Raw genomic sequence first — 71,091 nt, 5'->3', positions numbered from 1 at the left:
TCGAACATTTGAAAGAACATTTGTAAGGTGAGGATGATGGTGGTAGAGTTAAAAGTAAAGTGTCTGAAGTGCCCCGGCGGGAAGTATTTATAAGCAATTAGGGTGCCATAACTAACGATAATGGGGTTAATATGAATAAACTGTTTTGATGAGCAGACCTACTTTATCACTAGAAAATAGTTTGTTGATGGTATGTAATATTGGAATTCTTTCAGATCAGTTTGCGTATCCTAGAGTCAGGGGTGTAGCCACGGGGGGGGGGCAACGGGGCCAGGCCCCCCAAATGACATAGTAGTAATCGCATGACTTGGCCGAACTTTTTGGCCCCTGGGTCCCTGCCTCAGGACCCATGGTCCCTGGCCGGGGTCAATGACCTAGGGGTACCTAGGACCACCCCCTCTAAATTTTGGCAGGGGTACCTTGGCCCACCCCCTAAATTTTGGCAGGGGTACATAGGACCACCCCCCTTAATTTTTGGAAATTGCCAAATCTAAAAATTTGGTATGGTAGCCTAGGACCACAGTATGTATCTCTATCCGTGTTGGGGGTCTATGTCGTTCCCTTTCATGGGTAAAAAATTGCCAAAAATTCAAATTTCGGGGGTTTTTGACCTAATTTATCCCCTTGGATGAGGTGTTATTACCCTATATGGTTATATGGGTGTATACAGGGGTCCATTCCCTTTCATAAGACATGGGTATATTAATGCACCCCCTGAAAAATTTGGGAGGGGTACCTTGGCCCACCCCTTAAATTTTGGAAATTGCCAAATCTAAAAATTTGGTATGGTAGCCTAGGACCACAGTATGTACCTCTATCAGTATTGGGGGTCAATGTCGTTCCCTTTCATGGGTAAAAAATTGCCAAAAATTCACATTTCGGAGGTTTTTGACCTAATTTATCCCCTTGGATGAGGTGTTATTACCCTATATAGTTATATGGGCGTATACAGGGGTCCATTACCTTTCATAAGACATGGGTATATTAATGCACCCATTGAAAAATTTGGGAGGGGTACCTTGGCCCACCCCTTAAATTTTGGAAATTGTCCAATTTAAACATTTGGTATTATAGTATAGGACCCTAATATGTATTATGATAAATTTGGATGGTCCACCTCGTTCCCTTTTAGGGGTACCAAATTGCCAAAATATAAACGTAAGCAATACGTAGTACCACGTGTTTGGTTTTGACCTAATTTATCCCCTTTGATGAGGTGTTATTATCCTATATAGTTATATGGTCATGTATAGGGGTCCATTACCTATCATAAGACATAGGTACATTGGTGCACCCCGGGAGGGGTACCTTGGCCCACCCCTTTAATTTTTGGAAATTGCCCAATTTAAACATTTGGTATTATAGTATAGGACACTAATATAGATCACTATAAATTTGGGTGGTGCACCTCGTTGCCCTTTAGGGGTACAAAATTGCCAAAATTTTAGTACAACCACGTGTTTGGTATTTGGTCGATTTTATCCTATATAGTTATATGGGCGTATACAGGGTCCATTACCTTTCATAACATATGGGTATATTTGTGCACTCCTTTAAAAATTTGGGAGGGGTACCTGGGCCCATCCCTTAAATTTTTGGAAATTGCTCATTTTATATATTTGGTATTATAGTACAGGACACTAATATGTATTATGATAAATTTGGGTGGTCCACCTCGTTCCCTTTTAGGGGTACAAAATTGTCAAAATATAAACGTAAGCAATACGTTGTACCACGTGTTTGGTTTTGACCTAAGTTATCCTCTTGGATGAGGTCCTATTACCTTATATGGTTATATGGTTATGTATAGGGGTCTATTCCCTATCATAAGACATAGGTACATTTGTGCACCCCCGGGAGGGGTACTTTGGCCCACCCCTTAAATTTTAGAAATTGCTCATTTTATATATTTGGTATTATAGTACTGGACCCTAACATGTATCATGATAAATTTGGGTGGTTCACCTCGTTCCCTTTTAGGGGTACGAAATTGCCAAATTTTAGTATAACCACGTGTTTGTTTTGGCTCAATTTATCCCCTTGGATGAGGTCCTATTACCTTATATGATTATATGGTTATGTATATTGGTCCATTCCCTATTATAAGACATGGGTATATTGATGCACCCAGGGAAGGGTACCTTGGCCCACCTCTTTATTTTGGAAAATTGCCCAATTTAAACATTTGGTATTATAGTACATGACCTCAATATGTATCATGATAAATTTGGGTGGTCCACCTTGTTCCCTTTCATGAGTAAAAAAATGCCAAAATATAAACAGAAGCAATATGTTGTATCACGTGTTTGTTTTTTGGTTCAATTTATCCCGTTTGATGCGGTCTTATACCGTATATGGTCATATGGTCATCTATATAGGTTCATTTCCTATCATAAGACATGAGTACATTGGTGCACCCTTTAAAAATTTGGGAGGGGTATCTTGACTCATCCACTCAGTTTTAGAAATTGTTTAATATAAGCATTTGGTATGTTCGTACAGGTCTTCAATATGTACCACTATAAATTTGGATGGTCCACAAAATCAAATTTCGGAGGTTATTGACCCCTATTTAGCACGTTATATGGTTTATTACCTTTATATGTTTATGTTCTCTTTTAAATTTGGGAATTATAAAATAACATAATTTGGTAAACGTTTTCTAGGACCCATTGGTGTTCCTCTTATGGCCAAATATTCAAAATGTAAAGGTTATTGACCGGCTTTATTATTAAATGAGTACAGGATTTATTACTTTTCCATAAGACACAGGTGTATTTGTGTATCAATCTTAAATTTTGGGAGGGGTACATTTCTTATTGTCATATCAATAATTGGTAATTGTTCTTTGGGTATCTCATTATGATCACGTGATCAGTTATTGACCTATGATGGGATTAGGAGTCCAGGACATTGGTACATTTAAACTTTGTAGGATAATTTGAGAATGCGTCATTGGTATTGATTATTACAGCCAAATATAAACGTAAGCAATACGATGTACCACGTGATTGACCTTGATGAGGTAGTGTACAGGGATACATGGCTAACCTTATTGAATCTTATGACTCATAGTCTTAAGGGAATACATGCTACAACACTGGCAAAGTTATTGTTGATGCAATTTGATTGGTTGATCACTATCTTTCGTGCAATCTGATTGGCTGATCACTATCTTTCGTGCAATCTGATTGGTTGCTGATTTTCAAATCTTTGCTGCATTCAGTTTTGTTTTAACATTTAAAAAGTTTTGAATTTTTTTTTGTTTGAAACTTTGGTTTGAATTTTTTTTTAGTTTAAAAATTTTTGTTTCGAAATTTTTGTTTGAAAATTTTGTTTGAAACTTTTCGTTTGAAATTTTTGTTTGAAAAAAATTTTGTTTGAAAATTTTGTTTGAAATTTTTGTTTGTAAATTTTTGTTTCAAAATTTTTTGTTTAAAATTTTTTCGTTTGAAATTTTTCGTTTCCAAAATTTAGTTGGAAAATTTTTTCAAATTTTTTTTTGTTTGAAAATTTTTGTTTGAAATTTTTTTTGAAATTTTTGTTTGACATTTTTAAAAGTTTGTGCACTCATTAGTAAAGAACCGGAACTGTTTAGAACAAAAACCTCTGGCAATATTATGGTGCAATAGTACACGTCAGAACATGATAATGAAACGTCATCAGTTTTGCATCATATATAAGTATCGTTCGCGTTAGTATTCATGATAACATCATCATGGCTACTTGTCTGCAGTTTCTAAACACACGTGATGTGATGAAATCATTTACCAAGATTACTGATTTACAACAGAATGTACCTTATAGAATCTTAGCTAGCCAAATGATCCCTACAGAGTTTGGATTAAGAATCGTAGTGAAGCTTGAAAATGATAAGAATATAATTTTACCAGCAAGATATTTACCCATGGAAGCATCAAAACAAGAAGAACTGCTGCGTTTCTTAAATACTGGATCTGTATCTTTATGCTATAAAAGACTCTTGGGTCGAAGTCATCAATTTGAATTTAGTACACAGCCGGATTCGTCAGCAATTGTGATGAAATCATGAATTCAAACATCAACACATCAGACATAGTTGTATGAATGTGGTTGCTCGGCATGACGTCAGTAACTGTGATGAAATCATGAATTCAAATGTCAGCACATTCCTTTCCAATGACGTCAGTCGTAGTTCTATAAATCAACCAATACCGTGAAATCATTTGAGCAAGTGCTTTTCAGGAGGAAAGATGTGTACTTCTAACGATAAAGAGTTCATCTTCGCAAGCTATTATCCAATAAATATATTTCAAACAAAGCATGTGATGATTGGTATCAGTGCTAGAACATTTGAACCAGTGATTCGATTGGGCAAAGCAGAACAATTTGGTGTACAACTGACCTGTGAAGAATGGCAAATATTATGTTCACGTATCGACCAAATGAACGATTATTTTCATGATGAGCTAAATGTGACCATAGTCAAATCATTAGGCTCAAATCATGAAGTGGTGCTACGTACAGTCCTCGGAGAGAAGATGGTGCTGTTACGTAAAAAGAGTACATTCCATGTCCCTCGCAATATGGTGTATCTAACGGAAACAGAATGGAACAAATTCATCAACGTATTTCAGTGTGTTAAACATGCAGTGGAAGTGTGCAACAAAACTAGTATATTTCTGAAAAAGTACTATTTTGAAAAATGTGTTACGCATATTGTACAACATGTATCTAGATATTGTGATGGTTGTCAACATCGTTCGTGGGTGCATACCTGTATTGATAAACAGTTTATTTGTGATCAAATGGACATTGAGTTTCCACCAATTGATATTGCAATAGACCTTAAAAGACTTCAACTGGAATTAAAATTATATGCTAAAGACAAACTAGTGCAAGAAGTTCAAAATACATTGTATCGACAATATCCAGAACCACTATCTGGTATGGATGTATGTGGAGTGTAATAAAATGATCCATTTCTATGAATTGTGTTTTTTCATTTCAAGTACAGCCCCATGTTCTGACGTGTACTATTGCATCATGAAAAAAAATGTTGACAAAGGTTTTTGTTCTAAACAGTTCCGGTTCTTTACTAATGAGTGCACAATCTATAAAAAAAAATGTCAACCCAAACTTTGAAACAAAAATTTCAAAACAAAAATTTCGAACAAAAAATTTTAAACAAAAAAAAATTTGGAAACGAAAAATTTTCAAACAAAAACTTTTAAACAAAAAATTTTCCAACTAAATTTTGCAACAAAAAAATTTCAAACAAAAAAATTTCAAACAAAAAATTTTGAAACAAAAATTTCAAACAAAAAATTTCAAACAAAATTTTCAAACAAAATTTTTTTCAAACAAAAATTTCAAACGAAAAGTTTCAAACAAAATTTTCAAACAAAAATTTCGAAACAAAAATTTTTAAACTAAAAAAAATTCAAACCAAAGTTTCAAACAAAAAAAATTCAAAACTTTTTAAATGTTAAAACAAAACTGAATGCAGCAAAGATTTGAAAATCAGCAACCAATCAGATTGCACGAAAGATAGTGATCAGCCAATCAGATTGCACGAAAGATAGTGATCAACCAATCAAATTGCATCAACAATAACTTTGCCAGTGTTGTAGCATGTATTCCCTTAAGACTATGAGTCATAAGATTCAATAAGGTTAGCCATGTATCCCTGTACACTACCTCATCAAGGTCAATCACGTGGTACATCGTATTGCTTACGTTTATATTTGGCTGTAATAATCAATACCAATGACGCATTCTCAAATTATCCTACAAAGTTTAAATGTACCAATGTCCTGGACTCCTAATCCCATCATAGGTCAATAACTGATCACGTGATCATAATGAGATACCCAAAGAACAATTACCAATTATTGATATGACAATAAGAAATGTACCCCTCCCAAAATTTAAGATTGATACACAAAGGGTCAATGACCTAGGGGTACCTAGGACCACCCCCTCTAAATTTTGGCAGGGGTACCTTGGCCCACCCCCTAAATTTTGGCAGGGGTACATAGGACCACCCCCTTAAATTTTGGAAATTGCCAAATCTAAAAATTTGGTATGGTAGCCTAGGACCATAGTATGTACCTCTATCAGTATTGGGTGTCTATGTCGTTCCCTTTCATGGGTAAAAAATTGCCAAAAAGTCAAATTTCGGGGGTTTTTGACCTAATTTATCCCCTTGGATGAGGTATTATTACCCTATATGGTTGTATGGGCGTATACAGGGGTCCATTACCTTTCATAAGACATGGGTATATTAATGCACCCCTTGAAAAATTTGGGAGGGGTACCTTGGCCCACCCCTTAAATTTTGGAAATTGCCCAATTTCAACATTGGGTATTATAGTACAGGACCCTAATATGTATTATGATAAATTTGGGTGGTTCACCTCATTCCCTTTTAGGGGTACATAGGACCACCCCCCCTTAAATTTTGGAAATTGCCAAATCTAAAAATTTGGTGTGGTAGCCTAGGACCATAGTATGTACCTCTATCAGTATTGGGTGTCTATGTTGTTCCCTTTCATGGATAAAAAATTGCCAAAAATTTAAATTTCGGGGGTTTTTGACCTAATTTATCTCCTTGGATGAGGTATTATTACCTTATATGATTATATGGTACAATTTGGAAAATGGATTAAAATATAACTAACGGCTATCAAGATATTGTCAAATAAAGGGAGGACCAATACAGGTATGGGATTTTCGTGTTAGATGATAAAATTTCCGAAACCGGTCATGGAAAGTTAATAAGCACCAGTAGCAATTCCATCTTCAAGTAATTAGATATTTCCATGGGGTGTTAGAACATCTTACAGTCTACTAAGATTAAATTTTAAAAGCTTTTGAAAATATAACTTGAGATTTGTAAAGAGGATTAGAAATATGTATTTACCTAAAACTTCCAGCCAGTACATCTAACATATAGAGAAACACCGTGAAATAAAAGCTTGAAACTTCAGAAAAATTATTGGTCCCAACAAAATTAAATAAGATGGTACTTCTATGGGTTAAGTGAGTACCTTAGTACAATTTCGATGGAAAGATTAGTTCTAGGTTTTCTTCAGTCAGTTCCAAAGGTTCATCGAGCTGTGTAAAAGAGTGAAAATTCCCTGTGAATATCTAATATAGTAACCAAAATATAACGAGTCATATGTTCTATGACGTAAAAATAGATATCTTTAAGGATTTGTACTTCTGGGTCTTTGCTATAAGAAAGAAATTCAAAAACTTACTGTATATACCTTAATATACAATTAAATCAGTGAGGACACAGTAACTTCGTGGTGGGGTGTTTACCTAGTATGTTTTGCAGAAACTACACTGGAGTATTCTCTTAATCCACAGAGATACGATCACACTTAACTGCCCATTTAATTTTAAAATGAAATTAAGGCAAATGAATGTTGATAATAGAATTGATGGAGTGCAAAGGTGGGAGGAAACGGGAGTACCCCGAGAATACCCACGAATACGATGTCGACTACAAACTGACTTGGCCGCGGATCGAACCAGGGACACCAAAGGTACGCACTCTACCACTAAGCCACCGTGTCTGCATCCATTTAATTGTCTATTAAGGTATATACGGTAGTTTTCTGAAATTTCTTCTTCTTACAGCAAAGACTCAACAGTACAACTCCATGTGGGTCTCCATTTTTACGACGTCATAAAATACATAATTACTTATATCTCGGTTGCTATATTAGATATTGACAAAGAATTTTCATCCTTTTTGTACGCTAGGAATTATCACGCTTGGATTTACCCGAAGAAAACTTCGAGCTGAATTAATCTTTCGATCGGAATTGCCCTGACGAGTGTGAGGTACTCACTTCACCCATATAAGTACCATCTTATTTAACTTTTATTAAGATCAAAAGTTGTTTTATGAAATTTCAAGATCTAATACTCTTTTATTTCACGGTGTCTCTCTAGCTGTAAGATGTACTGGCTGGAAGTTTTAGGTAAATACATATTTCTAACACTCTTTACAAATGTCAAATTATATTTTTCAAAGCTTTTAAAACTTAATCTTTTTAGACCCATGATGTTCTAAAACCCCATGGAAATACTCACAAGTAAACCTTACGTTTGGGTGAATCGAGTTGCTGACTGAGACACATATGAGAAAGTAGTACTAAATGTGGTCAGTATTTCAGTGAAGTTGTAGGTGCGAAGCTCCAGGGGTTTAGGAGATACAGCTACCAGAACATCACATGGAAGTACAGAATAGTCTTCATACAGTTGGAGGTAAAAGCTCTGTAAGACCTCTTGTAACGACAAAAGGTGAATAACAAATATATGGGTACATATTAGGACTAGGGGGAAGTCATATAGTAAGGGTATACCTGACGGCGGCCATCCTGAAATCCGCCATTTTGATTTAAGGTTAAGTTTTTAAAATAGGAATAGGATCATGTGATACATGATTTAAGGCTCAAATTTAATCAGAAGAACAATTTGATTTACGCGCAATTGGTAAGAAGTTACAGGGAAATTAAATATTGTTGCAGTATATGTATTAGTCCTTTACCCCACCTTATAAATTTTGTGTTTATGATAATAATTAAATAAAAAGCAGGTGGATAAATATTAGGACTATGGTAAGAGTTGCCTTAATGGCGGCCATGTTCAAATCCGCCATTTTGAATCAGACAAAAGTTTTAAACAAAACGCATAACATTGACACCTTATTAATAGCAAATTTTACCATAAATCCAACGGTATAACCATTTTTGCTTTATCATTAACCAGCATTTGTTATCGCATCAACAAGTTTCTAATTTAAGGAAAAAACACCAAAGTGGAATTGAGTCATAATTGAACTTGGGTTGTCTTTCTTCCAGAAAAGTCCTCAATTAGTACAATCAATATGTAGTAGTTCAGAAAAGAGTGCATGACTTGCACAAATGCTCTGCTCACAGTGAGCACACCTGGCAAATTCAATCGAGTTACACTTGACATTTGTCGTTAACAATTTCGTCAAAGCAGCAGTCGTAAGGAGCGATCCATTTAATTTTGTGCTGGTTAATGATAAAGCAAAATGGTTATACCGTTGGAGTTATGGTAAAATTTGCTATTAATAAGGTGTCAATGTTATGCGTTTTGTTTAAAACTTTTGTCTGATTCAAAATGGCGGATTTGAACATGGCCGCCATCAAGGCAACTCTTACCATAGATCTAATATTTATCCACCTGCTTTTTATTTAATTATTATCATTAACATAAAATTTACAAGGTGGGGTAAAGGACTAATACGTGTGCTGCAACAATATTTAATTTCCCTGTAACTTTTTACCAATTGCGCGTGAATCAAAATTAACGTCACCATTGTTCTTCTGATTAAATTTGAGCCTTAAATCATGTATCACATGACCCTATTCCTACTTTAATAACTTAACCTTAATTCAAAATGGTGGATTTCAAGATGGCCGCCGTCAGGTATACCCTTACTATATGACTTCCCCCTAGTCCTAATATGTACCCATATATTTGTTATTCACCTTTTGTCGTTACAAGAGGTCTTACAGAGCTTTTACCTCCAACTGTATGAAGACTATTCTGTACTTCCATGTGATGTTCTGGTAGCTGTATCTCCTAAACCCCAGGAGCTTCGCACCTACAACTTCACTGAAATACTGACCACATTTAGTATTACTTTCTCATATGTGTCTCAGTCAGCAACTCGATTCACCCAAACGTAAGGTTTACTTGTCAGTTACTTTAGGATGAAATTGCTACTGGTGCTTATTAACTTTACATGACCGGTTTCGGAAATTTTACCACCTAACACCAAAACCCCATAACTGTGTGGGTCCTCCCTTTATTTGACAATATCTTGATAGCCAATGACGCATTCTTAAATTATACTACAAAGTTTTAATGTACCAATGTCCTGGACTCCTAATCCCATCATAGGTTAATAACTGATCACGTGATCATACTCATATTTGACAATGATTTACCCAAAGAACAATTACCAATTATTGATACGACAATAAGAAATGTACCCCCTCCCAAAATTTAAGATTGGTACACAAATACACCTGTGTCTTATGAAAAAAAAGTAATAAATCCTGTACTTATTCAATAATAAAACCGGTCAATAACATTTAAATTTTGAATATTTGGCCATAAGAGGAACACCAATGGGTCCTAGAAAACGTTTACCGAATTTTGTTATTTGATAATTCCCAAATTTAAAAGGGAACATAAACATATAAAGGTAATAAACCATATAACGTGCTAAATAGGTGTCAATAACCTCCGAAATTCGATTTTTGGTAGTTCTTTACCCATGAAAGGGAACGATGTGGACCATCCAAATTTATAGTGGTACATATTGAAGTCCTGTACTATGATACCAAATGCTTATATTAAAACAATTTCTAAAACCGACTGGATGAGCCAAAATACCCCTCCCAACTTTTTCAAGGGGTGCGTCAATGTACCCATGTCTTATGATAGGAAATGAACCCATATACATGACCATATAACCATATAAGGTAATAGAACCCCATCAAAGGGAAGAAATTGGGCCAAAAACCAAACGCATGGTACAACATATTGCTTATGTTTATATTTTAGTAATTTTTACCCATGAAAGGGAACAAGATGGATCACCCAAATTTATCATGATACATGTTGAGGTCATGTACTATGATACCGAATCCCCTCCCGGGGTGCATCAATGTACCTATGTCTTATGATAGGGAATGGACCCCTATACATGATCATATAACCATATAAGGTAATAGGACCTCATCCAAGGGGATAAATTGAGCCAAAACCAAACACGTGGTTGTACTAAAATTTGGCAATTTCGTACCCATCAAAGGAAACGTGGTGAACCACCCAAATTTATAGTAATATATATTAGGGTTCTATACTATAATACCAAACATGTAAAAGGGGCAATTTCCAAAATTAAAGGGGTGGGCCAAAGTACCCCTCCCGGGGTGCACAAATGTACCTATGTCTTATGATAGGGAATAGACCCCTATACATAATCATATAACCATATAAGGTAATAGAACCTCATCCAAGGGGATAACTTAGGTCAAACCAAACACGTGGTACAACGTATTGCTTACGTTTATATTTCGGCAATTTGTACCCCTAAAAGGGAACGAGGTGGACCACCCAAATTTATCATAATACATGTTAGGGTCCAGTACTATAATACCAAATATATAAAATGAGCAATTTCTAAAATTTAAGGGGTGGGCCAAAGTACCCCTCCCAAATTTTTAAAGGAGTGCACAAATGTACCTATGTCTTATGATAGGGAATAGACCCCTATACATAACCATATAACCATATAAGGTAATAGAACCTCATCCAAGAGGTTAAATTGGGCCAAAAGACCAAACACGTGGAACAACGTATTGCTTACGTTTATATTTTGACAATTTTGTACCCCTAGAAGGAAACGAGGTACTATAATACCAAATGTTTAAATTGGTCAATTTCCAAAATTTAAGGGGTGGGCCATGGTACCCCTCCCAAATTTTTCAAGGGGTGCATTAATATACCCATGTCTTATGAAAGGTAATGGACCCCTGTATACGTCCATATAACTATATAGGGTAATAACACCTCATCCAAGGGGATAAATTAGGTCAAAAACCCCCGAAATTTGAATTTTTGGCAATTTTTTACCCCTAAAAGGGAATGAGGTGGACCACCCAAATTTATCATAATACATATTAGGGTCCTGTACTATAATACCCAATGTTGAAATTGGGCAATTTCCAAAATTTAAGGGGTGGGCCAAGGTACCCCTCCCAAAAATTTCAAGGGGTGCATTAATATACCCATGTCTTATGAAAGGGAATGGACCCCTGTATACGCCCATATAACCATATAGGGTAATAACACCTCATCCAAGGGGATAAATTAGGTCAAAAACCCCCGAAATTTGACTTTTTGGCAATTTTTTACCCATGAAAGGGAACGACATAGACACCCAATACTAATAGAGGTACATACTATGGTCCTAGGCTACCATACCAAATTTTTAGATTTGGCAATTTCCAAAATTTAAGGGGGGTGGTCCTATGTACCCCTGCCAAAATTTAGGGGGTGGGCCATGGTACCCCTGCCAAAATTTATAGGGGGTGGTCCTAGGTACCCCTAGGTCATTGACCCTGGGCCAAGGTCATTGACCTTTGACCTATGACGTCACAAAGGTCGGGGTCAAAGTCCAAAGTGAGACCAAGTGGGGCAATTACTACTGACATCCTGGCTCCCCCAAATGGCCATCTTTAAAGTTTACATATAATTAATAATTTACCGTAAAATAGTGTGGTATCTCTTATTTACACCATTCGGAATATTACACGGTATATTTTCTTATGACAGCAGATTACACAGTTTACTGCGATTTATATTTGACAGTTTGAAGTCAAACGTTTTAGCAAGGTACTACAATTAAACAATGGCAATAAACTAATAAGTAAGTGCATTGTATTTTTGTATATAACTAGTGTTTTAAAAAACATTTTTATCAGATGGAAAATTTGGTGAAAAATAACGTTTTCATTTACTTTTTCAGTTTGTATTTCATTCGCTCTTTTTAATGCTACTTGGAGTAAAACAGGAAGTGAGATATAGCTGTTAATAAATAATTATGTTTTTTAATCACGAATAATAAATGTTTTTGTCAGGAAATCTTAAGAAATTAATTGCAATTTCAAAGAAAATCAGTCTTATGTATAAAGGTAACAAAAAATATTCTGTCGATTTTTGTGGAGCTCTGTATTCAATTGGCCCTCACACCGTGAGTTGAATGCGAATGGAGGTAAGGCGAAGGTCAGTTGTTCGTGTGAGTACATCTAACATACTACCTGGTTCTGGCAGTTCAGTTACACCGTGAACTTGCATAAGGACATAGTGAACATGGGACCTCCACAGAGCGTCATAAGGGCGTGTATGCTGTACAAGTTCAAACTGGGGTCAAACGCAGCTGCAGTGGGCAGGCCTTTGGTGAGGGTGTCGTGACTACGCAGATAATGCAGTGATAGCTTAACTAGTTTAAGGACGGTGACGAAACACTCGAAGACGAACCACGTGCCAGAAGACCAACACATGTACTTAATGAAGATCTTCAGTCAGCAATTGAGGCGAACAGTGGCCAGACATGGGAGGAACTGTTACTACAATCCAGTGTGAGTGGAGAAGCCATTCGGCAGCACCTACAACTTGGGAAGCACAACAAGTTGGGTCGATGAGTCCCACATGATTTGACTCCGGCCAGAAGACAATGCGAGCTGACGCCTGTGTTTCTTTGCTGTCTCGTCTGAGGAAGGATACATTTATCGACAGGGTATTGACATATGATGAGAAGTGAGTCCTGTGCGAAACTTCACGGTGAAGTCATCATTGGTTAGCATCCATGAACTTGTTCTAAAACAGTAAAAACCAGACAACGGGAACTGCTACCAGATGGTCAGAGAATTAATGCAACTATGTACTGTCAGCAGTTGAGCAATGTTCAAGAAAAACTCAAAACTCTGGAACCGGCACTTCTGAATCGTAAAGGGGTCCTGGTACAGGACAATGCTAAGTCCCAGATGGCAAGGATGACACGGGACACCATTCTATGCCTTGGACGGGAAACACTATTGGATCTGCCATACTCTCCGGACATTGCACCGTACGATTATTACCTGTTCCATTCCTTGGACAGTCACCTTAGAGGACGCCAGTTCAAATCCCTAGTAGAGATGCAAAATGCACCTTATACCTTCTTCGCTTCACGGCCCACGAAGTTCTACAGCGATGGAATCCGCGGCCTCCCAGAACGTTGGCAGAAGGTCGTCAATGCTGATGCGGACTATTTTTGATCTTCCAGGTACTCTTAGCCCCAGGTGATGTCGATGTTCGAAGGTGGTGGGTGAAAAAGCAATATAACTTTCTTGGTTGCCTTTATAGATAGGTTATGTATACAAGGGCTTAAATTGAAAAATTATGCACAAAGGTATAATGATTGGTACGGGACAATAGTTCTTGGTTAAACAATAAAAACTGTCTGGAATATAATTTATGGAGAAAAAGCAATAAATAAATAAATAAATAAATAAATAAATAAATAAATAATAATAATAATAATAATAATAATAATAATAATAATAATAATAATAATAATAATAATAATAATAATAAGCTAAAACAGTGTTTTTAGTTTTCCGCAAGAGAACCAAAATTTTCCAGTTTTTCAGGCCTCAAAAACACTAGCTGCAACACTTTTTTTTTTGTTTTGTACATTGTAGCTGGCCCCCTTAAAAAACGACGGGCCCCTCCTACTTAAACCTGCTGGCTACGCCCCTGCCTAGAGTCCCGTTGATTATAGAATTTGGAGCAACTAGCTTTAAAAAGTATGTATCGATTTTAGAGTTACTGGCAAGTGTAGATTCATCCCGTGTTAGCATTTTATTAGTTGTAGTGTAATGCTTCTCTATATTCTGTATTTTTCATTTTAATTATCAACATTATTATTATTATTATATAATTAGTTTAACAGAGTAATAATAAGCAGCCATTTTTGTAACGCATAGGGATGGGCACGAGTCGAGCTAAAACTCGATTCGACTCGAATTCAAATCGAGTTTCCAGTCGAGTCAATGGTAATTTTCTTCAGTCGAGTTCCGAGCCGATTCACTGCTTTTGACGTCGATTTTCGAGTCGGATCGAGTTTCATAAATGGCTCGTTCGTTCAGCTCGTTTTAACTCGTTTCGAAATCATGGCCTGATTATACTGAGAAGCGAAAGCCATGAGAAATGTAAGCAGTAATATGAATACTTTGAGTGTTGCTCACGAGAGGGGACACTGCTCGCATCTCTTCTCATCTCTATAACGAGACCAGAAGAGTTATCGAGTCGAGCTCAAAGCTGTCTCTTTCGAGTCGAGTCGAGTTCCAAACAAAACTTGCTCGAACTCACGTAATGCAAATGACATTTTAGTCAGTGTTACATTATATGAAAATGTTCATATAGCTGTACAAAAGTTTTCCTACCCAGATTTTACTTTGGGATTAATTTAAACATGTCTTAATTAATCTAATTAGCTTTCTCGGTATTCCAAGTTCTCTAAGAACGATGTATAATGTTTCTCTCCTAACCGAGTCGTACGCCTTTCTAAAATCAATAAATAGTTGATGTACCGGGATATTGTATTCCCACTTTTTTCGAGTATTTGGCGAATGGTAAATATTTGGTTGATAATTGATCGATTTCGTCTAAATCCGCACTGATAATCTCCAATAATTTCATCTGCGTAGAAGGTCAATCTTGCTAATAGAATATTTGAAAGGATTTTATAGGATGACAGAAGAGAAATGCCTCGATAATTATTACAGTCAGTTTTGTCGTCTTTCTTGTGAATTGGAACAATGATTGATTCTTTCCACTCTTGTGGCAATTCTTCCTTGTTCCAGATAAGGAGAATGAGCTTGTGTATCTTGTTCCACAATTTTTCGCCACCAGCTAAAATGAACTCAGCTGGAATTTCATCTACACCCGGAAATTTGTGTTTCTTTAATTTCTTTATAGCGGTTTCTACCTCTATTCGGTTGGGTTCTGGAATATACGGTTCTTCGGTGTGTATCTCTTTTTCTCAAAGCACATTAGTTTTTGGCTGCGTGTTCAGCAAATCGTCAAAGAAATCTTTCCATCTATTTAAGATGCTATTCGTATCAGTGAGAACTGTATCGTCAGCTTTCTTTAATATATAAGCACAAGGTTGATAGCCTTTCTTAAATTTGCTGATCCTCTTATACATGTCCCGAATGTTTTTATGTTCATAAGAAATTAAATTTAAAATACTGCTTCAGTTATTGCGGTCCCTCTATCTATCTTATTCAATAGATGCTTCAAGGAAGGGTATTATCCCACCAGTTGGAAACTATCTCATGTGACCCCTATATCTAAATCAGGACTTGAAGATTATGTATCCTCCTATAGGCCAATATCTCTTCTTTCTGTAATATCAATTATCTGCGAAAAATTACCAAAGACAGGCTACTTAAATTCACCTCACTTTATTTCCACAATTCTCAGCACGGCTTTCTACCGAGAAACTCAAGTCTCACAAACTTAAGTACTCTTCTTTCATGTGCAGTCAAATATATGAATAACAATACTCAATTAAATGTTATCTACTTTGATCTCTCGAATTCCTTTGATTCTGTCAGTCACATTCATCTTCTTCATAAACTCTCCAATAGATTTAATATATATACATGACAAATTTCTCTCTTTAATCACCAGCTACTTGAAGGACCGTAAACAGAGTTGTTCTTTCTGGAGCGACTTCTAACCCCCAACCCGTGATCTCAGAGGTGCCTCAGGGAAGTGTACTTGGGCCTCTGCTATTTGTCCTGAATATGGATGATCTCTACACGCACTTATTAGCTCAACCTAGTGGTCTCTGCTTTTTGCTGACTATTGTAAGTTGTATAGAGAAATATCGTGTCTCCATGACACAATTGCTCTACAGGAAGACATAAATTACCTTATAGGCTGGTGTGAAATGTGGCACTTGAAACTCAATAAGAAATGTGACAGTATTATTATTACTTTGAAAAAGTCTCCTGTTCCCTCCACATACCATGTCAATGATTCCCATATCACACATTCTGCTAGTCATAATGATCTTGGTGTCATCTTTGATTCAAAACTCACATTCTCTGACCACATCTCAATACTTAAGAATTCAATGCGCATGTTGGGACTTCTTTATCGATTCACTGAACTACGCACTGTTTCATCATTAGTAACTTTTTATAAAACTTTTATAACGCATAAAATCGAGCTCTCCCATATGGGCCATGGTAGCACCTACACACCCAGACTCGGACTGACCAGGGCAGGAGGGCAGGAATCCCTGCCGGGGCCCCCTCTCTTATATATAATAATGAATATTGAATAACATGGAAAGTAAGATAAAACATGTCTGCTGTGTTGGAGCATAGTTACTCGTAGTTCGTTCCGTTCAAAGAGTTCGGGGCCCCTGCATGGAATGTAGTCCTTGAGTCCCGGGACCCTTTATTTGTGGTCTAGAAGAATAGTAAGAATATATTTTAACAACGTGAAGAATGGGAATCCAGCATCATATTGTCTAAATGTGTATTGAGGCCCCATGAATGCCGAATGAGACTGACTTTTATAAAGTCCTCCTAGGGCCCTTTGTTAGTCGTTTGACAAGATACCGCAACACCATAAAGAAACAAAACAGGTCCCCACTCTAAGGCCCCATTACGACGCGTAAATGAAGTTGACAGCTTTATGAAGAAAAGCCACCCCTCCACTGCAAAGGTTTTACAAGACACTTAAATTTGTACTACTACTACTACTACTACTACTACTACTACTACTACTACTACTACTACTACTACTAATAATAATAATAATAATAATAATAATAATAATAATAATAATAATAATAATAATAATAATAATAATAATAATAATAATGTGTGTTCCTTTAAGTGAGGCTCCTGTTGGGTCCTATACCCCCCAGTCCGGGACTATACACATCTCTCCAGTCCAGACTCTTTATCGCTATAGTCCGCTTCCGTATTCCTGCACTTCGAATATTATTTAAAAAGGAACTCTTGCGACATCTGAATATCCAGACTCCAGAAGTACGTAGAATTATCTCTGACCTGAAATATCTTCATAAAATAGTGAATGGAGACTTAAGATCGGAAATATTACTTCAGGAACTATCCTTATGTGTTCCTTCCTGCATCACCCGAAATACCCACCTATTCCACCTTGGCCGTCCTAGGTTGGCAATTATACAGAGGTCTCCTTTTTACAGAATACCAAACTGTTATAATCAATTAAGAACTGATGTGGACATTTTTTGAGCTATCCGGTGTTTGATAGAGCTCTTAAACGAGTTTTGACGGAATAATATTACTTTTACACTCTTTTTTGATACTGTTCTATGTTGTTGTTGTTATTGTTGTCTTGTTTTTTCTTTGTTTTGTTAACATTTCCCTGTGTAAAATGGCAAAGTTATGTTGTATCTGTCAATTTGTTCAATAAATAAATAAATAAATAAAATGGTTTACTGTACTTAATCCAAACTGCTACTTTTATACTTTATTACAATGATATAAGAATGTATCATACATTACAATGTAAAAGAATATATGGCTCCTCTTAGTGAATAACCGGTTAAGTCGACTTTTTTTCAAAATTGAGATTTTAAAGATATAAGCTTCTATTGGCGAGTTCTCCATAGTGTAGAAACGGTTAAGTCGAATTCCTAAAATTGACGAAGTTACAGCATGTGTATAACCAGTTACTTCAAAATTGACAAGGTAACTCGAGTTAACTCCTTATTAATGGAAATATTTGTTTCGTGAATAACAAGGTAAGTCATTTTACCTGTTTGTATCCGTTGTAATGAACTTTGCACTGAGCGTGAATAAGTGGTTAAATCGAGATGACCTGTTATAATAAATTCGTATAATACATATTGCGTTGTTCTCATGTAGATTTAACCTTTTATGTTAACTAAAAGCGGAGACTTATTGTGTCACATTTCGCTTTCCTTTGATGCCTTTGTTTACTTTCTAAAGAACCGAAAGCCGATATGCTGGAAATATTATTGCAGCTATCAAGGGCGCCGATCAGATTGTTGATGATGTAGAAATGCAAGCAGAAACATTCATTCCAGCGTATTGGGCAGAGTGTGAAGTTTCGTACTCCAAGATCACTCGAGCACAGGAAGCAGTACGACTTGCAAACAGAGCTTATTTTGAAAAAGAAAACACGTCCGATTCTGATAAATATAGCTTACAATATGAAGGTAAGCATATTTCTTTAAATTACTCATGTTACATAAGACACTGTAAAGTCTTAGGAAAAAGAGAAGTATGTAATTATCATTCACATCATCCGGTTAATAAATAATATGTTTGAAGGATTAAGGGTCAGCTGTGGTACCATCTTGAGATTTGTCTGGTAAAGCAGAAAATTTCCGAAAATTCTTTTCAGAATTTTCAGTGGTGGGGATCGAACTCAAGATCTCTCGAATACGAAACCAATGCTTTGCGTGGGAACGCAATGCTTCAATACTAGCCAATTCTATTATTGAAATAAAGCTTTTTTAAGTAATTGATTAATGAATGTAAAAGTTAATAATAATAATAATGATAATAATAATAATAATAATAATAATAATAATAATAATAATAATAATAATAATAATATAACAAAGCTGCACTAAAATGAGTACCAACTAATCCGAATGAGACTATGACAGGGTTATTGCGAAGTCAGAACCTTAATATTTGTTACCGTTATAAATGCTGATTTTCTTTTGATTAATACAACATATTTTTCTTTGTTTTCAGATTCTAGAAGCCTGAGGAAGACTAGGAAACTGATATCCACCCATACAGAAACTGTTTGTGATGACTCTTGATCGAATTGTGACTTAGACTCTGATGACAGCTCAAGAGATCCAGATTTTAATGTAAGCTATTCGTCAAGTAGCGACGAACAAGAGATAACGTCCAGAAAACAAGTTGGTCGTAAGAAGGAAAAACTAAAAGATGTAGGTGCTCCCAAAGACTTTAATTTGGAGAATTTCGCTTCTTCGAGTTCTGTAGTTGATACAGTCTGCACACAAACTGGAAACGCAAAGTTAGAGTGTGGAGTGATTTCCATAAATCTCCCGCAGTGCGTGCAAAAAAATAGTGAAACTTTGAATCCGTTACCTGAGAAAGTAATCCAAAGGGAAATAAAACCACGTGGTAGAAAAGAGAGAGAAAGAAGCAAAAGACTAAGGAATGAAAGGCATGCATATATCACAGAATAGGAGAAGGAAGTTCCGGCAAGAAAGATGAGTAAACTTACTGAGTGTAGAATGAAGTGTGCTAGTAGATTCACATATAGTGATCGCCAATTGTGTTTCAATGAGTACTGGAAACTAGGTTCTAGTGATGATCGTGCCAAATACGTGAGTTCTTTAATCACTATCAAAGAGAAGAAAACAGAAAAAATGTCCGGTAGGAAAAAAGAAGACACGTGAGTGTCACTGTACGTATAGTCTCATTGTGAAAAATGACAGACATCCAATTTGTAATACATGCCTTCTAAAAACTCTTGTAGAAACTAAATCATTTTTGAGTGCGTTCTTCAAAAGAAAAAGCAGTCACACGCTGGAGTGGTTCCTGAAGACTTGAGAGGAAAAAATCATCAAAAACAGTACCAGAAGAGAAAGTCCAAGATGCGAAGAATTACATATTGTCTTTTCCAAGTTACGAAAGTCACTATTGTCGCAAAAGAACATCCAAAAAGTTCTTAAGATGTACCGATTTTATACAGAAGGAAGAAGCAACCCTATTTCGCTCTCCCTATATTCTAAGTACTTTCATGAGTTGAATCTTGCATTCAAAAAACCAAAAAAAGATATTAATATTTGCCATAAATGTGATTTATTGGAGGTTAAAATTAGAGCGTCCGAAGAAGGTAACTTGGAAGAGGTTATTAGTGTATGTACCGAACATCACACACTCGCCGAAGAAGCGTACAGCGCTAAGCGAAGGGACAAGGAAATCTCTAAAGAAGATAACACAAAGATGACTTTTGCTTTTGACCTCCAGCAATGCCTCCCTATTCCTTATTTAACATCATCTGTGTCATTTTACAAACGATTACTGTTTACCTTTAATCTAACAATTCGCAATCTCGCTTCAGATGAAGCTACGTGTTACATGTGGAATGAATCTGTGTCTGGAAGAGGAGGTAACCAAATACAGTAGCATCATGTCTTTACCAACACATACTGAACCTATCATCTCATGTTCAAGAAGTGACTTTCTATTCTGATACTTGTGGAAGGCAAAATAAGAATAGTCATGTAGCATTAATGTTTATGTATGACCTTCACAAGAAAACAGAGTTGCAAGTAATAAACCACAAGTTTCTAGTAAGTGGCCATACTCATATGGAATGTGATACCGATCACTCAATAATAGAAAGGGAAAAGAAACGATCTGGCATGAAGATCCATCATCCTCATAACTGGATGCACAAGTAACAGGAAGTTGCCTTTCAATGTGATTTCCATGAGAAAGGAGATTTTTTTTTTCTTTATTTTAGCAGTTTGTATAAAGGTGACGGTCCCTTCGTATTGTGAAAGCTAAATGAAAACAGGGGAAATTTTCTCTGGACCCTGTGCAGTGGCTTCAGTATGAGAAGCATATCTTCCAGTTTAAATACAAGCACTCATTAAAAGACGAAGATCCGTTCCCGATGCTGAATTTGAGACGACGGCAAAAGGATTCAGAAATGCCATCATTGTCCTTGATCCATGAAGATCCTGTACCTATCAGTAAGGACAAGAAGAAGGGCCTTCTGGATTTGCTTCCATTGATAGATCCTGTGCTCCATGACTTAAAGAAATTTACGAACATCTGATGAGATATCCGGAATCGATCCAGGCTTAGAAGAATTTGATCCGGACTCTTGAACTTACTGTATTCATTACGAGCACGTGTTTTCTTTTTGAATTCCATTGTGTGAACAGTGTTTAACCATTACATTGTATTTTTTTTACATGAAACTGGGAAGTTAAAAAACAGGTTTAAGTATTGTGTCTCAACAATTCATGATTCAAAGGAATTATTATTCAGATAACTTCCACTGTTTTAAACTTAGTGAGCAGTATTGAAAGAACTGTCAATTTTAGGAGTAACTATTCAGTACGAAATATGTAATAAAACTGTTTCGGTAACATTTACTATTCACATTTTTAATATTTCACAGGTTTTTACTATATATTATGCACGTGCATAACCAGATAAGTAGGTCAATTTCGCAGTGCATAAGCAGGCAACTGAATAAAACAGTGCAAAATCACATTTCATTGTTGCATATTCTGGATGAGATTTTGCAACATAACACATCCTAATGACATAACTATATCGTCAAAAAATTGAGTTGATTTGGCTATATTCATACTCACAGGAACCAGTAGAACTTTCAAACTTCTCTCCTGTAAAATTGACAATTCCCGACTTGACCGGTTATTCACTAAGATGAGCCATATATCAAGATTCTTAATATAAACTGGGAGTACATAATAGTTTTATAAGTGTCAACTAGGTTTCAAACAGGCCCAAGTTTCGTTTTGTTCCCGGGTAGAGGTGGAACCCGGGAGGGGGGCGCGGCGCGCTGATTGCAATACTCATGCAAAACTTACACTAGGCAGCTAGACAAACATTGCAGTGACGATTGTCCGGGTATCGCCCAGTGGGGATCCAGAACGGGGACACAGGGCTCGCGCACTCCTCCTTGAGGGGTAAAGTATGTAAATTAGTCCCTAATGAAGCACTTGTTCAAAAGCTGTGGAAAAAAAATTAAAATTTCTCTCAAAAGGAAGATTCTGAATGCGTTCTCCTCATTGCAGATAATGTATGCGTTTCCAGTTCATGGCAATCCTGGATTCTCTCCTGTTGTACAACATGGCTTTCCTCAATCCGCCTCCAGAAGGGTGGAGATAAATACGTATTACGAAGCACTGCAGTCCACATTTTTAGTTAGTGAACCATCGAAAAGTTCTCAAGTTCCTGGATCCGCCCCGGTATTGGTTGTTGCCAATTAACTGTCGTTTTTTGCAAAGGAAGTTTTCCGTATTCTTTTTTTAGACCTTGCACCCTTTTACTGTGCCCCCTGGAGCAACTGCTGCACTCGCTCCCTGACCCACTCACTACTGGGCATAGGATGTGTTGTAAAATTTTAGAATCATAGAGAATTTGATAATTAGATAAAGTTAATCTTGAGACAATGTGTACAAGTCAGTGCCTCAACAGCATCAACAATATTCAGCACTATAAAAAATAGTCAGTCTTACATTACCGTATTATAATTTATATTCTTAATAAAATTCCAGACAGTATGTCACGATGGTATGTGCGTTCAGTATAATGTGTCGTCAGGCAAAAAAAAAAAAAAAAAAAAAAAAAAAAAAAAAAAAAAAAAGGAACCATTGATCTAACAACGATACGACTAAACGACTAAAGTTCAGCTTTCAGTTATTCCCGACATGAAACCAGTAGGCTATTTAGTTGACAAAAATTATGCTGTTTTTCTTTAAGTAACTTCTTTTTTCTTAGCGACGTGCTAAACATTCCTTGAATGAGATAAGTACTTTTCTAAGGTTCTACAGTTATCTCTTTCACATAATTATCAAGTAATGCTGACTTTCCTGTTGGCAGGTCCAAGGTTCGTACATCTAAAAATCACCTTCTCCCAGCGTAGCAGAGCCACTCTCATAGTTGATTGTTGATTTTAGGAAGATGGCGGCTAGTAGTTTTGTGTCTCGTGTTCTGGCTGGAAATATTAAACGATATCGTGTGTGTCATTTGACTTACGTGAAATGGATGAGTTCTACTGCTTGTAAGTGAAATATTAGAATATAAAAATTGGTGATACTGTCAAAGTTTAATTTATACTTGGTAATTATTTTAGTGATAAAGCCATGGGCGATCGTAACATACACCTTTAAGCTACTATACTTAAATAAATCACAAATTACAGTGTTATCATCACCACATTATTTTGCACTGCTTTAATATTACTAAAATAATGTTTTGAATAACAGAAATTGCGTTTATTTTATTTTTTTCAGGATTACAAATACCGAAAATATGATGAATCATGATGATTAGCCTTGTACTTATTGACACCAGCAATATTTCGATATACCGGTAATAATGAATACTCTGATATTACTATTAATATAGACAACCTACACTATGATACTACTTCAGTAGATTGAGTTTTGGTGGAATTTACATTAGGGATGCCTCTAATAATTAATGACAAACACCATCCTTTTTCACGAAATCTACTTAGTACCGTACCAAGAACAATTGGCGTTTCATAGGTGACGATTACTCTGCGGGATTGCTTTAGCAATCAGGGTTCCCAAATGTCCCGGATTTTAAGGGACAGTCCCTTATTTTGTGATTTTGTCCCGCGTCCCGAGGAGCTACGATATGGGACGGCGAAAGTCCTGTATTTTAAGACCAATGGCTCTAAATCACAAGCTCCAATTTACCGACTTATCGGCTATTGTTGAACAGTTGGAATTTGAAGACAAAGTATCATTAGACAACTTATATGATGAATTATCTTCAGTAAAAGATTGTATTGATATCTTGGTGGCGGAAAAGGACATGAGTGTGAGTAGCAGGGTTGGCAGTAATCATGGTTTTTATTGAAAAAAACAAAAACCTCGTTTTTTTTTGGGGGGGGGGGGTTAAACCAGGTTTTTATGGTTTAAATAATTTGCTCTAAGTATTTATATCAGATATAGACAGGAACAAGTTTGTTTCGCCCTGATGTTATTATGCAACAATCGGGTTATGCTGGAAGGCCTCTCATAAGCTTAAAGCGAGATCCAGACTTCTTCTCGTCTTACATCTGAGAGAAATTGTTCTCCATTTGAACTCGAAGCCAGGACTAATTGGCTACAAATGCGAAACGTCTGCCGACTCACTCACGAAGGACTCCTGACAAAAATAGTTGTACTAATCTTTAACATGCTTGCTAATATAATTGTCAAGAGTCATTTCAGAAGGACAAAAAGATAAACAGTTGCACAAGTGAAGGCATTATACAGAATTCCATATGGACAATTGCAAAATATACAGAGTACGGAAGAACTAATTTAGTCCAAGATAGTTCACTACAACTTTTGTTAGTCCAAGTTAAAGAAATAACAACGATTTAATTTGCATATCAGTAAGAAAAGTGAATAAAGATACGAATTATTTGAGACCATTTTGGCTCTGACCAATTTATACATAGATACCAAAGATACTTATGATTTCAATAAATGCCTCTCGTGGGGTTTGTATGACCCCCCCCTCCAAGTACGACAATTCGATTTTACCAATAGTAACTATTATTGAAAAAGGAAACAATATTTAGAATTTTCCTTTGATTGCAATTGCATAATAATGATAAACTATAAAAAAAATCACAAAAGAAACATTCATAAACTTATGTAAAAAAGTTGCTTTTGTAGTATAATTTCTTTGAGTAATGAATAGCGAATTTAGGTATGAATATAATACGAATAATATACGGGAGTGAAACTGATAACCCACAAATGCGTGTTCATCAAGATTTTACAAATACTTACACTTTTGCTAACTTTTTTCGCGTTTTGGTTTAAACCAGTTGGCTTAAAAAAAAAAAAAAAACTGGTTTAAATCATGGTTTAAACCACCTCGGTTTGAACCAGCCAACCCTGGTGAGCAGTAAATGACAAATGTAATTTCAGAAAATGTCTGTATTGTCATTTTTTAAAAGGTCGTCTCCTTTTTCCTAAGCATCCCACCGTCAAAATCATATGTGGAAAGAGTTTTCCCACATGTGAATTTGAAATGGAACAGGTGTTCGTTATGAACAAGGAATAGGTGTTCTGGCCAGTTGATGAAAGCTGGACTTATAGTAGTAATCAACTCTTCGACTTTAAGCTGCATTCTCTTCGACTTTAAGCTGCATTGAGTTTTTCAACAGCCAAAGAAAAATCCAAACTTGAAAAAGATTATGAGTACATTTAAGTCAAGCGTGAAGTACGAGTTTTTGAAGAAAGTGTAAGTAACCTAAATCCAATGTATGAAAAGATTTACCTAATTTTTCTTATAATGACTCTTTGTATTAGTTCATCTTTCAGTCTAAAATGATTACTCTTTTTATTTGATGTTTGGTTCATTTTTTTACCATTAGATCATGTTTATCAAACTCCGTAATACTTATTGAAACTGGTCAACCTGTCCCTTATTTTGACTAATTTTATTTGGCAACCCTGTTAGCAGGGGAAAATCGTAATAGCTATAAACAGCGTTACGAATATAAACGGCAAAATTATATGAAACCTTCAAAAATCAATATACATACTGTGTTAGGTAGGAACTATATGCAGAATTGCATTTTTCCGACACAGAACAGGGCGAAGCTGGTGGACTGTAACGCGTTAGCGACGGTAAATATTCTTGTAAACTGTTGTTCACTTCAAGCACGAAGCAGGATGTGTTGTCGCGCGTAGCGCAGTCACTTTGATATGTAGTCGGCTTTGTTATAAGCAGTCGGTGGGGACACTCAGTCGGAAAGGTACAAAACCCTTTATAGATCACCATCCTGAGTGAAGTTTTTCCCTACTCATGAAGCAGATGCCGGGATGGTACCTAACAAAGGTCCAAGGACGTATGGTCGGATTTTAGCGGGTGCGGTGAGATCCGTTGATGATTATATTTGCGAAGACATCTGGTAGACTCACATTCCTAGGAAAGCACTTGGATTCCGTTGGTGTTGTTGGCAGAGTTGAGTTGAGAATTCTAGACGAGTGCAGGTGAGAAGTTTCGGGCAAGATCCCTTGACTTCTGTCTGAATTTTTGCTTGGCGTTGTTTTTGGCGAACGTATGTCATTGGAGAGATCAATGACATCACAACTGTCACTGATCCCTGAGGTTCTTCATGGCTGTTTTTTCACGGCGGTCTGGGCATTCTGTATCTTCTCCGGGGCTGTTCTCTTGTACCAAGGGTGGCGATAGTTTCATCTTCTGATCTTGCTGTTTTTGTCCAGAACTTCGTGGAGTGAAGGTGGCGTAGTTCATCTTGGAGAGGAATTTCCAGGTCCTCATGAATTTGTGAGATACGGCTGTCCATGCAATGTCCCGTTATGGCTCTGGCTACCCTGTTTTGAACTACCTGGAGTTAGTGCAGATGACATTGGAATGTATGCTCCCATGCTGGGTGGACGTACATTATGATGGTTAGGACGTACATTTGGTGGACGTGTCTTTTTGTTTCCATACTTACGTGAGGATGAGGAAGATGGGGAGAAGGGCATGAAATCATTGGGTAGTTTTTTGACTTGCCTCCAGGTGGTTTGCGAATTTCAGTTGTCGGTCCAGTATTACACCAAGGTACTTCGCCTGTGATTCCAGTGGGATTCTTGTTCCATGGAGTGAGAAATTGTATTCTCTTGCTGTCTTGTTCCTTGTGAAATCTACCAGCGCCGTTTTTCCTGTGTTGACTTGGATCTTCCAGTTGTTGCTCCACTGCTCAACTAGTTCGATGTGGCGTTGGAGTTAAAGGTGAGCGAATCTGAAATTGTGATGACTTGCGAAGATGGCTGTGTTGTCAGCAAAAGTCGCTGTCATCGTGGTCCTGGTAGTTGGCAGATCGGCAGTGAATCGTTGTACAGGATAGGAGACAGACAGGATCCTTGTGGTATTCCAGTCCGTATGGTTCTCCTTTCCGTGAGGTGGTTTGCATGGATACTCGGAAGGTTCTGTCGGTCTGGTAGCTTTGTAGGATTTTCACTATATGTCTTGGGATTCCTGCTTGAAGTAGTTTGTGGAGCAATCCATCGTTCCACACCTTGTCCCAAAGTGTGGCCTCCTTCGTTAAACTGATGGGTTGTATGTTCGGGCTACTCTTACCACTTGATGCGTGGTGCTATGGTTGGCAGAAGAAGCGCCCTAGGATATGGTTCGTTGATAGACAGTTATCAGTTGCGCGAATTAACGTTTGGATACTGACTATCCGCCAGTGATGGGCATTGTGGGCTTGCAATGTCATTTCCCAAAAGAAATGAATTAACCTTTGTTAATCTCTGCAATTTGACTATACGGTGTCCATGATATGGGTATTGAAAGATAGCCTACGTCCATTACTTTTATTGAAATTTAGGTCTGCAACTCCACGTTTGCCAACACGTGTATTGGGACTTTTTTTTTCTTCACTCCCTTTGACGAATACATCCTCGAAGTTTGACTATGTATTTTGATAATTCGTTTATAAATTAGCATAGTAAAGTGAAAGGAACTCATTTCAATCATTCGCATTATTAATCCAATTTTTATCCAGACAAGAGAAACTTCGGTTTATTATTATTATTATTATTATTATTATTATTATTATTATTATTATTATTATTTTAATGCTCTACAATTATGCTCCGAGGCTAAGGAAGACGGGGATTGATAATGAATGAAGGATGTGGGAGAAAACGGTTAGTTTTCAGCCAGGAAGCTAGGGAATTCCTAATTGGGTCGAAATTCAATCTGAAGACGGGAGAGCCGAGAAGTGAACAATTTTTATTTAAGCGTATTTAGCAATACAGGGAGGTAACACAGTTATCATTTTAAGTTCCTTCCCTTCTGAAATGGAAGATTTTTTTTTTAACTGAAAATGAATAGAAATTCTTGAAAACTCTAAATTGAAAAAGTTACTCAGGTAACTGGAAGCCTTGAACGAATAGCGAAAACCCCATAATGACGTGATCATTGATTAGGAGAAGAAACAAGGTATGCACAGAGAAACTCGAGCCAATTTCCAGTTTCAGTTTCAACAAGCCAAAAGCACCATGTTATTTTTCTTTAAATGCGAAATTGTAATATGATTTAATTGTTCCAATTTCACATTTAAAAATTAATAAAAAATTGTATGGTTAATTAGCAGTCAAGTATATATGCAAGAAAAATGTATTTTATCGGATATAAAAGTAGTTTGGCGTAAGAAATAAAACTATATTTATGAAAAAGAATATAATAATATTAAGCTTGAAGTTGAATTACCAATTATTGTTTTTAATTGCAATTGCTAATAATGTTCCTTTTGTAGAATGTTCTAAATAGTAATAAAATAACAGTATAATACAATGGGCTTTTTAACATATGAAGACTGTAGTAGACTCGAGTCGGCCATGGGCTTGATTAAAAACACTGTGTAATATCTATCTGTGTAATTTCCAAGGAACTCAGGATAGCTGATATTAAAGATGAAGCAAAGTATATTCTGAGATCAAGAAGTAAGTTACTCTACAGCAAATGGTAGTTGAACGTTAACGACCGCTTTTAGATACAACTTTTTCTTTTAAAAATTAATGATAGGTAATTGATTTTTAAGTTTAAGAAGCTATTCTAAGTTATGCTGATTATATACAATATTTGCTTATTTATTTCAGCTGGCAATCACGAGTACATTTTGACTGATACAAAAGGCAAAGCAAATAACGTAGGTTATATTCAACTGAACAGACCAAAAGCACTGAATGCCTTGTGCGATGGCTTAATGAACGAAGTCGGTGAAGCTATAGAGCAGTTTGATAAGGATCCCAACATTGGTGCCATTATCATAACAGGCAATGAGAAAGCCTTTGCTGCAGGTAAATAATTTAGCTCATAAGGAGAATGCAAACTAAATTAACAAGGTAATTAGTGTTCTCTTAATTGATTTCGTGTAGTCTCTAATTTACGTTACTTAGTAGTAGAGATGAAAGGACTCGGAAGAAAACTTTTTTTTTTTTTTTTTGCGCGCGACTTTTTTGCCTTGAAAATTTTAAGCTTTGTGAGAACATTTCAACTTTATTGAACATATAACAGTACATTCCACCTTACTTTTTTCCATTACAATGCAAAACAATAATAAAATAGAACAATTACTGCCAGCGGCACTTTGCCTCCCAAGTACTTGAGTGCAACCCCAAAATTTACCAATCTTATTCAGTTTAGCGTGTTTAAAAGTATCGTTATTGCGTAATTAAAGCTCAACTGCTATTTTTCATTGAAAAATTATGTCTCCGCAAACAATCTCATAGGCGCAACCTGCGCCATTAAGTCCACCTGTGGGCACCTTTTTACTGCATTCTGAAGAGGGACAAAAATATATATACGAGAAGCTCAATAATCAAAGATAATCGATCACTTAGTAGGAAAGTAAATGCCAAGTCTCTGGACACAATGTTTTTTGTTCGAACCAATCTATCTATCTATATATTAAAATGCTACGTTTATATGTTTGTGGTCAAGAAAAGTTTATATGTGTATGGCCATCCTTTCGATAATGAGTTCTCTGGAACCGTAGGCTCTAGAAAGATGCCGTTTTCACAGATCGATTGCAAATTTTGTGTAGATTGTTCAGTTCTAATTGAATATTTAAAAAATGGCCATTATTTCTTTATTACATTTTTTAGGGGTACTCTGGAAGTGTTGAAATTTTTAAAAAGTAATGCTTCGCATTCTACAATTTATACATTCCAGCACCACGCATTTGTATACCGGGTTAGTATATCTCACCCACGTTTGTTTCATGGTGAAATGGTAATGAGAAACGAAGGATAGCCATTTCTCAAGTCTAAGATGAATCTTTATTGTTTAGAGTGTTTTGCCCAATGAACACAATATATCATTGACGTAATAATTAATTGGGTGTATGTGTGTAATATATGTGCTTATTACACACTGCGTGCAAGGAACAAGAAAACACTGATCATACATGAATTAGAAACTCCAACCGGAAGTAGGCTCAAATCTTGCAAACGATGCGAGATATTGAAAAAAATAATCGAAAAAATCTCCCCTTTATGGTACCTCTTTCCAATTTTTATCAAGACGTCTTTCAGTTGTGTCTGTATAGGGATATATACGCATGTTGTGAGGAGTGACAAGGAGATTCACGCTCATGTGTGAATGATGCGCTGTGTAGAGAGCGCAGGTTCAGCTAGTATATTTAAAAATGAAAGTGACGTGAAAGAGAAAACACGTGTGTGATTTAATAACTTTTGAACCACCCGACCGATATCGATCAGATTTTCAACATAGTTGAGGTTTAGATCTGGGATGGTTTCTATCATTTCACTTTGACGGTGCAGCTTAGGGGAGGGGGAGGAAGGAGATATATATAAAAATGATCAATAATGACCGATATTGGTTTCGAATCCATAGTTTTCGGGGTCGCTGAGATGAACAGTGACACTTCCGATGTAGTTTAAATCCAAATTGAGCCCCACAGCTTGGGAGAGGGAACCCCTTGCTTACACGACCAACTTTATCTGACAGTACCTCGAGTTGGAAATCCCAAAAATGTATATGTTCTTGTTGAAGAATGCAAGACAGAAAACCGTCTATAAGAGAGTGCTTTACTAATAGTAAAAAGTGAGTGGCTAACGTAACATATTACTAATTTTTCTTACTTTATCCCAGCGAAACGGATAATTGACGCTAGTTGTTTATAAAATTGTTTTCTACGACAAGAAGTTTTAATGAAAATTTAATAGTGTTAGCGATAACTGTTAGCTGAAAATGTAATAGTTAGATTCGGTGGAGCAAAATTATCCTTTAGTATTTATGTATGAACTAGAACATGTATCAATTTTGGACCTAAAGTTACATTTTATGTAGGATATTAAGCGGAACAATCGTAGCATTTAGTGAGTCCGTTACAAGTTGAGCAGAGGAAAATTAAAATCCCTATAGCTAGGTTTCCTATTTCAAATATATTGACACGATATAACACTAAGGAAAGGGTATTATTTAGTTTCTTCCCTTGTATGTTAGTTACTCACTTAGTAGTGATTACAGTCTGTTGCTTGTAATTGTGATGAGTATAAATACAGCGTGGGCATGTGGCATAAAACTAGAGTGCATTAAAGATGAACCAACTTGTGCTAGGTGGCCACTAAAAAACACGAATGCTATCTAATTGAGTCAGGACGGGAGCGCAGCAGGGGGCAAGGGGGTACGTCCGTACGGAGCAGGCGCGTCAGCGATGGTAGGTATACGTATAAAGGAGGTCGTTTCCAAGGCTCACTATAGTACCAGTTCCGAAAGTGTCGATGGATTTGGGGGAGATACCATTTCTAAAGAAATACTAACTAGGAGTTTTGTTTCACATTCTGAAATTACGGTAGACTTCCAAACTAAGCGAACAATGCTGAAATTGGTCGTAGTAGGTCTGTAACTTCCAGTTGCACTACTGGAATAACGTTAAACATTAAGCTTATTCTTGAAACGCTGAAGCCATATCAAAAAGCTATTTCTTTCGATCTTTCACCGTTTTAATATATGAACATTAATATTCAGTCGGAAGTGGTAGTATATTTCTTCAACTTCCGATTGCACTTGCAGGATATTTCTTGCCACCATCCTCCAAAGCAGATCGACAGGCGACAGTGTCACAGAAAGAAAATTGGGCTGCAGGAAGATTGGCTAACCTCGGTGGAAATTACGGCCGGAGGACGATTGTCTGCACTGTAAAGAAAATTTACAGTTGCAAAACGATTTTCTTCTTTGCAAATAAAGCAAGTACAGCTAGTATTCATGATTAGATATGTAAATGAACATCAAAAATTAAAAAAAAAAAAAAAGAAAAAAAAACATAAGTATGATGATTATGATGAGTAAGTATGATTAAAAGGCCTTTTGACGAAGTATATGTGAGGATTTCTTGATTTGTTACTTATTCAGTTATTAAACAGCCTTACAAGCCCCTTGTATATTTCTCCATAAATAAAAAGCCTATATGTAAAAATGTAAACGTTTAACTGGAAATCCAATCGGAAGACCTAGACGCAGATGGAAGAACAATATTAAGATGGATCTCGCAGAAATAGGAATACAAAGTAGAAAGTGGATCCAGTTGGCTGAGGATAGAAGTTAATGGAGAGCTTTTGTGAATGCGGCATTGAACCTCCGGGTTCCATAGGCCATAGAGTTAGTTATGTAAAAATGTTCAGAATAATAAAATTATAAAAATGTCTTTGTGTTTATGCGCTTGAAAGTTTTAAGTTACAATTTTATTACGCTATTACTAAAATACTTGTAGAAAGTTTTTATGGTTTCTGTAGAGTTAGGGTTTCTGTAAGCCATCGTAGAAAGTTTAAAAACGTCTTCTTTGGGGCACTATCTTTTACCATTTTTGATCTATGGAGATCATCGTTGAAACAGGAAATTATTAATTTTTGCCATTTCCGATTTCAGAAAAAGGTTAATGAATGAGATAGAACTTATTCTTGGGACGCTGATTTGATTTTAAAACACCGCTTCCCGATATCTCTTACCATTTTTCGTCTGATATCTGTTAACCCATATGTACACAGAAGACAGACATAGCCGTTCTGAAAGTCTTCCGATGATTATACATAGCATAGTTTGGAAGTCTAATAAATTCTGTAAATAATGAACGTTTACTACCGTTAAATTAACATCATACCCAAAAATAGCCGTTGGTAGCTTTAATTTTGTAAAATTAACTTATATTAGGCTCTTGTAGAATTTCTGAATCACACAATAAAACGTTGAGTTGAGTTGATTTTGAGTTTAACGTCCCTTTCAGCAGTGGGACTATATGAGATGGGACCTACTGATTAACGCGGAATCCAAACCGCAAGAGCTCCCGCCAGAAATCAAACCCGATTCTCCCATGACAAAGGCGCGTACGCTAACCGCTTAGCCACCTAGGAGCTCACTATAAAACGTCTCTCAAACGGAGGACGAGATGTAAGAAAAATGTTATACTAAAACAAAGATGGGTTTGTGTCTGTTTTATTGATTTATGATCAAGGTTTAAAAAAATTGCTATATTTTGGGGAAAGGAAAGAAATTGCAAACAATACATTTTATAATAAAGTTATCACTAACCTATTATTTTTTGCAAGATTAAAAATGCGTATTATTTTAAACAGTATTAAAATGTATAGCTCGTCATTAATAGAAATATGGTGGGGTCGAAAAGATCTAACAACTTTTTCAGATCAACCGTAAAAAAGTTGTCAGGTCAACTAGTGCGGGTTTTCCTCATCCACACTAGCAAATCCCGGGATGGTACCTAATATACAAGTCCCACGCCACTAGTTTCTTTCCCGCCTTCCCCGGATAATGTGCTTGGCGAGAAATGTCATTCCTTATACGTCACAAGCTTAAGGCCATAGATGCTGGTAATGTTCCAGAAATATGTATAAATAAATTAAAGAAATGTAATGGTAGAGTTATAGTAGTGATGCCTAGTGGGTGCAATAAAGTGGCATACGCAAAGGGAGCAGGTTTCCGAGTTTTAACTCTCCCTTGCACAAGATGTATAAAAATAATTACCATATTAAAATATGTGTGGAAACAAATGATATGGACTTGGAAGCTTGAACACACCCCTTCCCCTTGATAAAATTTTGCGTAGGATACTAGCAAATTTTAAATAAAAAATTAGCCTATGTCTTCATTTGAATACAAAGCAAAATTCTATTTTTGTAAAGTATGTCGGATAGTTAGGTTTTATTAGATTTGTCTCAAGCGTGCTAAAGCTAGAATAGATTCCATTATATACATATTTTTAAGATTTATTTCAGGGTTTCCACCGACCGGGAGAATCTGGAAAAGTCATTGAATTTTAAATACGGATTTCTACGTTACAGATCTTTTTTTCCCTTACCCTTTTCCCTATTTGGTAAGGTATGTTTTACAAAATAATTAGTTTGTTTTGCAAAATTTCTTAACCCCTCCCCCACACACTATATATATATATATATATATACATTTACATGCATAGTAGATAAGGAACTTTCTGGTCGGGAAAAATATAGTTTTTTTTCTTTTTTTACATTATGTATAGACCTGGAAAACCTTGTGAAAGTCAGGGAATTCGTGCTCGCCAAATAAATGGGAGCTCTAATTATAAATTTTAGCTAGAATCATATATCGTAACCATTTTATTCTGTTTATTTGGCTTTTTAATTTTTGAATCTTTTAAATACAGGTGCTGATATTAAAGCCATGCAGAATATGACTTTTAATGAAATTATTAAGGAAAACTTCTTGAATAGGTGGTCAGTAGTTTCAGGATGTAGGAAACCTCTCATCGCCGCTGTTAATGGCTATGCGGTAAGTACTACTTGAAACATCGTTTCTCGCTGAGTGGTACATGTTTCTAAAGATTTCAGATCATTCTGTCACTCCATTCTGTTTTCTGTTTGTGATGACGTTACTTCTGTGGTGTTTCTTTCATGTGAATAGTATAAGAAAAAAGAAAATGCGCATATACACCTAAACTTTACTCAAAAGAGTATAATTTTTTAAACTGATTTTTTCAACAGAGAAAATAGTACAAAATAAAGGGTATGTAATAAAACACTTCAAACATGATTGAGAGAAAGTGAATTATGATAGCATACATGTTCAGATGGTTATACAATGGGATCACCTTTAAAAAATGCATCTACGTGTTCAATATGGTGTGGTGCCGTCATTAGCCTTCAGAAGATCTCTGGTTCGTTGTAGAATGGAGGTATTAAGTCCGCTCTCAGAGGAATATTTTACATTTCCTTATGCAATGCAATTCTCAGTTCTATCAGCGAGAATGGAGGAGGATATCTGCTCTAAAGTGAGAGCTCCAGAACTGAATAATGTTGGTCTCTAAGGATAGGACGAGCCAGGGATTTTTTCTTTTTTCATCCTAATATTCATTAAACCACGTTTTAATAGCTCCAGCAGTGTGAATTGGAGTATTGTCATCTTGCAAAATTGCCATATTAGCCGGAAACAACATTTGGACTCTAAGATGCACTTGGTGACCTAAAATATCGTTCTAATCACTGGCAGTAAGTGGTCATGTGAGCGTAATCATAGAATCCACAGAATACCAAGAAATTACAGCCTACAGTGTCGTAGAGCCGTTGTCATGTTAGGAGCATTTAAGAGTTGTTGTTGGAAACAAGGTGAAAAGGATGAGTAAGACCAATATTACGTGTTTTCAATCACAGACAATCCACTTCGTATGTTCTCGTCACCATTTTCTTCGCGCTGAAGCTTTGTTGACGATGATTAGCGATTTGGCAATGCTACATGACCGCATATGTTCATGTTTATGCAACTCGCGTCGGACTGTGATTGTCACAATAAGCTGTTCTAGGTGTTGATTGAATTCCGCAGTCACTTTTGTTGCATTCACTATGGTCCTCGGTGACAGTCCTTTTCAATACTCAGCGATCCCTGTCGCTGAATCGTCACTTTCATTTACTGTTACATTCTTCCATGAGTTCCGTAGGTCGTCATCAGGCCACCGTAGTCGTCTGCCCGCTTTTGCACATCCTCCGTAAAGTACAACTGACCACCTGTGCCTTACCTACCATACTACTAACAACAGCAGGCGCTGCACACACCTTCTCATCACCTCACGCATCTTTACGTGTTTCAAACTACAGATTTTTCTGTTATTTTCATGACCATCTTTATATAACGTGCAAAGAAATCCGTGATTAGTTTTCGTAATATTCCTTCCTTTATTTATTAGTTTCCATGTTATATTCCTTCCTGACATTTTTAAACTAACTTTTGTAAATTCATTACAGATACCCCATATTATTGTAGCCCAAAAACGGCTTTTCTCTCCCTTTCTGTAGGTAGTTTCATCCATTTAAAGAGATTGAAACTAGTAAACAAGCGGTCATCTTTTACTTATGGAGTCGAAGAATATATAAAGTTGGGGCCGTGGATAAACAACCATTTTTCCTGGAAGAGGAAAGACTTTCCTCCATCCCTTGTGGTTTAGCAACCGCAAACCTCAGTGGAGGTGGCGAAGAGTCAATGCTGCCAGATTTCTAAACTGAATGACTTTATTTCTCTCTGTTTGAAGGCTTCCATTCCAGATCGTCATATGAGGACAGCAAAAGTAAAATCTGATATTTTAGTTCAACTTAAACACCAACTTATATTATGTTGGTATTCGAAAGTTATCGAAAAGTGACATGCTTATTTATTGCCCATGAAAAATCTATACGGAAAAATAAGTTTAAAAAATCATTTTATAAACGAATCCCATTTTTCTTCCAGATAACATAAAAAAAAAAAAAAAAAAAAGGAGTTTGTAAAAGAGGAACGTTGCATCTAAAAGGGTAAATATTCTCAATTCCTGCAAGAGACTTACTTTTGGTACTATAATTTACAATTTAAAGCAGCATATAGTATGGTTATTTCCCTTTTTTCCCTTGAGTTTTATAGTTTTCCCCTTGAGTTAATCGTTTTTGCGCATCTCAAACCATGGCCTTACTTTAGTGAAGGAAGACCACATATCGGAGTAATATAAAATAATTCTAAACAACATTTATTTAATATCACTAGTTTATGGCTTAAATGATGAAAACCATAGACCCAGCCCACGTCATTAACCTTAGGATACGTTTCCATATAAGACATTTGCATTCAATTGAATTACATTAATTTCAATACAAAAGTAAAGTGTTTACAGGTATCATTCTCATAATAACCTGTTTTAAATTTTATTTTAAGTTTCGGTACTGACAGCTTTAGCAACCGAGTGTTAATCAATTTTGCTGACATTTTGCACTAATGTTTGTTTCTAATCACGTGGGGATATTTCTTTAATAAAACTAAAACTATAATATTATAGAAATTGACCTCATTTCCTCTTCGCAGGATTTTTTTTTTTTTTTTTTGTCTAAGTCTGAAACTCGTGGTCTGTAATTTTTAGTGAAACGTGTACGTACTGAATTTCACGCCTTCTTAAGCAAATTCTCACACTCGGCATTTTCTGAACAAATAGTCGGAAATTTGAATATTAGTACAGACCCTTTCTTGTCCTACAGGGGCGAAATTTTGGAAATCGTTGAAACATGTTTTCGGTTAATTTTAATGAAGAGTTTATCCCCCCTGTTTTATCTTCGTAACTTCAAAGATTTGTGATATATTCTATTTTTAGTAAAACCTATTTGAACTCTCTTTCACTTTTCTATAGGACATACTGTATATTAAAAAAAAAAAAAAAAAAAAAAAAAAAAAAAAAAAAAAAACTTAGCCCTTGCTTTTTGACAAACGAATATTCTGTACAAATTCAGGTTTCTATCTACAATAGTTTGAGATAGGTATTGATGAGTTAGCCACTTATTATAGTTATGTCTTTTTGAAAAAAAAATCATAAATGATTAGTGTTGAGTTTTGATATTTTCATCCTATTTGAATGATGTAGTCCTCCTCCTCCTCCTCCTCCTACTACTACTACTACTACTACTACTACTACTACTACTACTACTACTACTACTACTACCACCACCACCACCACCACCACCACCACCACCACCACCACCACCACCACCACCACCACCACCACCACCACCACCACCACCACCACCACCACCACCACCACCACCACCACCACCACCACCACCACCACCACCACCACCACCACCACCACCACCACCACCACCACCACCACCACCACCACCACCACCACCACCACCACCACCACCACCACCACCACCACCACCACCACCACCACCACCACCACCACCACCACCACCACCACCACCACCACCACCACCACCACCACCACCACCACCACCACCACCACCACCACCACCACCACCACCACCACCACCACCACCACCACCACCACCACCACCACCACCACCACCACCACCACCACCACCACCACCACCACCACCACCACCACCTCCTCCTCCTCCTCCTCCTCCTCCTCCTCCTCCTCCATGTCCATCAGCACGTTTGTGGTCACTTACGGTTATGCTTGCGAAAGGGGCTGTTTCTTACGAAGCATATGGGTAAGAGATGTTTATCGGTGGCCGTGACTTATATATATATATATATATATATATATATATATATATATATATCGTATGTATACAGAGTGGGCCATCTATCTTGAAACGCTGTTGCATGTTTTAAAATTAACAGATAAAATTCGATGAAATTTCGTAACATGCAAATATCGATAGGCAGGGTGTGAAAAAACCCGGGTATTTTTGAAAAAAAAACCACCTGGGCCCATGTTGGATTTTTCGGGTTTAATTGTTTTTTCGTTGTTTTTTTTAGAAATATTTCAATGTTTTTGGGGTAAAATGTTAAAATATGATTTACATTTCAAGATTGTCATTGTCACAACTTGCAACAATTTTCTATTCACTGCTGTTTTGAAAAAATGGCCGCCATTCTGAAATTTTATATTGAATAACCGACAAAATCTGTACAGCAAATTTAAAATGTCATGTGCTTCTACCCTCAAAATTTCAACTTAAAAAGTCCGAAAATTGCACCCTGTAGCATGAATACCCACTATTTTGAATAATGGCCGCCATTTTAAAATTTTATGCCACCAAAATATGTACAGCTAATTTAATATCTCGTGCTTCTACTTTGAAAATTTTAACTTGAAAGATCGAAAACTGCCCTTTGTAGCGTGGATATCCGCTATTTTGGAAAAAAAAAAAAAAAAAAAAAAGAAAAGAAAAGAAAGAAAGGGCGCCATTTTGTAACTTTACGTTGGTATGACGAAAAAATCTATACAGAAAATTTAGAGTGTCTCCAGCTTATATCCTGAAATTTAAAAGACCAAAAGTTGAACACTGTGTGGTACAGGCACACAAACGAACAAATGTAGATCGAGTCATGCCAGGAGCCTGTGACGTTCGCCAAATATGAATACCAAATAGCAATAATAGTTTAAGACATAATTCATCAAAATGTATTATATGAAATAAATATTTTTCAACGTAAAATAAATGTTTTTATTGTTGAAGTTTACTTGCGGTGCTTTGTGCGTTCAGTTACGGGAATTTCCCGAGCACTTGTTGCAAGACGGTTCTTTCCTGAAAATTAATTTAAAACAATTAACAAAGTTAGGCCTATAATTCATATTTTATTAAAGTAAATGTTTCAAAATGTCATAACTGAAATTAAATTTCTTCCAGCGTAAAATAAATAGTTTTGTTGTTCAGGTATTCACTTCCGATGCCTTGTGGGTTCAATTGCGGGAATTTCCCTAACACTTCTTTCACGACGGGTTTTCCTTGAAAATGCAGCTTGCTTTACTGTACATCGAAACTTCCATTAATACTGAAGTTTGAATTCAGCAGTTAAAATAGTAAGCGTTACGTAGTCTTGGGAGCTCCGAGCATTATAAGCTTCTTAATTTTGACAAGAATTTTACGCTATTGCTGGTGTTGATTCTACAGAATGCTTATTTGAAGGGTAGCAACAAATGACTGAACTGAACTGTTGTTGGAAAACCAAATTTTACTGAATACTTTTGTGATCGTGAAAGGTAAGAAAAATACTAATAGTTTTACTAATGTATTTACATATTTACCGTTAGTACCGGCACCTATGATCTTAAACCTGTCAACGTATGAGGGATAACGTCCCTCGGCGGCGCTGAGGAAGCACTCTATTCACGGAAAGTATTTTGTAAAGTACAAAATTGCTTATTTTACTTCAAATAAGCTATAAGCATAATCCACACATTAATTTATTCTATAATTATCTCAAGCTGAGTTTTTAAAATTCATTCATTCAGTGCATTCAGAACTTTATAAAGGTCTTATGTGGAATGTTGTTGACTACCTTAGCATGAAAGCATATAATTCGCCCAAAGAAAGTTCAAAATCTGATAAAAATAACTTTCAATGTGATCACCTCAGTTGTACCAATAATATACTAACAGAAAGGTCAAAAACCCAGGTGGGTTTTAAGGTGGGTCCAATCCGAAAAACCCGCTGGGTTTTTTCGGGCTGGGCCCACTTGGGCAAACCCTGTCGATAGGTGGGCATTGTTTGATATACCTCGCAATGCCACCTGATCACAGTGTTGCCAATCCAATATAAACTTAGTTTGTTTTTTTTTAAATGACATTACGTCATGTTATTACGTATTTCAAATTTACATGTTAGATCAAAGCACTTTCGCGCAAACATGGAATAATAGTTTGTTCTGTAATCATAAAACAATAATACATCAGAAAAATAATTATACAAATAGCAAAAATAACGTAAAATTGACAAAATAACACAATCTGAAGCACAAATAGACTTGGGAAGAAAAAGACCACTTGCAGATGGTCACTTCGAATAATCATTTTTCTTTTTTCGAATTCAAGTTGTATACTCACGTCATACTAACGATAAGAGCCGTGTCTCTCGAAAGTGCTACTGTTCTGTGATTTAATAGCTGTGAATATAAAGCGTTATCTTTTACTTGCTAGTGGAATTCAAGCGACTACCGTAAATCCTAATTTACTTTACACACAATGTTAAACAATATTACTGGAATGTTCTTCAGTCGGCCGGTCGGTTTTACATTGCACAGTAGGGTGTATCGAAAAAAACTTTTTTTCGAAATTCGGTTACGGCTAGTGCGGATTTTTGGCCAAATTGCATCAATAAAACGTATAAAAAATCTCAACTCGATCAGACAACTCCTTCTGCTGCCGAGTAGAGCCCAAATATTAGAAAAATCAACAAAAGGTTCACTTTTCAACTGATTTTCCTAAAAATATTTTTTAAATATTTCCTATATTTTTCGGTCTTTTAAATTATTGAAATAGCATTGGAAAGAAGAAATAAATACATAAAACAAATTTATTACGGTTATTTCTGTACACCATAAGCATAAAAACCTAGTTAATTATTTGTAAAAATGCACTGATTTTCTGGCGTATCGTAAAATTAAATTTTAATATAAAATTATTGAAGTCTTTTGAATAACGAAGAAAACACTTTAGTGCTAAATTCTAAGAGCAGTAATAGTATAAATAATTTGCTCCCAATGCCGTATGCATCTGCTTATCACACTAGATCACCTGCCGCCCATCTCTCCCCGAACGCCTCTTCCCTTGTACTTGCCCAGCTGAAAGGATCGGTCTTATCAGTCGCCAGTAGACAACCAGCTGTGTCGAACGTGATTGTCGCTGCTTGAGTTATTTATTAGAGCTGCAGGGAATTTTAACTAAATAATTTGTTTTCGTGTGAAGTGCAGTATGTAGAAGTGAGAACAGTGTTTCAGATGTGTTAAGTACTTTTTATTAGGAAGAGAGTGACAGATACGCTGACGTTATGGCATCGACAAGTTTGTTACGGTCTGACGTTAGGAATAGCATTATTGGAACACCCAAGGAATTGGCTAGAACACAGCTACCAACCGTTGAAATGTATTAAGACAATACCTATGGGAGCGAGAAGAAAAAATGAGAATTTCGGGATCCCGGAAAGAACCTTCAACAAAGGATTTATCTTCCATCGTCGCCAGGAAGATTGTAGAAAATTGAGATTACGCCTCAATCAGCGGCGAAGCAATTTTCAGTGTCAGAAGGATTGTTGCAATGATATTGAAGTACTATAATATTGTCCGTGACTTGCAAAACCTAGCAAAGTCCGGTTTCCAAACTTCTGCGAAACGAATTGCTGATTTTCAACAGTCTGCCAAAAATATTTCATTTGATACCGCCTTTTGTAAGTGTTCCGATCCTCTTGCCTGCAACTGCGAAAAAGGAAGAAAAGTGCCAGTGCTAGAGGCGCCTTTTCTTCTAGATCGAAGAACCTCAAGTTTGAGGCGTAATCTCAATTTTCTACAGTCTTTCTGGCGACGATAGAATATAAATCCTTTATTGAAGGCTCTTTCCGGGATCCCGAAATTCTCATTTTTTCTTCTCGCTCCCATAGGTATTGTCTCAATACATTTCAACGGTTGGTAGCTGTGTTCTACCCAATTCCTTGGGTGTCCCAATAATGCTATTCCTAACGTCAGACCGTAACAAACTTGTCGATGCCATAACGTCAGCGTATCTGTCACTCTCTTCCAAATAAAAAGTACTTAACACATCTGAAACACTGTTCTCACTTCTACATACTGCACTTCACACGAAAACAAATTATTTAGTTAAAATTTCCTACAGCACTAATAAATAACTCTAACAGCAACAATCACGTTCGACACAGCTGGTTGACTACTGGCGGCTGATAAGACCGATCCTTTCAGCTGGGCAAGTACAAGAGAAGAGGCGTTCGGGGAGAGATGGGCGGCAGGTGATCTAGTGTGATAAGCAGATGCCTACGGCATTGGGAGCAAATTATTTTTACTATTACTGCTCTTAGAATTTAGCACTAAAGTGTTTTCTTCGTTATTCAAGAGACTTCAATGATTTTATATTAAAATTTAATTGTACGATACGCCAGAAAATCAGTGCATTTTTACAAATAATTAACTAGGTTTTTATGCTTATGGTGTACAGAAATAACCATAATAAATTTGTTTTATGTATTTATTTCTCCTTTCCAATACTATTTCAATAATTTAAAAGACCGAAAAATATAGGAAATATTAAAAAAATATTTTTTGGAAAATCAGTTGAAAAGTGAACCTTTTGTTGATTTTTCTAATATTTGGGCTCTACTCGGCAGCAGAAGTAGTTGTCTCATCGAGTTGAGATTTTTTATACGTTTTATTGATGCCATTTGGCCAAAAATCCGCACTAGCCGTAACCGAATTTCGAAAAAAAGTTTTTTTCGATACACCCTATTGTACAGTAAGAATAAGATATAGGTTGTTAGATTAACTGTTGACTAGGCATATGCAAGACAGAGAATATTGGAGTTGGTGCACTTTTGGTCTAACTGAATACAATTATTTCGTACATACGCTTGAAAAAAAAAAAAATAAATAAATAAAAAGAAAGCCACAGATTTCTCACTGTTAATCTTAATCCTTTGTAACTATATCCTTTTCTAATATCGTCGTCATAACTATGTCACGATTGCTAAATTTCCAACTGAAATTTGTCTTTAAATATATAGCTTAAACACTACTTACAAAGTTTACAGCACACACACACACACACACACAAATATCCCATTCTAGTCTTTATCATTCAATAATTATTTTGAGTATCGTATACATTAAAACATAAACAAAAACTCTTGAGGCTTTTGATCAATATAGTTCAGAGCTAAGAAATAGGAAGAAAGAGTGCGGCCAAGAAAGCATTAGCCTTTAGCCTCAATTTCATCTCCCCATGAATTTGCTCGAACGTGAGTGCAAACGATAGCGTCGATACATAGAACGCGACTCGGAAGGAACCAGAGTGATCAGATGCACCGTTTCTGTTCTCGCGTTTCAAAGTGTGGGATGCCACGAGATGGCGCGAGTATCGATGCGCAGCTGCGAGATCGTCTCTTAACGCCTTGATGATATTTGTATAAAGTTTGAAGCTATCATGTTATAGTGGTCACAGATATAACTCCGTTACTCCGTATCGTATTAAACTCGTTGATTAAGCTCGTTGTTGCGAGTCTGTGCAGCACGTACAGTAGGATGTGGTTCACACATGCCCACCATTATTTAGTATTTCTCTTACGACCACAACTATGAGTTTGCTGGGCCCGGTCACCGATAGTCCAACGTTTCTCTTCGCATTGAAAATGTTTCCGATGATGAGGATGTTTCTGATTGAGTTTCATAAACTAAAGTGCCACATCGATTTTTGCGTCGATGCTGGCGCCATCTCGTGGCATCCCACACTTCTGCAACGAGATATCTCAGGAACGGTGCATCTGACCACTCTGGTTCCTTCACAGTCGTGTTCTACGCATCGGAAGCTATCGATTGCAATCACGTTCGGGGAAATTCATGGAGAGACGAAATTGGGGCTAAACCTGGACGCACTCTTTGGGTAAAGATTCCTGTAATGATCGAAAGTTTCAGAATTTTCGTAAGTACGAAGTACATATATTACTAAATAATGGAAATTTCTTCTTTTGTTCAGTTGGGTGGAGGGTGTGAATTGGCCATGATGTGCGACATCATTTATGCTGGAGAAAAGGCAAAATTTGGACAACCTGAAATCAATATTGGAACAATTCCTGGCGCTGGTGGGACTCAGCGATTAATTCGAAATGTTGGAAAGTCAAGAGCCATGGAAATTTGCCTTTCAGGAGAGCCAATAACTGCACAAGAAGCTCTGCAGGCAGGTAAGATGTATTGAATCGAGTCATAATTAGAACTGCAAAAAGGCCATTTGGAGGGGGGGTGGAGGCTGTTTTCTCATAAAAGCCAAGATTTTTTAGGGGGGGGGGGAACGGAAATTTTTGCTTTTCTGACTATTTATAACTTACTTATTCAAGTACTAGTATTTGTTTCCCGATAGTAGATTCTACAATTAACAAAGTGCGTTTACAATATCCAATACTTGTGAGTCGTATAATTAGTCCGGGTATGGCTATCTTGATTGGTTTTCAACCTAGCATTGCAGTTGTTACCTGCAAATGTAAGTTATGCAACTTATATATCTCAAGTGTCACTTTCGTTGCTTAACCATTTTATCAAGTATCTCGAAGTTATAAATCTTGATGAATGTGTTTTGCTGGTTGCCGAAGTTCAATCTGGTAAACAAGGAAAGATTATCATAAACCAAGAAACAGAGACAAAACCATTTTTGTTTGGTCTTGTGAAATCTTGCTTACATTTTGTCTATTCGGAAGATATTTTATTCCGACTTTCATTTCAGAGTTCAGTTTACAAAATCAAAGCCATGGAAAGCTATTTTGATATAATGTTAATTTAACATCATTATTTACAGATTACCTTTTTTCTTTCGTGTTATATCGTACCAAACTTTTTTAAATAAGGGACTCATGAATAGCATTTAAAACGTTTTCTCCTACGAATTTTAACAGCTTCAATAAATGTTATATGTAGTTACAATGAAGTTTTAGTGTATTCGTAAAGAAGTAACGATCATGACACTAGTAAAAAGTGTCCACGCTTAAATAAATCTCTGCCAGGGCCGGCTCTACCATATGTGCAACACGTGCATTTGCACGGGGCGGCAAAATCTGTCATAACTATATTGTTTAAAATAAATATCTCTTGTTGGAAACAGATTTCATGATGATGGTAGTTAAATTTACTAAGCCAACCTTCTATTTGAATACTACATTCATAAATCATGTTTAGGTCGCATTAGTTTGAGGTCACATGGACAGTGCTAAAGCAAGTGATCAAACAAATCCCAGCATGAATTAATTGATTGATGTCAAATACAAGAACTCAATTCTCGAACAGTAGTGAACACCTGTTCCATTTTTCATTTCATTTCATTTTCATACATAAGTCATACATGATGTTCGAAGGAAGACGAGTGTATGAATCGGACACGTCAATAAATAAGATACAAAGAAATAGTTATTACATCCCAGCAGAAAAAAACACATACCGTACATGCGCATGTACAACATGCGCCTGGAAAACCCTTGAAATTGAAACACTGTTTTACGCCTGATCATGTGCTCATGTTTTTTAAAAAAACATTGCGTGTTCAGTCCCTGGAAACGGAAAAACACAGGTAAACAAGAAAGAAGTGAACACCTGGTTTGTACCTGGAAAACACATGTTTTGTACCTATAACCGAACGCAACATCTGTGGACTGCATGTTTTGCAACTGATCTAAACGTGTTTTCTCTTCAACAGCAGCTGATCATCCGCTGAACATTGCATGTAAAAGGAAGAAAACCAGTGCTATTTTAGTATTGTTCGAGAGCACTGAACATGCAATGTACAGGGATCGCAAACATGCAGTGAAAGGGGAACTGAAAATAGGCGGTTCAGACGATACGAAACCTACATTTTTCGATTAGTTAATACTGAATGCACAGGTATTGCTTGTAGTAAATGAGAAACCTGTACTGTTCACTAGATATTCGATTTCGATTCTTACTACATTTGCAGCGCTGTAAAAAGAAGTCTTTACGAATAACTATAATTAAATATTCTTATCCTAGAACATAACATCAGCCCTACAACATATAAACACAATTGCACCATACGAATAATCGATTAGGATCAACTTTTTCGAGAATGTTAAGTCGCACAAGCCCTTGATTCGATAGTTCGTAATTGGATGCGGATTTCCCGAGAAACGTGACGTCGCATGTGCAGATTGGCTGCGGTTTCTCGCCGAAAGTGATGGCGCGCATCAAGATAAGTGTAGATAGCTCTTTTAGTAAATGTTTTTTCGTAAACATTTTTTTGCGAATAAAGAATGGTGGAGGCGGACTCCCAGTCCGTTTTTATGTAATGTTTTTTTAAGGACTAATGACATAATAAAACAGGAAGTAATGCAAAAAAAAAAAAAAAAACTGTAATAGGCAGCACTGGGACTTCAAAATTTCATTTCCCTGCTGTTTCCCATTTCATGCCCCGCAACCCGCGATCCGACTTAAAATTTCAAGATGGCGGCCATTATTTCAAACTAGCGGGCATCTACACTCTAGAGCCCAGTTTCAGCTTCTTAACTAGAAACTTTCGGAGTAAAAGCACGATACCCGAAAATTGCTGTAGTAGATTTTAACGGCCATTCAACGTCAAATTTCAAGATGGCGGCGATCATTTCAAAGTGGCTGGCATTATCACTCTGAGGGTAGAAGAACGAGACACCGGAATTTTGCTGTATAGATTTTGGCGGTCATTCAACATCAAATTTCAAGATGGCGGCTATTATTTCAAAATGGCAAGCATCTACGCTACAGGGCGCAGTTTTTGGTCTTTTATCTTTGAGGGTAAAAACACGAGACACCCGAAATTTGCCGTATAGTTTTTGGTGGCTATCCGACTTAAAATTTCAAGATGGCAGCCATTATTTCAAACTAGCGGACATCTACACTATAGGGCACACTTTTCGATTTTTTAACCTGTCCCTGGTCTTTAGACCTACTAGCTATTTTCCATTTTGTGGTAATTATAAAATGTGTACACTGTTGAATGAAACTTGAGTTCGAAATTTTGCTGAAGGAATAAGAATAAAGACTGAATTTCCAGCAACACAGTGTTTCTAAACATACCAGTGTCTGCTGCTGGTCCAGGAAAATATAAATTCGTACCTGCAAATTTCTACCTACACAGAGAGCCTTCCAATATTGTCGAGATTAGTCTGTTTTGCTGGAAATTCAAGAATTCATTCGAAAGCAACATGTAGCTGGACACTGCATGTACATGATGTTGATACAAGCAACATACACCTAATAACAAAACAGCTTCCTTTTTTTTTTATGGGAAACCCATCTGAAAATGGCCTTTTCTCGGATTTAAAACATTCTGTCTACCGGACATGTTTCTTTTATATTTCAGACAGTGTACTGTTTCTCTGTAACCTGCAAATACATGCTGTCACTACATATTATGTACAGTTCATGTTTATACAACCCTTTTTTGCTAAAACAAACCACCTGGAAATCCTTTTCCGTATTAAAAAATACCATGTACCAGACATGTAAACAACAAACTCCTGCTAGATGAACAATTCTCTGGAACCTGCATGAACATTCGGCAATACAGGAAAAAAACAGCTCATGTTCACAACAGATTTCTTTTGAAATTCAGCTTAGCTGAACATCACGTTAAAATACGGAACACATTATATGTAATGTGCAGAAAATTTTCGTTCAACATTTAAAATACCGGCTGGCCTGGAACGCAAATGTACATGTTTACAATATCGGTGGAGTACAGTGTATGTGTTGGTACCGTTACATACGCAGACATGCTTTCACTAAATACCACGTGCTACACATGAACTTGCATTCGCTGATCTGCTCATGTCTGCAGCCCGCAACATTTTCTTCTGAACATTGCATGTACATGCGCGTCGCACAGGTACTGATCAGTCAATGTACAGTGCACACATGTGATTTCATGGCAGGACAAGAATTATTACATTCAAAAACAGGTGTTATTTCCCGGATAAGTGCCTGTTTCTGTTCCAAACCATTTACTTTACACGTAACACCTGTAGCACATGAGCAAAACATGCGAAAACGGGCACTGTACATTGCCTGTTTTCTCAAAAGTTTTCATGAGGGATACTAAAAAACAATAACGATACAAAATATAAGACATGTTATATGAGACAAAATTACACTATAGAATCTACAAGCTCCATTTAGCAGACAGGTATTCATCCACTGAATAAAAACAGTTGTCCAATAGATACTTCTTTGTAACTGATTTATATACATTCATTGGTTCAATGTTATGAATATCTTTAGGGAGATTATTATATAATGTTGGACCTAAATATATGGGCCCGTTTGGAAACAATGCTATATGGTGATTTTGAATGTGGAGATTTTTCCCTATATCGAGTATTATGTCAGTGAAAGTTTCCTTTATTGGCAAAGAATGTATTAAGATTCTGGCGCGTGAAAATTAATAAATCTAATACATAAAGACATGCAGTGGTAATATTTGTAGTCTTATAAAAAGTTTTTTACATGGTTCGTTTACTCTTGCATTGGCTAAGGCTTAACACTCTTAACAACTTTTTTTGAATACGGAAGATAATTTACTTCTTGAATCATTTCCCCAGAAGATAATACCGTATATTAACAAAGATTGAAAGATACCAAAATAAAGGCGTCTACAGCCATTTAAATCCAAAATATTTTTAATACCTTTCAAGGCATAGAAAACATTATTAAGTTTTTGTGCTAACGACATTATGTGGGTATCTCAAGTAAGGGTGTTACTTATATGAAGACCTAAGAAATTTATTGAAGTTACATACTTTAAGTCAGATTTCATGATTGATACATTTATGTCATCAGTATGTTTGTTTCGTAAATGGTGAAAGTTCAAAGCCAGCGATTTTCCTGTATTTACTTTTAAACCGTGTAAAGTAAACCATTTTTGTAATTGATTGTTTATGTTTTTTTTCTTTTATTTCCTGTTGCAGTGTGTCATAATTTTCACTTGTATTATTTGCATATAAGGTTGACTCCACTGAGTGAATGTAGTTAGGAAGATCATTAACGTATAACAGAAAAAGGACAGGTCTCAAAACCGAGCCCTGTGGAACATCGCTTAAAACTGGGTTGGAATGTGCCAAGAAATGACTACGGGATGACGTTTCTTTATCCGTGTATGTTATTTCGTCCGATTGAGTCCGGTTTTTCAGATAAAATTTTAACCAGCCATTTACTATTCCGCGTAAGCCATAGGCTTTTATTTTCTCAGCATATTATGGGGTATTAAATCAAAAGCCTTTGACAAATCCAAAAAAAATATCTAACACTTCTTCCCGTTATCCAATGCTTCCCGTGCCTGTTCTATATAACTATACATTGCTGTAGTTGTATATTTATCTTTTGAAGTCCATGCTGCGACGTAGAAATAATGTTGTGCTTGGAAAGAAAAGCAACAATTTGATTAAGTATTGCAGATTCAAATATCTTTGAGAAAGGAGAAAGTATTGAGATTGGTATAAAATTATCTGCATTTGTTTTTGCGCCTTTCTTATGTAGAGGTTTAATTTTTGCATCTTTTAATCTGTCAGGAAATTTAGTGAGTTGAAAAGACAAATTTATTAAGTAATGTAAAGGTCTTGCTAAATGAATACTACTACTTTTACCATGGACATTGGTACTTCATCTAGACCCGTGGACCATTTATTTTTAGATCGTTTATTTTTAAAATTTCATTTTCCGACACTGGGCGGAGAAATGTTGAGTTATTTATTTTGTTAAACAATAACTGCTCTGAAAGAGTCTGACTATTTGGACTCATAGTTTTCTGAATATTCGTAAAGTGACTGTTGAAGAGATTGGCAATAATAAATTGATCGGTAGTAAGATTGCAGTTTGATTCGATTTGTATGTTTTCTCCAATTCAATTTAATTAGTTATCACAGTTTTGATATGATAACTAGCCTTTGTCCTTGTTACAAACAGATTCCTTATCATTTAAGGTGGAAACAAGTTTTTTTTTGTTTGTTTGTTTTTAAATTAACAGATGTAGAAGGAAAATCAAGAAATAAAGATAAAAGAGCTTGAATTGCAAACTGATATATTGAGATCGAAACTCGACATTGAATTCTATAAAAAGAATTACCATCTTTCCTCTGCAGGTGTGTTTGCTTATCTTTCACTAACATAATATATATTACTTAAAGAAAGAAAAACAGACACAGCAAGATTGTTTGTAGTATATGGGTCTTTCTGAGTGCGAGTGCTTTCTCCTTCCCCTTTGTTGTTCATGATGGGATAACATACTTAAAATCGTGGCTTTTAAGATTTGTTCTCTCTGGAGAGGAGGGAGGGGAGGGAATGATGCTATTGAACGGGGCGGCAAATTATCTAGAGCTGCCCCTGTTAACAATCTTGAATCGAATGGACCTATTTTCAAACATATCTATCTATGGAATCACTAGAAAATTCCTCGAAGTTGGGATATTTATATTCCGAATTTTAGATCACTTTTTAGGAATTTCATGGATGTGTACGTTTAAAAATAGTTCCACTCGATAGAGCATCCTCTATGAGTATAAACACTACAATAAAAATGTATGTAAGTGGGCACTTTACTATTGGCATAAGCGATAATTCAAAGATTCCAACTTCGAGATAATTTTTCTCGTGTCCCCATAGACGGATGTGCTTAAAATACTTTCATTGGATTCATCACCCTCAAATAAGTATAAAAAGAACAATTAAAAATTTATCCAAGCGTAGACATCTTTAACTAGTGGCATGATAATTATTTTTTTACACGATAATTTTGTTCCATGAAATCTATTACACTTCCAGAACAGTTATTGCTAACACTATTGAACTTCTTAATAAAACGTTTTTGTCGTTGAACGTTAATAGAATTAACGTTTAGTCATATTACAGAATAGCTTTATAAACAATTTGTTGGAACTAGGAAACCGAATTGTACTTTTTCTTTTATATCGAATCACCTTTGATTCTTGAATTTTTTGAGGATTTTCTATTCAGAATGCAGGAATTATTATTATTATTATTATTATTATTATTATTATTATTATTATTATTATTTATATATATATATATATATATATATACAGGGTGGTTCAGTAATGTTGGACAGCCCTGAATAAATCGAAAACCAGAAGAGACATTAGCAAGAGTTTGGTGGATACAGATACTTGTGGAAGAGGGACGTCTTTTGAGGTACCACACAATGTTACCAGGTCAACAGTGTTGCCAGCTCAGTACAAAGTTGTATTTTTTTAAATGGAACATATAGAAGTTTATGCCATCAAAAGAATTAGTACAGAATGCGAATACCAACAAGCGAAACCGCACCTGTCAGTGTTGCCAAATAAGGAAGTTATAAAGCTTCAAAGATCAAGAAATTAAAGTGTTCGTAGAGCAAAACTAGCAAAAAGGCAAGAAAAATAATACTACGGAATGAAAAGGAGTAACCGAAAGAGTAAACCAAAGAACGCACAGCATCCAGTGAGTAACAGGGTTGCCACAGCAAAGGGGGAAAAAATTGAAAATTTTGCCGTTGCTATAAGAGGAAAAGTGCCCATATGACATAATGCTGGAAACACCATAGAAAGTTCATGTAAGATTCAGGAATCCTAATAGCGTTTGTTCGAAATCAATATCTCTAACCGTTTCCGAGATACACCAAAGGTGTGCGGAGTTTGCAACACTGCATAATAATTCCCTCGCCCTCCAAACTACAGGAACGAGTAATGAAAATGATACGCCCAACAAAATGTAAGAACTACACGGGTCTAATCGTCAAATCAATTATGCAGTGTTGCAAACCCCGCACACCTTTGGTGTATCTCGAAAACGGTTAGAGATATCGCTTTCGAACAAACGCTATTAGGATTCCTGAATCTTACATAGACTTTCTATGGTGTTTCCAGCATTATGTCATATGGGCACTTTTCCTCCTATAGCAACGGCAAAATTTTCAATTTTTTCCCCCTTTACTGTGGCAACCCTGTTACTCACTGGATGCTGTGCGTTCTTTGGTTTACTCTTTCGGTTACTCCTTTTCATTCCGTAGTATTATTTTTCTTGCCTTTTTGCTAGTTTTGCTCTACGGACACTTTAATTTCTTGATCTTTGAAGCTTTATAACTTCCTTATTTGGCAACACTGACTGGTGCGGTTTCGCTTGTTGGTATTCGCATTCTGTGCTAATTCTTTTGATGGCATAAACTTCTATATGTTCCATTTAAAAAAATACAACTTTGTACTGAGCTGGCAACACTGTTGACCTGGTAACATTGTGTGGTACCTCACAAGACGTCCCCCTTCCACAAGTATATGGATCCACCACACTCTTGCTAATATCTCTTCTGGTTTCCGATTTATTCAGGGCTGTCCAACATTACTGAACCACCCTGTATATATATATATATATATAGGAAAAAAGGCCATTAATATAATTATAGTATTTGAATAAAACTATTAAAAGTTATTTCCATTTGCGACATATTGCCATGTATGAAGTAGGTTTTTAGTACACTTTGAGAATAACTCTGCATATTAAGATTTATTTTCCTCAAACTTGGTTCTCATCAGGAAAATTTTTTCTTCATTAAAGCGTTTTGCATTGGTGAAAAATGATGATAGGATGCTGAAAGGTCATTGCCAAGTAGGGTAGACAAAACCACCCAAACTTGTATTTTCGTGTGTAATTCTTCCTATGTACAGGGTGGCCCAAAAGTAGGATTCACCCGTGTATTGATCAAGTATAACATTCTAGTTTATGGATTTATTTGCTTCGGCTCTTCTGAGCTTAAAATATAAGTAAAAACATATTATAAACAAATAATAAAGAAACTAAGTCTATCTGATTGATAACAATAAGAAATGGTATAAAATGCAATGAACTGATCAGTACGGTGCTGTATACCTACTTTTGGGCCACCCTGTACTTTTGTGTTATGAAAAATCGCAATATTTTTTCGTATTAAGTGCAAAGCATGTTTTAATCGAACTTTGATAGGCACACCGTAGCTGCTGGATGTGTGCAAGTTTTGTTTATTATTATTATTATTATTATTATTATTATTATTATTATTATTATTATTATTATTATTATTATTTAATAACTCAAAATGAAGAGGGGGATCGGTAGATCAATCATAGAATGGTCTTATCTTAGGGTTGCCAGATTTTTTAAAAAGAGTAAGGGAAGATTTTTACGATTTTTAGGGAAAAATAAAGGAAGGTACTTACGTGATATTCCGAATTTATACATACTATATAACGTACACTGATACGGTTTCACAGAGTAAGGTAGATAATCTTATATGGAAAAAAGGTCAGTTTCATTAAAAGTAATTGCAACATATAAAATACAAAAACGAAGGCTATTACAATTTCCGGTGGAAGCTTATGTGGTTCGGATCCTACGTTAAGCTGTAAGTCTTCGTCCTATTGTGTCCTCGGTGCTGAAAGGGATGTTAAACTCAAGTCCAACTGACCAGGTATATTACACAAATTTCGTTGCCTTTTAGTACAGTTATATTACGTCGTACACAACTTAAAATTACATGATTGGGTTACGTTATTAACAATGTGTGAGAAATCAATTCCTCTAATTATCGTGCCAACTTATAAAAACTTTTTAAAAGTGTCCAGGACTGCCCTTTCTTTTATTAAAAATACGGAAGAAATCATTTTACGGTGAAAATAAAAACGTATAATGTAAAACGTGCCGGAGAAACGTCAAACGTACGAGGAAAACGTAAGATATATGAATACTGTCACCTCTGATGCGAGGGGTACTTATTTTAAACCATCAGGGCTGTTGTGGACCATAACGGGCCATGTTTTTTGAATTCAGTGTATTCTTCCGTTTCCTCCCACATTCTGATTTCGTCAATTCTTTTGTGCAGAACGTTGATCTATTTATATCCGATCGATTTGGCTGCTGCCACTCTGGGATTTGATTCCCGGTGGGAGAACCTTGAAATTTGAATGCGTTACGATGATTCGTATTTGTCCTTAAACTGTAGGTCTGCGTTTCATATAGCTTTGGTGCTGAAAAGGGATGTTCAGTGCTAGGGGAGCACGGTGGCTCAGTGGTAGAGTGCATACCTCCGGTACGTTGGGTTTCTGGTTTAATTCCCGGCCAAATAAGTTTGTGGTGGACAACATCGTGTCCGTCTGTTTTCTCGGAGATTCCTACAACTCTCGTCCCCTCCTACATTCTCATTTCACCACCAATTCTTCCATCATCATTCACTTGCCTCAATCACCCGTCTCCCTTAGCCAAACGGTCGTAATCGTGGGACGTTAAACTGAAAGATTTCATTTCATTTCATTTCATCCCACGCCAACCAACTGATAGATTACTTTATTGGCTTGCGCTGTTTGCGGACTGTATTACCGTGGAGACGATTAGGTTAATTAGAAGAGTTAATACCTCAGTTGTTTGTTTTCAAAGTATAATGATGAAAGATGTAACAAGAGCTCTCTTTCTCTATAATATAGAGTATCTAACTTCTTGGGTCAAATTTATACAGATAGTATGGGGCTATTATAAGTAATTTGAGTTGGGAAACCTAAAGTCGGAAACGCCTGTTTGCAAGCACCACACCATCTTGACCAAGAAAGAAGATGCAGAATTATTGTATTAATCGTGTCGATGTAACCTGCTTTATGTATTACGCAACATTACTGAAATTAATCGTTACATTATCGAAATTATTTATTACAGATTCATTACTTCTGATTGCTTAATTTTTCATAAGAGAAACAATCTATTTTCAACGTTTGCTAGCGGTAGCAGTCAAAACAGTATACGATCGAAGTGTATTTACGTAGTCACAATTGTTTAATATAGTAAGTGCCTTTCTGGCGATTGCAGATGGACTCAAACTTATAGACATACATTCAATGTTCAGTTCAACAGGTTGTAGTGCCTGAAAAGCTGAACGAATATACAGACAAATGTTTCCGTACAGACGTCATTCAAATTAAGACATTTCTCGTCGTAGATAGGAATTTTGAGTCTTTCAAGTCAACAAGAGATGGCAAATGTGCTAGATAGCGAACTGTTTCCACATCCGAGTTTGTGGAGGTGGTGTTGGATCGTGTGGAAGAATCTCATCAAGAAGCGTCCGTCAAGCTGCCCTCAATATGCGCTTTGAACGATAATGTGTGGTGCGTACTAAGAGACTAGCATTTACACCCCTATTACACACAACTGTGTAAGAAAGGAACCAAATAATTACGCACCCACAATGGGTTTCTCTCAATAGTTCTTCCATCAGTGTGATGTACCAAACTTTCTACAATGTGTTTTGATCATGGATGAAGCTCCTTTTACTCGTGATGGGATTTTCAATATCCTTAATTGGAGAATGACAATACAAATCCCAGTTGCATGTCTCATCATCAGCAGTGATTCTGTATCAACTTGTGATCTGGAATTGTACAGGATCAACGAATAAGACCTTATGTCTTGCCGTCGCGCTTGAATTGACAACAGCGCAGGCAATTTGTGAAGGAAATCTGTGAAATGTAGGAATTGTGACAGAGAAGCTGTGAAATCGAAAAGAGAAGGTTAAATACTTGCGTTTACATCGTGTGGAATCATTCCCCTTTAGCGTAAAGGACACAACATTAACGGAAGGATTGTGTTGTTATACAGTATTTTTTATTTTTAAACTTGTGCATATAAGCCAGTTTCACTACATTTTGATTTGATCCATCTTTAAGCAAATAGTACGTGGTACCATTAATACATCTATGCTGGTTGACAATAGAATATTTCTATAAATTCTCTGCAGAACAGTTTAATTATACGGAAGTCCGTATACTGGCGTACGAATAAAATTTTGGATACTCTAAGAATTTGGATGTGTGTGGAGAACTACTTTAGTCTTGTCTTTCGTACTTTTAGTGTAAGATTAAATTCTTATTATATTTGAGTGTTTGCTTTTAAATTCATACAGATTTTTGTTTTTTAAAAAGTATTCGAAATATGAAAGAATGTTGTCATTGTACTGAGAACAGTAAAATAAGAGAAAAGCAAAGTACATAAATTCCATTAGAAACATTACTAGATGGGTAAAGTCAGATGTAGGGGAAGAGAGAGACTATTGTATAGAAATGTAATCATGGAATTTCTATGGAAAGTTACAGAAAATGAAGGGATTGTTTTTAAATCAAAATATGAACCCTGTATAATATAATCAGGAGGTTTGGAATTTGTATCGTGGTGTTCACATTTCCTGTAGAAACTTTATACTTGCCCAAAGAATTAGATTTCTGGGCTTTTGGCCTCTGTAGCCATTTTATCTCGTCACATATGAGAGATGACGTCCCTCGGCGATTACAGTGCCCGGGGAAATGGGGAAGGAAGAAAGTGGTCTGGTACCGTTATGTTAGAGATCATCCCGGCATTCTCCTGGTGTAAATGAGGAAAACCCAAGAAAAACCTCGCTCAGGATGGCTGTCCTGAAAAAGCTTCTTCGACCAAGTGTCACTACCGGGAATGCACTTGCACTAATCACTTTCCTTGTTTAGTGCTGGATTGGTTGACACTATATGTTGATAATAAGCAGATTAAATATATACTTGTTGATTGGTTTAGAATGTCCCTTTCATTAATTTTAGCACTACTTCTAGTTTTATGTAAATTAGTTCATATTTGTGTAGGTAAATGTTAATAAAACTTTTCTTTTTTAAAAAGAAGACTTCAAGAAAAAAGGTTAGTTTGCAAATGTTAGTGATTTTAACGTGTATTTGTATGGTTTTTATATTTCAGGCCTTGTTAGTCGAGTTTTCCCACCTGAAAAGGTTGTTGACGAAGCAGTTCGACTGGCAGAGAAAATTTCATCTCATTCTAAAGTAATTGTTGCACTTTGTAAAGAGTCCGTTAATAAAGGTACGACTACTCTAATTACATTATTAATATTTTGTCTAATATTTAACACTAAGAAGAATTTAGTAATTAATTATTAATATAAATTTCGCTTATATTGCTAGTAGAATGATTTTGTGCCACCTTTAAATGTGAGGGATGTTTGGCTTCAGTTAATTGTAGAAGTAACAAAAATGCCTTGAAGCACATAGTAGTGTGAATATAAGTAAAGTTTGAAATGACCAAATGATAAACAAGCTGAATCTATCAGTTAGGCATTATAAGGATTTACTTTTTACTAAAGTGCATTTTATTTCTTTTGATTCGAGTTATGAGAAATGTGTAGTTTTATGGTAAGTACATTTCGTCTACTGTTTCAGATAAGAATATTAACTCGTATTTAGATGTACCTATTATAATGTCGGCGTAGTATGCTTTTTTAAATTTTTATTTATTTTTTTTATTTCCCATAAAGTGTAAAATTACATAGAGGTGTCAGGAAAGTAATCTAAATTAAATATTTACACAGTACAATGAAGCAGTACAATTAATTCTGGAAAATACTGTCAGAATTCTTAAATATAGCCTAATACATGCAAATAAGTAAAATTAATGATAAATTACTTAATCCTACAAATCGAAGGCGAAAACCAAATCAATTTACTTCCATTTGCATCTTGTCGAAATAATCTCCCATTCATATACATTGGAATTAGATCATACAATGCTTCTCAAATCCATAGAAAAGCCAGTATAATTTTACTTTAGTTTAGAGAACAGTCAGTAAATCCAATATAAATGGGTGATATCAATAAAAATAAGTAACTACTCCTGAGCAGTCCTGCTCGAGAATCGGAGTAACTACACCTAGAGTAATCTTCCACCCTCAATTTCATATCAATAAAACAAGCCAGTACTCAGGTCTAGACTGCTCCAGATTTATGAACGTTCACTCGCGTTTCCTCTGCGCGTAGCAGTGAGTCGTATCAATAAAAGAAGTGATTACTCATTTCTCCCATCCGTCGCGCGGTCATTTCGTTGTTTTTAACCTATGACGTAGTATCCCAAACGCCATGGAACGGGCAAGTAGCAACGACAGTTTCAATCAAAGTGAATTGTGAATATTATAAAAGAGTTTCCAGTGGTACTTTCAAAGTCGCAGTAACCAGAAAGTAAACGAAGGAAAGCCGAAGCTTTGAAGGCAATTACAGTGAAATGCAACGAAATATCAAATGCATCTACGACTGAGACACAAATCCAAAAGAGAATCTTTAATATTCGAGCGAATCTTTAATTTTTCACGTACGATCCTGGAAAATCCAAACACCAGTCAGTGCATTGGAGGAGCCCCACCACAAAATGCTCAAATGAGCAAATCTAAATTCAAAGCTTTTTTGGCATCCATGGCATCCATGGGACTATGTACGTTAATTGAGTACCTGAGGGTGAAACTATAACCCAACATTATTTCGTTAATGTGGTGACAATTTTTCGTGAGTGAGTAAGAAGAGGACGATCTGATTTGTGAACAAAGAAGTCATGGATTCTGCATCAAGACAATGCACTTCTCACAGAGCACTATCAGTGAGAACATTTTTGACCAAAGATGGGATTCCTGTCACATCATCCGCCGGATCTTGCTCCGTACGACTTTTTTTTTCCTTCCTCGAGGTGAAGTCAGCACGGAAAAGAACCATATTTTAGACAGTAGAAGCTGTGAATAAAAGCGACGGATGTCATGGACATGCTTTCCAAAAACGACTGGCAAGTTTTTTCTCTCTTTCTTTCCTAGCGATACTTCGTGTACTCTAAATGTACACAAACGGAATGAAAGTTTATTCAATTTTATTAATCAAAATTTTTGATAAATAAAATCGTATGGTTATTTGTACTTCACATTTTTGTTATATAAACAAAACTTCCTTACTCACTTAAGTATCCACAGGTAACCATTACGCTCTTTATCTCAAACTTTTCAAGTGAGCTCCTCCCTGGCTAAGCGGTTAGCGTACGCGCCTTTGGCGTGGGAGATCTGGGTTCGATTCCCAGCGGGAGCTCATGTGGTTCGGATTCCACGTTAATCAGTAGGTCCCGTCTCATATAACCTCGCTGCTGAAAGGACGTTAAACTCAAAATCAACTCAACAGCTGAAACTTTTCAATGACTTTGTCATCTTCAATAAAACATTTTGTAATAAAACAATGTTGCTAGAAGAATTCCAGTATCGTTGAATTTCGTTCCATGTATAAGCAAATTAAAATTAAAGTGCCCATTTTCCAGTATGTGTGTGGTTCCTTACTATGGAAATAACTTCTGTAGCATAATTGTAGGTATCCTTCGTTCTACATTTACGCTATTGGGTTGAAGCTCGCTGAAAGAACGGCCAACATATTATATATCTACTCTCAACTATTCAACGCTTATCAGAATACTCAATCTAGAATAATGAATACTCGATTTTCACTCACACTGTTATTTCTTCTGATCAGAAATAAATAAATAAATAAAATAAAAATAAAATTGCTTTAGTTCCAGTGTCTAAGAACTGTGTAATAAATTGACTTTAAAATAACGCACTAAATACATATTTCGTGTTGTTGGTGCTTATATGAGTATAAAAGCTTTGTTTTCATTAAATAACGTATGAATCATTAATACAATTAGTAATTTCACGTTTTGTTCTCAAATTAGCATAGCCAATGAGCTGCTATGATTTATCCTGGTTAGGAATTGAGATTACTTATTGTTAAAACTATATAAACAGTAATAAGTGAAGCGTGCTTTTACCATTCGATATGTATAGAATAAAAAAATATTGTGTACGCCGCGTATTTATTTATTTTTTCGGTTTTCATGAAACGTGACATTGAGTCTCATGTATCATCTGTACTCTTTGGGATTTTACAAACAGTTGAAATTAGATGCGAATTCACCGTTAACTTATATATGCTTTACTTGCTTGTGTTGCACACGGCAGCAATAATAACAACTCCAGAATGGAATTAATAATTCTATATGAAATCTTTACTTAACCTAGGTATATATTTACTCTAAGCCCTTTCCTCCGAAAGTTGAATTTCTGACAATGCTATTGGTATTGTGTTATATTTTATTGTATTACTACAGTATCCCATATCAGTATTCTATTATATAATTTATTATGTAATGTTGATATGTTTTAGGCCCTTCGTGCCTCAGTGATGGTATGTAGTAGAATCAGAGATATCAATGTTTTCTGCTATAACTAAGATCTGATTTAGTGTTCTGAATCATCATGTTTTAAGTTCCAGTCACTGTTATATAAAGCTTAGTTGTTAAATAGTTAGTATTGTTATATCGCCTTCTTTTAATTTCAGCTTACGAAATGACTTTACAAGAAGGGTTGCATTTTGAGAAACGCATATTCTGTTCCACGTTTGCAACGGTGAGTGTTATTGTTGTGCTTTTATATCGATTTATAATTGCTTCCTTATGGTTCTAATTTTTAGTGCATAAAGGTCTGGTTTATAAAGATTTAAAAGCGTTTCTGTTAAATGCATAATATGTATAGTTTTAATGTGAGTAGGGACAGATATTTCCCTCATAAAAAATGGGCTATGGGCAAAATTAATTTAAAGAAAGTAGTTGTTAACATCCGGAATTTAGAAATTGTGCTTCCGTGAATCGTTTCCGCCTTTGATATACTCAGTTTAAGAGATGTATTGCCACAGTTATAAAAACTGTCATCTGAAATTAGGTTAGGTCAACTCAGATTTACTTTTACTTGAGCTGTGCTTAGCTGACGCTCACTAACGGAAGAATTGCAAATATACTTACTTCATGTCTGAAAATTCAGTAGTTATAATATGCAATAAAATTTAAATCTCCACTATTTGCAAATTACTATCTTGTACTGAGTTTACAAAACGCCTTTTTTCCCCTCACTGACTAAAGTTAGGCAATGTTCAACATGCCAGAACAGTTGTTTATGAAAATATGTACACTGTTATATACTTCATATTATTAAGAAACCGTTTATTTTTTTCCTGTTAACGGAAAGGGAGTGAACAACATGGATGCATTAATTTTCTGTTTTCGTAGTGCAAGTTGTTTGATATGTTAAGCAGGTCGTTCATTCTTGATATTCCAGACGTTCTGTTCCTGATCTTCCACATTGGATTCTCTTTTCAGCCCTTCCTTCTAGGACTGTGTTAGTCTGTTCAGAGTGACGAATTAAAGTATCAGTCGTGCTGTTCCTTCTTTTTTTGTTCATAGCCAGGATGTATCGATTTTCGTTTGCTTCTTTTAATAAACCTCTGTTAATTTTTCCTGTTCATGATACGCGCGGCATTGTCTTCAAGCATCAGATTTCGAATTCCCCTGTTTCATTGTTTCTTGTTTTTCGAAGTTTTCTTGTGTTTGATCCATGTGGATCATAAAAATTTCTTAATAAACCTTTCCATTATTGCATTGATGCGTTCTTCGATGTAAGTAGTTCTTATTTTTTGTACATTGGTGTTTCGACTGTACTATCTTAATTCCTACTCCTTTCAGCATATTCCATCCAAAATTTGTTATATTGAAACATTTTAATACATACACCGTGTTGAATACGAACATCACATTCACTTGCACGAAACTGAAAATTTCGCACGTAAGGGATATCGGAATTTAAATATAATTACATGTTCTTTGAAAACCTTTAAATATAAAAGGCACGAAACTGGTTATATGGGCTATCTGTTACACTGAATATAAATATCACGTTCATCTGCATGTAGTTAGGAAATTCCACCATGATGGAATGGGAGGAATAGAAAATTTGATATTTGTGTGTTTTCTTTTATTAGTTGCACAGAAAGTTATAAAAGTTGCTAAAAGCGTTCCTGATGCACAAAATACGGATGTCTCACTCACTTGCATGAATTTGTTAAATTATATCCGGAAGAGACAGTTAACAAATTTAATGTGGTGAACGCAGGGAGAGGAAAGGAAGCTTTTTGTAAGCCTATGTAGATGGAAAATTTCACCACGGGATGGGAGAAGCAGATCATTACACATAAAGGCACGGAATTTGGTATAAGGAGCCTTTGATGCACAAATACGAATATCATTCACTTGAATGAATTTCTTAAGTTACACTTCAAAGGGGTAGTTAACAGCTTCAATAAATGTGTCTGTTCAATTACTGTCTCAAATCAACAGCTAGCTGTACTTTCTGGTATATTTTCGCAAAGTGACCTACCACCCAACATTGAAAGTGTGTTTTTATCAGAATGGACATGCGTCTTATTTATAGCCCAAAAAATGGACGACCGGCGAATATTTTACGTCATTTCGTTACCAAACTAATTCTTCCTGAAATTCGTGGAATCATGAAATTGTATTAACTGCAGTTATGCAAACTAAACATAATTGCTTAAAACTTTCGACAAACTTCTTTTCGATATTTTATCTGCTGTGATACTGGCCCGAAATACATTCGTAGACACACTCGTGTTTATCACTCGAAATGTACGAGGGTTGGAAAGAAAGTTAAGACAACCACCAATAGAGCACAAACCCTTTCTTGTAAAACGTACAAACGTTACGTGCCTTCAGTGTAATACCCAGCCATATTTATGACGTACTGTGATCTGCTGCAAGGTACTAAACATCACTATCAGTCACTCCGATTGGAGTTTATGTGGATCGGATCCCACGTCAAGTTGTAGGTCCACGTCTTTATATAGCCTCGCTACGGAAACGGACGCTAAACTGAAAATCACATCACACCACTAGCAGTCACGCTTTTATTTTTCCTATCGTATGCGGAATGGAGTCTGGGGAAGAGCATTGTCCTCTAAAGGTTGTTCAATTGGGGGAAGAGATCAGTCACAGATGCTTTTATCTGAGGAAAATGGAGGATGTTCAAGGACCTTCATCCCAATCCTTGGATTTAAATCGCCCACAAGAACAACCTTGTCATACAGCGTAAGTGGTGAATTTGCCTGAAACTGTCGCAGTTTCCTCTGCAAAGCGGAACGAAGATGATGATGTAAGAACCGGTGGTAGTACTCGGCTTTCATTGTCTGCCCTGCAGGAATGGTATGATGGAGTATGACACTCGCCACACCATACTCCACTATCTGCTTCACTTTCAGATTCAAAAGTTAAGAATCAAATTCATTGGTGGAAGCAATATTCAAACCTGAAATGATAGAAATCAATGATTTCCGGTTTGTACGTTGATCATTATTTCATCTACTAGAACCAGGAAGTGATAGACATTCCGTACAATTTCTGGTTTCAATATGATCTACATGGAACAAAAATGATAGACGATAGTGAGTTTTTGGAATCGATTTAGCGTTCTAAGAATAAGTACCATCTAACCCTCTATTCAAAGTAGAAGTGGCAGAAATCAACCACTATCGGTTTTAGCGGTGATCGCTATAGAATAAAGGCGGTAATAGATTAAGTGAAGCTGTTTTCTGTAATCAATGAAACGTCTTAAGAATATATTCAATTTTCACTCTTAATCTCTTTAGTAAAGTCATAAGTGGTAGAAATCTACCACTTGCGGTTTCAATATTGAGAAACATCACATCATACAAACCAAAAACCTTCAGTGGTGTACATGTCACATTGCTACTTGTTTAAAATAATATGTTTCTCTTATATTTTTCACAAGTCTTCCACAGCTTTTATAGCAATGGAACACATTTAATCACATGTAATCACATAATATACCTAGGTATATATATACAAGGTGTCTCAAAAGTCCCCTGACATAGGGTAACTGTTATTATCAGAGTTAAAACAAAATGTAAGGGGGAAAACCGTCTCCAAGTATGATGTTTTCAATCTAAAATAAAAGTTTTTTTTTTTTTTTTTTTAATCGGACGAGCCATTTGGGCTGTACACTCTTTATGCGCCCAATGTTAAATGAAAATGCAACGTTGCAATTTACCTGAATCCACAACATAAAGCGAATGGTGGCATGTTTGAAATGTCGGTTGGCCATCGACACGTTAGCATAAAAGACAGTCACTTCATTCACTTATGTTGTTGTTGGTTACGTTGCATTTTCATTTAACATTGGGCGCATAAAGATTGTACAGCCCAAATGGCTCGTCCGATTTAAAAAAAAAATTCTTTCACTTTAGATTGAAAACATCATATTTGGAGACGGTTTTTCCTCTTACATTTTGTTGTAGCTCGGATGATAGTGAATTAATGTAATATACCTAAGACGAAAGTTATCGTAAGATATGTATGTTTGAGAAATATTGTTATGTGGTTAATGAAAACATATTTACACATGAAATTACAGTGATATGCATAAATGTTTTCGTTATTATAGAATGACCGGAAAGAGGGTATGACTGCTTTCATCGAAAAGAGGCCTCCAAAATTCACAGACAGCTAAGAGGACTTGTGATTAAGTTTCCAGGTAAATTATTATTTTTCGTATACTTAAATAACAATTTTAACCCTTTCACTGCGTATGTCAACTTTTGTCGGAAAAAACTAACCTTGCAAATGTTAACTATAGTCACTGTTTTATTTATTTATTTATTTATTTATTTATTTATTTGTCCGTATTTTGGGCTTGTCGAGAGCGAGAGTAGTCTCTAAAGGTGTTCCGTTCGATTTTTTGCATTGTATTGTTTTTGATAAAGAATAGAATGCAAAAAATCGCAAGGAAAACATTTGGCGGCTACTCTCGACAAACCCAAGATATGGAAAAAAAAAATTTAAACAGTGACATTTAAACAGTCAACATTCGCAGGTTAGGGAAATTTTCTTTCCGTTCGTAATAAACAGTTCATTTAAAATGAACTAAGGTGCAGTTTTGTTTGTTTGTTTGTATAAAATGAAGAAATAAAACTAAGACTATAAACATTGAGCGTTCTTCCTAAGGTCGAAGTTTTAATGTGAAACAGTGTTTGTGAACGCACACAATGCCTTTTGTCTTACCAGAAAGGGTAGGTAAAATTAAGGTGACGAAATAAAACGTTCTGAATATTATTTGTTAGAGCTCTTTATAGCCTACTTAGAACTACTTTTAGCGTTACCCAGTTCGATTCCATTCGATTTTCTGGCTTCGGTGCGAGCGGTCCCGGGTTCGATTGCCGGTGGGGCACTCGGTCGGAAAAGTGTAAAACTTTTTTAGGCCAGCCACCCTGAATGAGGTTTTCCTGGGTTTTCCTCATTCACACCAGGCAAGTAACCTAACTTATAGGACCCAGGCCGCTTCCTTCCTTCCCCCATTCTATCTTCCTTCCCTTTCCCAGGATTGTGTGCTCGCCGAGGGACGTCATCCCTCAAAACGTGAAGGGCTAAATGGCCTTAGATGCCGAAAGTCCAGAAATCTAAAATCCAAAATCATCCTCGATTTTCTGGCTTTCTTCGTTTTCTATATTTTTGTTCCAAACTAAAGTATTTTTAGCTACACCAACACTATCGGACAATATGTTACGAAAAATGTACTATTGTTTGGTTTACAAACCAACCAAAAGTGGTTCGAAATAAATTAATACGGGGGTGGGTCAAGAAGTTAAAGCAATTCATGTACTAGAAAGTGTAATAGGTAACACTGGAAAAATATACAAAGTAAAGTCTCATATTAAGCTTACTTTTCAATAGCCACCAAGTCATTCAACACATTTTCCCATTCTGGCACAAGTTTCAAAATACCATTTTCATGAATGTCCGTCCTTTTTTTTTTTTGAAGTACAGCCATCTGTGTACAACTGATTTGATTTCGTGATTTAAACGAATGCCACCCAAGAATTCCTTTATCTGGTCAAAAATATGGTAGTTTGAATGTGTCAGATGATCAAGACTGTATAACTCGTGCTCCAGCTTCTACCACCCAAACCTCTTGCGTTCCATAAGAACGGACGCAGCAACATGGGGGAGTGCAAATCCATGAAGAGTTTGACATTTCGAGCATTAATGGTGAGGCGTCTATCATTAAGCGAACGATACAACTTGGCAAATGTTGTTTCATATGACGGAGCATTCACAGTGGTTCTGATTGTTAGAAAATTCATTCGTAGAACCCTTCGCATATCCCAGAATATTGTCATTAGCACCTTTTTCGCAGATGGAGTCACCTTGAATTTCTTCTTTGGTAGGGAATTAAGATTCCGTTTCCAGTATGATTCCATTTCATGGATGTCACAAGCACACCATTTCCCTTTAAATTTCACTCGGATTTTGTTCTTTTGCTGACAAACAAATGGACTATACATCTCTACTCTTCACACGTAGACAACTGTGACTCACGTGGCTTCTTTGCTAAGTAATTCCAGCTTTTGCCGCTCGTCGTACACCTAATAGAACAACTATCGACAACATTGTAAACTTCAAAGAACTCTTTCAATTTTCAAGTACTTTGAAGTTCGCACTGTAGTCGGCAGTTGTTAGTGTGCGTGTATGAGGAAGACTGTATGGACACCAAGGATCCCAATGACACTATCACGCGTACACCATTCACCCAAAGAGCAGACATCTTGTGCGCATGATTGTTGTAGATCGTACGGCTACATCACGAATACTCGCGCAAGACTTCGAAAATGTAAAGAAACAAATACCTGTATACGATTCAATATCGTCTGGAATGTTGTAGTATTATTTCACAGCTCTCCTTAATTACACTTTATAGGCGTTTGAAGTAGTGTCGGGAACGTTGCACATGACAAATTTAGCTTCTGGTCACAGAATCCTTGGTCACATGCATATCTGGCGGTACCGCTGCGACAGTGAAGAATGCTTGAATTCTTTATGGCCACACCGATTACGTCAATAATTAATCATTTAGCTTACTAATAATTTGGCTACAATGATAACTAATCATTAACACTACTATAAACAACAGTTGTTAGAAAAGTTTCAGTACTGAGTTCGAAAGCAATAATTTATTCAACTTAACAAATTAACGGTCCTAGGTCTTATCAAAGCAGTCTCATTGTCTGTCGGTGCACAGCTGCCACCGTTTCTGGAAAACATGAAAGGAATCACAGAAAATTCCATCTGAGATGCTTCATAGCGTATCTATCACAGCTATTTCGATTGCTGCAATATTTTCATTGCGGTTTGAAATGAAATGAAATCTTTGAGTTTAACGACTCACGATTGTGCCCGTCAGGCTAAAGGAGACTATGATTAAAACAAGTGAATGATGGAAGAATTAGTAGAATGAAAAGTGGGAGGAAACGAGAGTACCCGAAAAAACCCACGGACACAATGTTCATTGCGGTTTGTTGGAGGTTCATACTGGTAGCGCCAACTCTCATACTATCAGCTCCAGCGATAATTTTAAGACAAATGTTGAATTAGTTGTGGGTTTTGCAACAGTGCAGAAACAATTGTTCGTCTTGTTTCTTTCTTTATTCTGTCAGTATGTAAGAGACGATTCTTTGCATTTGGTGACGTACATCTCTATTCAATTTCAGCTCTTCTGATATACACACGACGGTCTTCCTACAGTGTGATGTCGACGGGTAAGTCTGGGATCGTCTTGCACAGAATCTCTGCTCTCCCGAAAAATTTGTGCCATTCAGAAACATTACATCTTAATTCCACGTCACTATATGCTGGTTGTATCATATACTCATTCACTAAAAGCGCCAACAATTTGGTTCAAATATGTCTCTTCAGCGAATGCGGCAGCCATATTAACAGTTTCTACCTTTGATCCTGATAAAATTCTGGCATATCGAAAATTCATATTATTCTCCACCTTCACGTGATCTTTTGCCTATTGAACACTTTTCCTCCATGATCGCACACCAGATTCACCCGCGCCTGCGGTAGATGAACTTCGGCTACGTGTGGAAACTTAGGAGGACGTCCAGTGTTCATTCCTATCTGCTTTGCCGTGCTATAACAGAAATTGACATACTTCGTGGTTCCACGTGATACTGAGCAGTCTCATTGTTAGACTCCCAAGACAGCCACAAATTATACAGATTAGTAGAATTATTCATCGCCAACGATTAGGAGAAAACTATCAAGTTTAGATTAAGTTTTGTAGTACTATGTGGAGAGCGTGTGAAGCATTCAAGAAAGCATTATTTAAGTCGTTAGTCAATTTATTTCGAAATTATTGACAAAAGAAATATAGCGATGAGAAAGCACTTATGTTTTCGTGTTACCATAAGCTGTGTGGGTACCAATTTATCATTGGTAGCTCTTCTCTTTCCTATCGTTGCAGTGTTAATGACAAGCTGTGAGTATAATACAGAGGTAAATTTAGAACTTGTTTCTCTTGAATTTGAGTGTATAACACATATAGTATAAAAATATCTATATTGAGTGTATAGTATTTTTCTTTTCACTATGAAAAATATGTAATATGTCTGCATTCATTTCAAATGTACATGTTCTGAAAAGTTGTTACTAGGGCTAACATTAATAAAAAGGATCTAATACTTACGGCCTTCTGTTTTGCAGTTGCAATATTAGATTTTTCAGGGTAAAGACTGTTAAATTTTACATGCACTTCTTAACTTAAGTAAAAATAAAATCTGACTAAAAGAAATACTTATTATTAATAATTGTATTGTGTGTTTGTGTATATTGAAGATAATGTTATATTACCGAAACTGTAAGACAGACTGGTGAAGTCAATAAAGAGGGTCACGCGAAACCAAAAGCTAATTAACTTTCTGCAGTAAGGAAAACTACATACCATTTATCGTAGGCAATCAACAATACTATGACGTTGTTCGGATTGCATAAAAGCTAGGGAATATCATGGCCTTTATAGAATACAGTACGTTAAAATCACCATTACCCGTGAAAAAGTTAATGAATTAACTCCTATAACAACACTATCCATGGCTTTGGATTGGATATTGTAACAAAAGAAACACTGACCAAAGCTTCAACACACGCTGTATTTTAAACTATGATGTCTTACGGTTTCGAATATCTAATATATCCTCCATCAGACACTATAGAACATAAATGAAGATACATACATACATACACACACACACACACACACACACACACGCATATATATATATATATATATATTGGCTGAAGCCCTGAGCCAATCTTGTAGGTCTCCGTGTCCATTTTCCAACCAATCACGTTCCGCCGTTTTCGGTCCTTATAATGGCCTTTTTCAATTTCATCTTGTCTACACTATCCAAAATTCTCTGCCATAATTCATGAATAGGTAAGCCCCTTGTCCAGTTCATAAGCTTATCTTTTCCTACTTTTATCCAATCTGCTTCTTTCTACTTTCTTATTATCATTCTCTTCTCTATCTCCAATACTTCCGTCTTATCCCAGTTAATTCCATGATTAGTCTCTTTAACATGTTTGTATATCTCATTAGTATCTTTCTTCCTCCTCACATCATCCTTATGTTGTTTTATCCTTTATTTCATTCTCTTTCCCGTCTCTCCTACATATGACATATCGCAATCCCCACACATACCCTGTAGATGATTCCTTCTTCCCCCATTAAGAACTCGGCCGAGATAATCGCTCTAGCGAGTGGAAAACAGAATCCAGAAATTTGCTTGCATTCAGGAGTTGTTGTCTGAAGTAACATACGGACGGATGTGCTAATAGTACAATCTTATTAGTCCCATTGCGTGGTCTTAGTAATTGTTTGTTTTGAACAGTCTTCTATTTTTAGCAACATTCTAATGCATTTCATTTTTTAATTTACTCGCTAATTCATTTTATTTGCTTATATATGATAATTCTTATCTTTTCAGATGAATTAATATTCCAAATGGACTGTGCTCGTTTTGGAGAAGGTGCTGCCTAAGAATATTACATTCATTATTGCAGTGTTGTCCGCGTATTGTTTATGATTATTTTTGGATATTTGTACTTTTTTGTAATCGTACTTTGTAACATATTCTGAGGGATAATGTAAATAAAATTAACTTTTTCTATAACCAGTAGTTAAGATATATATATATATATTCTCTAATCCTTGATACTTTGTAGTCAGCAACAAAATATCTGTCTTTGAAAATTTTAACTTTAAACGTTGGTATACATTTTGGTAAAGTAACAAGTAACTCTACTTGTCACCTTTTTATTAGAGTATCTCAGGAAAATTGCTAAAGACATGATGTATGAAATACTCTCCTCATCCATCCCGTAGAGTAAAAATGATGGAGTAAATTTGTAGTTCGTTAATAATCTTCCTTTTTCATCCTACTCTATGGATAAAGAAAGGTCCTTGATATTTACTTGTGCGTAAGATCACATAAGTAAATTTTAGTTCAAGAACATCAATTGAGTGTTTCTATTTGTCATATTATGTAGAAGCACATATCTTGGAAGAGAAGGAAAGCGTATTATTGGACTTTCCGACCACTTTTACTCTAGAGGATAGACAAGGAGTGTATTTCACATATATCCTGTATGTAGCAACAAGTTTTCTTTACACGCGCTGAGCAGAGCCTCGAAACCGTTCACAGATTTCGTGCTTTTGAAGATTTTAACATGTAAGAATTTTTATTTGCTGACCTAAAAATATAATTAACGCTACGAGATGAGATTGAAATAGCAGTAGATGTTTTAAAAAAATACAAAATCGCTGCTGATGATGATGGGAGTTTCCATTGAAAACTCTGGCAATTAAATAAATATGTTGATATATATCAAAGTTGAAGTTAATATCTGTAATTGTACGTCAGTTTAGCGCCTTAAGTAGCTCGTTTGTAGTTTTCTAGAGCAACACATTCCCTAAGATGCTGAAAAATATCTATCACCCTCTTTACCAAATGGATAGGGTCCTGAAATAGAGTTAAGTTCACTTCCAAGTTGCTGTACATGTGTTCATCTAAGTCTTACATAACCTTGTGCCGGAAAGAATCGTTTAACA

General features: G+C 36.1%; 1 protein-coding gene across 1 annotated transcript; it reads left to right on the top strand.

Moving 5' to 3' along the window:
- The first annotated feature begins 23,067 nt into the window (after positions 1–23,067).
- Echs1 (Enoyl-CoA hydratase, short chain 1) lies at positions 23,068–70,153 on the top strand. Its single transcript, XM_081731412.1, has 8 exons — positions 23,068–23,433; positions 29,021–29,221; positions 34,582–34,706; positions 44,389–44,593; positions 57,165–57,284; positions 60,617–60,684; positions 64,585–64,674; positions 69,968–70,153. Exons 1-7 carry the CDS (start codon positions 23,334–23,336, stop codon positions 64,648–64,650), a joined length of 885 nt encoding a protein of 294 aa, XP_081587538.1. The 5' UTR covers positions 23,068–23,333; the 3' UTR covers positions 64,651–64,674; positions 69,968–70,153.
- The last annotated feature ends 938 nt before the right edge of the window (positions 70,154–71,091 follow it).

Source organism: Thermobia domestica, chromosome 11, assembly GCF_964235325.1.
Source record: "Thermobia domestica chromosome 11, izTheDome1.hap1.1, whole genome shotgun sequence".
In the NCBI taxonomy this organism is placed as follows: domain Eukaryota; kingdom Metazoa; phylum Arthropoda; class Insecta; order Zygentoma; family Lepismatidae; genus Thermobia; species Thermobia domestica.
This window is presented reverse-complemented; position numbering and strand designations above follow the sequence as displayed.

Bases quoted from the DNA above. Each gene is read 5' to 3' on its own strand.
- Echs1 (XM_081731412.1), top strand. From the start codon at position 23,334: ATGGCGGCTAGTAGTTTTGTGTCTCGTGTTCTGGCTGGAAATATTAAA. The intron at 23,434-29,020 runs GTAAGTGAAATA...TATTTATTTCAG, and splicing joins ATGGATGAGTTCTACTGCTT to CTGGCAATCACGAGTACATT. The intron at 57,285-60,616 runs GTACGACTACTC...TTTTAATTTCAG, and splicing joins TAAAGAGTCCGTTAATAAAG to CTTACGAAATGACTTTACAA.